The sequence below is a fragment of the Leiobunum rupestre genome, chromosome 3, assembly GCF_980474605.1.
Source record: "Leiobunum rupestre chromosome 3, qqLeiRupe1.1.hap1, whole genome shotgun sequence".
NCBI classification, from domain to species: Eukaryota; Metazoa; Arthropoda; class Arachnida; order Opiliones; family Sclerosomatidae; genus Leiobunum; species Leiobunum rupestre.
The window spans coordinates 62,413,477-62,485,565 of NC_143386.1; the positions used below are offsets into that span (position 1 = coordinate 62,413,477).

The following is a 72,089-nucleotide window of genomic DNA, read 5'->3' on the forward strand; positions in this document are numbered from 1 at the left end:
AGAATCTACTAATCCCGTCGTTGTATCCCGCACTGATCTAGCGCGTCTATTTTGGAGCTAGAAGGTACAGCCTCCGAAGAAGCCGGCAAAAAACTTCCATCTTACTTTAAGAGCGACCAAGAAATAGTTTTTGGCAGGCTGCTGAGATAGTGTTGTCTGTCTGTCAGCAGGGGCTTTTAGTTTTTATTTTTGGGAGCCCATAGGAAGAATTTCATCTATTAATGCTAGCTAAATATGATGAGTGATTCTCGAAATTTCAAATTCTACGCTTCCTGTAATAAATTTCAGGATAATTAAAAAATCCAAAATGCACTCCCAAACGTTGGTACAGGGCTCACAGAGTTCCTATAATTCCTATAAATTCCTATGATTTCAATATGCTCCTATAATTTCCTATTTTCTCAAAATTGTTCCTATAAATTCCTATTTTTTCGAAATTTTCTAGTTTTTCTATAGCTATATCCAGAAATTCCTATAATTTTAAAAATAATGTATTAGAAAACAGCCTTAACGTGTGGGAAAAATTTGCCTTCTAAATAGAGCTTAGCTCTTGCTTAGGTCCGGTGTTCCCGAAACCCTCAACGGTTGGGCTCCCAGAATTCCTATCAATTCCTATAATTTCAATATACTCCTATAATTTCCTATTTTTTCAAAAATTTTCGTATTAAATCCTATTTTTAGATAAAATGTTCCTATAAATTCCTATTTTTAGCTAAAATGTTCCTGTAAATTCCTAATTTTTGGCTAAAAATGTTCCTATAAATTCCTAATTTTTGGCTAAAAATGTTCCTATAAATTCCTATATTTTCTATGAAATTTCCTATAATTCCAATAATATTTAAAAAAAATCGCTGGTAGGATTTATGGGGCGCCCTCCTGTCAGTTAAGAATTAGCATTTTCAGGTTACATAGAGCACAGACTACCTACCCCAAGAAGGACTCGCATCAACCTCGAAAAAAGGTGCCTCAAAAAGGAGGTGGCTTTTTTTACAGCAAACAGAAAATAGCGTTTGAAAATTCTTCATTTAACGAAATAAAAATAAAAAAGACAGGCTCGAGCCAGATTCTACAATGCATTTTATATTATCGCGCGTGCCCGTCTTTGTACCTTCAAAACTGCCTGTACTTGCCGTGAGATGGCGCGCTCTTCAAAAAGCTGCATCACATTGGAGACAATTTTTTTTAATTAATACAAGCGATACGTGTCTTAATTTAAAAGTTTTACCATAAAGGGAATTAAATAACTTCGAACACTATTTTATAACGATGATTTATAATAAAAAAAACTATAAATAAAAATTCCCCATAAAAAGCAAACACGATGTTTTCGCAGTTTTTAGATTATTAAAAAACTTATACTTTATAGACTGTTGGCGACATCTCGTAAAATTTCGGGTATTTAAAAATCGGTTTCTAATGATTTTTTCTTATTACCTGCAATTTAACATGTATGAAGAACACTTTTTATAAAATTATACGCTTTTTATACATTAATTTAGTTAATAATTTAATTTAATTCAGGTGGCTGGGTTACAATGCGTAGGAGGGTGGTGGAAAGCCCTTCATGCCACGTGACTACACTCACTATTACCATTAACTTCTACAAGTCATTATGGAAATAAGAAACCGAAGAACTCGGGGGGAAACCCCTTAACCAGTACCGGTTATTACATATTCCACGACTGTCTTGGAAAAACCAATTTTTATTCCGATCAAACACATTATTTATTAAATATTTCCACCACTTGGCTATCAAACATGAATCATTTCGACCATCAAAAAATCAGCGATTAAAATTTCAGCGTGATAACTATATACGAGCTGTGCCGGAATCTCTTCAAGTATGAAATAATAATCCAGCTCACATCTCATCTTTTCCTCTGCGGATAAATTCTCATATTTCACTCGGCGAGTGCTTGAGTTGCCAAAGTATATATATAGAAATGGGGAGACTCACGGAGAAGATGAGACGAAGATAAGCGTTACCGGGGCAACGCGCGAGTCGAGAGAGCCAGAGCAGAATGGAAAGATCGGGAGGATGTTGACGCAACAAACACAAGGAGAACGCAGTGAGCCTTTAAACACGCTAACTCAGTGTTGTGTACAATTTTCATTGGACGAACCTTTACGCTGAACGTTTTACGGAAAGGGGGGGAGACAATTTACGAATTTTCCCCTCCCGACGGCAGCAGGCGCTAAAGCGTCTAACCAATGAAAATTGTACGCAAGAAAAACCACGACTTTTGACGGGTTGCTGTGTTTGTTGCTCCTAGGGTTTAGGGATGCACCGATATGGATACATGTTGTCAGAATTTATAGCCCGGTGTACCGGTAAAGAGAACCACACCACCGGAGGCCTACCATCAGAATGCCCTACGCCAGCGTCCACAAGCCCGGACAGTTGACAAAACCAGCATGGGTAGCAGAACCCCACTACTGATGGTCGCACCCTCGACGCAAGCCGCTCAACCCAGCAGAAGGTGCAACAATGGGACGACCAGCCCGCCACTTCGCACACAGCAGTGGGAGAGAGAACGGATGCTCTAGCAACTCCGGCCGACACCCCACCTACAAAGGCAGGGAGCCAAGCCCTTTGGAGAGAGCTCCTAAAGGGGAACGGCGGGCACACAGCAGCCCGCATAACCCGGCACAGCTGGCACCGGAGATCCCGGTGGGAGCCCAAAAGGCCGGGAGATGGGTCCGCCGTGCCCTCATACGGAGGCCCGCAGCCCCACAGCAGGCTACTCAATCCGCCGAGGCGGCCAGGTTGCCCGGCCCCTCTCCATTAGCCTGGGCCGAAGCCCAGTATCCAGCCCACACCTGACCGAAGTCGGAGGTCGGAGATAGGACCCTTTGGACGGAGCTAACATCTCCCAGTGCGCCACCACCCTTACGGGTTACAAGAGCCGGACCCCGACCCGATATGGATACAGACGATATATCGACTACGGCCAAGCTTTTACAAATATGGCCTTATTTCCGTATCAAAAGATTAACAAGACGTTCAATATACTAACACGTATCTTTTTTTGTCTTGAAAAATTGCTTTTGGCCCAAAAAGTTGAAACGAAAAAAAACGCCAGGTGTTTGGGTTTGAATTTTCGCCGCCATCTTAGGGGCTGCCGCCAGCGCCCCTAATCCCGTATGAGCGATTCGCGAACTATCCTAACTTTTAAAATCGCGCAATTTAGGCTTAGGTCTCTTATAACTGGAACGCGCCTCACGTGCAAAACATATTTTTTGCGTTGTTTTTCTGTCTCACCGACTTCTCACTAGGTGTCGCGGCGATTTCCCGAAATTTCTTTATTTTATTAAAAATTAACCACTCAATATTTTTTGATGTGATTTTCGCTATAAATTTTAGTTTTTAATGGGCTATAGGGCTATCTAACTGGTTAAAGCTTGACCGTTCCCCTTTCAAATCTATTGGGCAAAATAATTCCCAATTTTTGGGACCTAAACTGTACAATACTCTAGATAGTTAAATAAAAACAATTGTTAATATCTTATGGTTACGACGAACTGTACAATTTCTTAGGTTTTGAATAAAAATTATTTCGTTTCTTATGTACATCAGCCGATGTTATGTATAATTCTTTTATTTCCTTATCTACAAACTGTCGAAACGTGTTAAGTTTGTTTTGCCACTGCTGGCCTACTGTTGTTCTCCTACGTATTGAAAGCCACGGGCTATCTAAGTAGGCGGGCATAATAAGTCGCTTGATGACTTGGGCCTAAGGTGGTGCCTTGGGTATTAGCCTAGCTGATTATTATTATTATTATTTTATTATGCGTTAAAATACGGTAATAACATAACAATTAATTATGTGTCTTATCGAAGGCAAAAACATGTGCTATTACATAACTCTCCCTTCCACACGCAAGCATTTTTTCTCGTGTGGAATGGGAAGATGTAATTTTTATTTTATTCATTTTCGTTTTGTAACAACAAAGATATCAGTCAATTATAATAAAAATATGTCTAATATTTAAGTCCATCGAGACTTGCACGCCTTTGGTAAACCTTCTCCAGAATTTTGATATACGTGGCGCCATCTCGCGCTGAGACTTTACAGGCCTTTAAATAGTTCTTTTTATAAAGTAACGTAGCCTTCTTGTTTAAATGTGGCTCTTACGTCACAGTCTCTTACTTTCACAAGCCTACGAGCGCGCGCTACAGTCGCCAGAGGAATAAAGGTTTTTCTAGCGCGCGTGCAAATCGCTCGTGCGCAAAATATACTAATAAAGCTGTGTCTTGTGACGTAAGAGCAATATTTTATCAAGTTGGGCAAGACCACTTTTTATTTTATAAAATCAACTATTCGCACCGCCTAAAAAACCTATTATATACAATAATTTCGATAGAATAAGTTTGGCAAAAAAATTATAAATATTTAGAAAACTAAAATAAAACAACAGGATGGATAGGACTAATTATTTATTTATTTGCAATATTTACAGCTCAAATATCAATGCATTTGCAAGAGGGAATAAAGTTGTTAATTTGGCACTAATTAGAAAACCTTTTAATTCTTAAAGGGAATATAACCTCAGATATTTGGTGTGGGACAGAAAAGTTGCAGCTCTGGCCTTTGGCTTTAGAAATGTCTCGACTTGTCCAATTCGTTCACGCGTATCCCAGCTAGGCTAGGAGTAGCTTACTTTAACGGAAACACAAAAGAATTTTTAGAACTATTAGAAGCTTAGAATGGAGGCCGTATTTGAGAAAAAAAATATTATCTTACACCTTTCAAAATGCTGGCGCTTGATTTAACAGAAGCCTGTGCTGATTGGCGCTAGTCGTAACTCTGGTTAGCAACCGTTTTTCGATTGCGTAGTGGTGTATTACACCAATACGCATAAAAGAAGCGAGAAGACCATTTTACAGGGGTACCACCATTGTGTGTAAATGTTTAATAATCTACTTGTTAGTAGATGGCGCCATCAGTTCACAATCAGAAATATCAAAAATTATAATACCCGCGAGTCTAATTTAAATTATGGTTATTTATAATCTAAAATTTTGTATAACTATATTTTCTGAAATATTTTATATAAACTTTCAGCTTGAAATAGCACTTAAATTATTATAATTATATAATAAATATAGTAATTAAATATTTTTTTTTAAATTTTGCGCCAAAATATAAACGCTGGTGTCATCTAGCGTAGAAATACGAAATTAAAATTTTGTACTCCATGGTGGTTTTTAAATGTTTGTTTCCCTGTATGTAGTATGCAAATTGGTTTGGTAAACCAATTTGCATATTACATACAGGGAAACAAACATTTAAAAACCACCATGGAGTACAAAATTTTAATTTCGTATTTCTACGATTTTCCCGATATAGTTAATACCATAAGGAACATATAAACAATAAGTATGACATTTTCTATTCTAGTTAATGGTAATTGCCGGAAAAATGCTTTTATTTCGATACTGCCATTCTCGCAATCGAACTGAATGGTATATTTCGGATTGGGCATTTTTAGACACTAGGGGACTCTGTGCAGAGGACTAAACCGAGATGGCGCCATAACTAAGGTTTCATCAAGTTCATTTTGGGTATAACCAGCATATTTCCATAATGAAATATAAATATCAAACAGAGCGTTTCATTAGGTTATGCAAAAATGTTAAGGAGTTGTAGGGGGTAAGTTGAAAAGTATGCCTGTTTTCCCCCATTTTCCTACGATGAGAGCTTCAAAGTGTGGCCTACTAGCCCCTGGAAGTAGGCTGCAACAAGCGAAAAACCAAGCAGCAGGGACTTTAAATACTTTTTAGATTCGCTTTTTTACGCTGGTTACCTCGATTTGTTTACAAACTCCTTTTTTTACCTATCACACGAACCCAAACCTTAATGTCCACGTTTCCCTGCTGCTTGGTTTTGCGCTTGTTGCAGCCTACTATTTAATAGCATACCCTAAAAAATGATTTTAATTGTAAACTTTGTATTTTCTTAAAGAAATTATCTTTTTCATTTTGTACTGAGGAATATTGAAGCCGTTTTTTTTAAGTCTAGCATTTAAGTTGCCCAAACAATAAACTAAAATGCCCAAAAAAAGCATTGAAATTAAAAAACTATTAATTGGTCAAAAAAAATAGTTACGGTGACGTAAGAAAAGTAATTAAAACGACCAAATTTAAAAAATCTATATTTATTTAATTTTTAAAATAGTATTAAATTTATTGTATTAAAAGAGCTTTCGTAGCATTAGCTGGTCTACCCCTTTTACCTTTTTGACCAAGTGGCACCACAAATTGTGCGTTTATGATAGCAACCCCCATAATATGTTTACCAATGTATTGTTTCAGATAAATTGGACACGTACAACCACCAAATGCTTTGCTATTTCGACAAAGATTCAAAATTTCACCAGTTTAATTTGTCACGATTTTTTAAATACTTATTTATGTATTTACTTAAAAACTTACTTTTTTATTTCGTCGTGTTAATTTCTTTTTTAGGTCATCCTAACTGTTTTATTGGCAGTTTAAAGGCCGACTACATAAATCTTCGCTTTACTCTATCTTTCACTGGAAGTCGGCTGACTGCATGGCACATGTGTATTGCAGTCAGCCGACTTCTAGTGAAAGACAGAGTAAACCGAATATTTATGTAGTCGGCCTTTTATAGGTTTTTAAATTAATAGACCGTTCTATAAGATACTACTTATATGGTTATTTACTTTTGTATATAGAGAGGCTGAAGGTTTGGTCCGATTTTTCATGAACCAGGGCGGCTCATTATTATATTTTGACTGGCAAACATGCAACACTGGTTCTATCAAGCTAAATTCCCAAAGAATAATGAGAGTTTCCAGTCCTACAGCAATAGCTTTAAAGTCTTTTTTTATAGAAGGATCTATTGCTTATCTTTGGCCATCCCGCAATGCACTGAAGACGTCATTGAAATGGTCTTTTCTTGGATCGAGCAACTGTGTGGTCACAAGCGAAATCCAAAACCGCGATCATAACTCTTATAATTTAATCTTCATATTAATTAAAAGACTTTTACTTGATTATAATTATTCCCTACACTGCAAATCTTTATGACACCTACAGCACGTTTAAAAAACACCTAAAGAGCGTAACAAAATTAGAGCACCTGACACATGTTAAACACTTGCATATATGGACTTTTAGTGTTCATCAGATGCAATTATGTGCACGGTAGATGTACTCCTGATGTGCTCTAAAGGCATTTTAGGTGCTCTGCCTGTGTCATATTGTAACATCTATAGAACGAGACCGTAACAAAATTAGAGCACCTGACACCTGTTTAACACATGAACATATGCACTTTTAGTGTTCAGAAGATGCAATTATGTGTAACATATATGTACTCCAGTTGCACTCTAAGTGCAATTTACGTGCTTCTGCAGATGTTCTATTGTAACATCTATGGAACGAGATCGTAACAAAATTAGAGCATATGTTACGCCTAAATAACATCTGGCATCGACCGAAAAAATTGAAGACACATCAAATGAACATATAGAAAACACTTGCTCAAATTTATCAATAGTCGTCCAGATATTTAACGACAATAGGCTCACAGATAGTAAACAAAAATACACAGAGAACAAAGTTCTGTTAAAATTACAGAAAATATCTGGAAGCACTTCGTGCCAGAATATTTCTGTAAATCTTACCATTTATTTTGGTTTTTTTTTGGATAACAGTAAAAGGGTTGTATTTTTTACAGTAAAAACTAAAAGCACTTTTCACAGAACATGTGTAGTAAATTTTACAAACGTTTTGTAACTTTTACAACAACTTGATTTATTGTACAGATTTGATTCTGTAAAAATTACAGAAAAAAGATGTAATTATTACCACACCTTTGTCTATCTAAAAATTAACTTTGTTTGTCCAAAAGCTTTACACCTTTTCTGTAAATTTTACAGAAGCAAAGGTTGCAGAAATGCAAACATAGAAGTTGTAAATGTTACACAACTTTTTTATTGTAAACATTGAATCTGTGTTAATTACAGTAAACAAGTTGTTAATTGTACAGTATATAAATATATAAAAGTAAATTATTGAATGAACTAATTTATTTCAAAGACGTGGTACAGCTATATAGAATTAAAACAGCTTAAGTTAACAAAATTTACTAAAACTAGATTCACAATTTTTACAGTGGCTAAATTACAATGCTAACATTGGTTAACATCAATCACATTTACTTTTTTTAATTTCAACATAATGTAATTTTCTGGCTATTTAAAATTAAGTAGTTCATATAACATTATACAAATTCTAATAGTCTAACATTTTTCAATCTCGATTCAATGTCTTCTTTGAGTGTACTGCAGCTAAACAATAAAATAATTTTAATAAATGAACCTTAACCATTAGGGTTTAAGGCGGGTTTTTTGTCTTCCAACAGTTATGATTAAATGCAATTGCAAAAAATAGAGAAAAGATTTAAATAACTGCTAAAATTTCAAAATAAAAAAAATCAAAATAATTTTTTTTTTAAATGGTGCCTTACACAATAGGTGATAACAGACTAATAAAGAACTATATTTAAAGGCAATTTCCCTTAAATTACAGGCTATAAACACTGAAGCTTATAGTTGGTGAAAAAAAAAAGTGGTTAAATATATTTGGGTTCAATAATTGCGATTCTGGGTTCAAATTTGTATATATAAAGGTTATCACATCTCCTACCATAAACAATGGGTGAACATAAAATAACAATGCCTATTTTCAACTATATTTAATAACAACTACCTTTTCATTTAATTCTGGAAACTATGAATCTGCAAGTTCAACACAAAACTTTAATGCACATTTTTCACCAAATATATGTTACCACTTTATTTTTTAACCTACACAGCTAGTCAGACTTGGAGAAGGTTGTTTTTAATGAGGGTTCAATTGATGGTATATTCACTGTTGCAAAATTTTGTACACCTGATTTCAGATTTTATGTGATTTCACTTTTGATTTAACATTATGAAAGCTACTGATTTGAAGTGATTTCACTGCTGATTTGTACACCTAATTTCAAAAGTGGTTAACCCCTCGGGTTCAATTACATTTGAAACAAAAAGCTTGAGCTTTGTTGAGATTTTAACACTCTGCACCCTATATCACTTATTTAAAATCTCAAGTAATTTTTTTTCAAATGTGAATGAACCCTCACTAAAAACCACCTTCCCCAAGTCTGAATCGCTGTGTAGGTTAAAATGAAAATAGTGAAATTGTTTTTGAGTTCAATAATTCTGCTTCGGTGTGAAAAATTTGCATAAATTAACGGTTATGCATTGAACAAACTTCAGTGTTTTGATAATTAAACCTAATGTAAATTAGCTTTAAATATATTTAAAAATAATCATTATCGGTCTGTGTTAACTTATTGATAATGGTAGGAGATGGGAAATTTTCATTTATGTAGTTTTTTTAAATTTGAGTTTGAAATTTTAATATCCTGCACCCTATAACCATTTATTTAAATCTCAAGCAATTTTTTTCAAATGTGATTGAACCCTCAGTAAAAACAACCTTCCCCAAGTCTGACAGGCTGTGTAGGTTAAAAATAAAGTGGCTAAATATTTTTGGCTTCAATAGTTGTATTTCTTGGTAAAAATTTGCATTTATTAAAAGGTATCGTGTTGAACGGTGCTTCAGTGTTTTGAGAATTAAATGTAAGTGAAGTTGACTTTAAATATAGTTGAACATAGGAATTGTTAGACTGTGTTCACCAATTGGTTATGGTAAAAAATGGAAAATTTTCATTTAGACCACTTTTTCAAATTTGAGTTTTAAATAAATGATAATATATTGTGCAGAATATCAAAATTTAAAACTCAAATTTAGAAAATTTTCATTTAGGCAATTTTTTTTATATCCTACCATAATCTTCGCTTACATTTAATTCTGAAAACAAGCTCCGTTAAACACGATAACTTTAATAAATGCAAATGTTTCACCCAGAAATACAACTATTGAACCCAAAAAATTTTAACCACTTTATTTTTAACCTACAAAGCGTTTCAGACTTCAGGTGCAGGGTATTAAAATTTCAAATTCAAATTTGAAAAAACTACCTAAATGAAAATTGTCCATCCTCTACCATAATCAATGAGTGAAAACAATGCCTATTTTCAAATATATTTAAAAGCAACTTGAAAACACTGTACCTCTGTTCAACGCGATTACTTTAATTCATGCCAATTTCCCACAGAAATAAAACTATTTAATCCAAAATTATTTAACCACCCTTATTATTGCTCTAAGTATAATTAGTCAGTATTGGGTAAGTGAGGGTGAAAATACTATTATAGGTGTGCCATTTTTTTAAACTTGTATTTAGTTAAGCCTAGGCCATTTGTTTATATGAAAAATACAATACATATATTTACTCATCTTTAATGACTTCATTATTTATTTAAGTATTACTTAATTATTATGAAATTCTACTTACTTATTTGTTGTGATGATAATTTTATCTGCATGGCAATTTCTGGCAAAGTCCGATATTACTACGACCTAACCGTTACTTTTTGAAAACCGCTGTCAGCTATCTCAACAAGAGGGCAAGAAATAGGTTATTTGGTATTAATATGTAACACAGGCGCTCCTTAAACGACCCTTTAGATGCAACATAGATGTTCCATGTTCAACAGATGTCCTATGGACATAAAGAGTACGGATTAGACCACTTAGAGTACACGTTGAACATCTGTATTGCATTTGTAAATAAGTAAATAGCATCTAAGTCATACGTAAGGAACATCTGTAAGACATATGTAGGCATTTTATATGTTCAACCGATGTTTTTAGGCGCTCTTCAGATGTCATAAAGATTTGCAGTGTATCCAAAGAAAATGTAAATGTAAATATTGCAAACTTTGCTCCCACCACTGAAAGTACAAAAAAATTCCAAAAACTTAAGCGTATTGTTAATAATCAGCTAGGCTAATACCCGGCCGAGGCACCACCATAGACCTAAGTCATCGAACGACTTTTAAGGCCATGAATTCAGGTGGCCGGGTTACAATGCGTAGGAGGGTGGTGGCAAGCCCCGCAAGCCACGCGAGCTAACAACTCCCTACACTCACTATTACCGTTAGTGCTCGGAATTGTTTATTCATTATCCACAAATTTTCCGATTTATTTAAAAAACGTTGGTAAAAAGAATATAATTTTAACTTATTTAATTATGTTTTTTACTCAACCAAGCATTTATTTGAATAAAAGTGGTATTTATTTAAATAATTGTTTGTTTTATTTAAATAATAGGCTTATTCACTTTCGATTATTTAAACATTTTACAATTTTTATTCAACTATTGGTTGTTTAAATAAATATTATTTAAATAAAATTAATCGAATGCCGAGCACTAATTACCGTTAACCTCGAAAAGTTTTTATAGAAGGAGAAACCGAAGAGCTCGGGGAAAACCCCTCAAACCAGTGGAGAGAGAACTTGCAACGCGTAGTACCTACAGGGCCAGTTATTTACGCTACGGACATTTTCGCACTTACGTTATTAACTTATTACGTTACTTATGGTATGTATAATACGCGGAAATGATTAAGAACCAAAACATTTAGGAATTTTCAGTGAAAAAGGACATATATCCGAGTCCGTCTCTTTAGCGAGGAGGAGGGAGTACGAAAAGGTCCTTGTCGCGGAAACGCGCGACCTTTGACCCCGCCGTCGCTACCCGCGCGCCATCTCCGGGCGTCCGTTTATTAATGTCGGCGCGAGAGACGTTTCCCGGCGCTGGCGCTGATCTTATTAACGGGCCGCAAGCTGTTCCACTCGCGCACTTACAGCGCCCACACGCCCACGCCGCGGCCAGAGGGAGAAGCCCGTCGCGCGGGAGCGGAAAGCGCCGCCGGGGATGTACACGACGGATAGGACTAGTTTGATATAATGATTCCGAGTCACCATACCGCGGCCCGTTTCTGCGCGACTAATGCCACCCCCCCCTTCCCTTCGTTAACTACTACACTCGTGACGACTTATGACGTCATTCTGATTTCCCTCTATCCAGGGTGACGCCAACAATCTTTTAAAAGGATGCGGTCAACGAATTTCGCGTTTCTGTCACCAGGTTTCATGGAAATAGAGGCAGCTGTTACTACTGGAGATAGCTATACCTTTTCGGAGATACCCGTGAAAAGTATAGCTCGTTTGTTCGAACTCGGGCCCCTAGGCTGCTCGGGCCCCTAATCTGCACGGGCCCCTAATCTGCACGGGCCCCGGTCATTTGTATCGGCTTAACCCCAGTCAGGGTACTGGTCAGGTACATATCATCCAGCTCTATGATCTCAATACTTTTAAGATGAAACCAAAATAAAAATAGGGTTGTTAATTTTCCGGAAAAATAAAATGCGGAAAATTTTCCGCAAATCGGAAAAATAAAATGCGGAATATTTTCCGCAAATCGGAAAAACAAAATGCGGAAAATTTTCCGCAAATCGGAAAAATAAAATGCGGAATATTTTCCGCAAATCGGAAAAACAAAATGCGGAATATTTTCCGCAAATCGGAAAAACAAAATGCGGACAATTTTCCGCAAATCGGAAAAATAAAATGCGGAATATTTTCCGCAAATCGGAAAAACAAAATGCGGAATATTTTCCGCAAATCGGAAAAACAAAATGCGGACAATTTTCCGCAAATCGGAAAAATAAAAAATTGAAACATAAATTACTTTTTCAAGGTTTTTAATTTTTTTTCCTTTTTATCTAAAATGTCTAATATCAGTAAACATACTACAAAACATTAAACGTGTTACATTGTTAATCAGTTTAAAGCTAGTCTAGAGGTTTAGTTTAACTTTAAGATTCGAAAAAATGAGGCAAAAATGCCGCTTTATTTAAATTTGCAAACAATATTAGACTACTCATGGAATTAAAACTTTTTTTTATTTTTTTCGGAAAAAAACTGAAAATGTTCCGCTCATTTTCCGCGGAAAATTTTCGGACTTACAACACTAGAATTTATAGTCAATTAAAACTTATAGAAAATACACAAGAATGTACAAAAATAATACGAACGCAACCAAACATCCTAACCAATTAAAATAATCAAACTATAGCCAGAAATTGGCAGAGTTTTCCCACATCAAACAAACCAGCCACAATCCCCCCAAAAAAAACGAGGCGAAGAAAGAAAATGAAATAGCATTACAGCCCTCCTCGCATCTTTCTCTCCATCCTCATCATCTCATCTAGGAATATAGCGACATGCAAACAACAGCCAGAAAATCCTCTCGCATCTTTTATGCAAAACGTAATTCCACGGCTTCTCTCTCTCTCTCAGGAAAACGAAATAAACGAATTTAAAACCGAGCTAGCAGAAAATAGTTCGAAATCCATTGAGAAATTTCCGCCGCGGGTTGGAACGGGCGCCGGGAGGGGTGGAAACCGTTGCCTCCCCCCGTCACAATGCGATGAGATGCGGGATAAGGGAGAGCTAAATCCCACCCGTTTTCCATCATTCAAACACCTGTTATCAGCTCCGAAACAAAAATGAAAGCGCCCCCTATCTTCATTAATACGGGATATAATGGGAGAATTTCGCGCTTTACTGCGATTAAAATTAGTGGAAATTGTTATTTGACACAATAAGAGAACTTTGGAAATATTTTCGGTTCCCATTGAACTGTAATATCTATTCACTTTCTTTATTAGGCGTACAATTACCACCAATATGTCTGTGTATATTTGAAAATTATTAAATTTTTTCCTTCAAAATTGGTGAATTTTTAACATTGAATTATAATCATATTCTTTAATATTATCTTTAAAACATAAAAAAGACCACCACTAGAATGTAATGAAAAGACAGTATTTATTTATAAATACTGTCTTTTCTCTACGCAGCAAGAGGAGCCGGGTTCGATCCCAGCTTGTGGCACGGGTGAAAACTAGGAACCACTCCTTCCGCGTTGAGTTTGCAAGTTCTCTCCCCGCTGGCTAAAGGGGTTTTCCCCCGAGTTCTTCGGTTTCCTCTTTCCATAAAAACATGTTGAGGTTAATGGTAATAGTTAGAGTAGGGAGCTGTTGGCTCGCGTGGTACGAAGGGCTTGCCACCACCCTCCTACGCAATATAACCGGCCATCTGAATTAATGGCTTTAATAGTCGCTCGATGACTTAGGCCTAAGGTGGTGCCTTGGGTATTAGCCTAGCTGATTATTATTTAGTGGTAATTTATTAATAGTTTAAAGATTAGTTTTAATGAGTAGGGTTAGTCTACCTTTTATTAATTCATTAATATAACTCTGAAAATTTCCAAATTTATGTTTTTTTTTGTATTAGATAATGTTTTGAATTTTAAGATACCAAAATTTATTTGCAGGGGCGTAGGAACGTTTTCGAGTTTGGGGGGGTACATTGCTCCACAATATATGCTATTATAAAAATTATAAAAGTGGACAAAGATTTGGAAATTTCACTTCAATTTGAAAAATCGAAAGCTGAATTTGAATTCGCTGCTAGTTTTTTGTTAAAAGTTTTAAACGACAAATTTATCTTTTTCATAATGGTTCTATAAACAAATTCACAATATTTCAGGGGGGGGGGGGCAAACATGGGTGTTGTCCGCTTGTAGCAAATTTAGAAGGTGACATTACCCCCTTGTCCCCCTGGTTGCCGCTGTTTATAATAATAATCCTCAAGGCTAATATACCCATGTCACCACCTTAGGCCTAAGTCACCAAGCGACTTATAAAGCCAATAATTCAGGCGGCCGGGTTACAACGCGTAAGAGGGTCGTGGCAAGCCCCGCACGCCACGCGAGCCAACAGCTCCTTACACTAACTATTACCGTTAACCTCAACAAGTTTGTATGGAAGGGGAAACAGAAGAGCTCAACTTTTTGGGCCAAAAGCTGTTTTTTCAAGACGAAAAAAGGTACGTGTTAGTATAGATTGTATACCATTGGACCGAAATCCCATTCGTCCGAATGTACCATTCAACCGAATTCCAATCGACCGAAAACCATGTTTTGCGCGGTTTTCATTCAATATACCGTTAGTGATACATATTTATATATCGTAGGTTACGTGACGATACTATATCTAATTTGGACTAAACTATGTCTTAAATATTTATTATTTCGTACCGACGTGTATTTTTAGACCTTTTCCCTTGAAATTTTATATTTTCCGGGTTTAATTTTGGAAAATAACCTTGATAAGACCCGACGTGAAATAGTTGCCTACCATATCTAACCTAACCCAACCTAACCTAACCTAACCTAACCTAACCCAACCCAACCTGAACTAACCTAACCTAACCTAGCCCAACCTGAACTAACCTAACCTAACCTAACCCAACCCAACCTAAAATAACCTAGCCTAACCTAACCCAACGCAACCCATCATGAACTAACCTAACCTAACCTAACCCAACCTGAACTAACCTACCGAAGTGAAAACGAACCAGATTTAAATTTCCCATTCAACTGAATCCCGCCATGTTGGGCTATAAACGAAAATACTTTTCGGTTCAATGAGATTCGGTCAAACGGGATTCGGTCCAATAGTATACAACCGTTAGTATATTGAACGTCTTGTTAATCTTTTGATACGGAAATAAGGCCATATTTGGAAAAGCTTGTCCGTTCCCCTATAATCGGTCATAACAATGCATATCTAACATAGGGCTAAAAATCGCCAAAATCCTCTTAAAACCCAGGGAAAAATGGCAAAAAATGTAAATATTAAACACATCTTCAGACTAGATCGGAGAGTAAAGCGAACCTTGGAAATTATTCTCGTCAGAGAGCTCGGAAGAAGATGACGGCTGGATAGAAGGGGGGGGGGGGTAGAAAGCAGACGGAAAGAAAAAGGGGGAAGCAAAAAGGGGGGCGAGAGGCCTCTAGAAATACGGCTGGAAACGCGGTCAACTCAGTTTGATCGAGATGGAGGAGATATGGGGCTAGACGAGTGTTCCTTCCCCTCCTATCGCGAAAGCGCCAAGTCCCCCTCAATCCAAGTAACCCGACAGTGTAGCACTAGGCGAGTATTACGTCTTTCCTCCAGCTAAAAGAGTATCGAGTGAACGTAGGCGTTTTCCTATCTAATGGTCCAGTTTCTCCTACAGCGGCGCATCGCGAGAGACAGAGAGATAGATAAATCATTACCGGAAAACGCCGGCGTCTCCGATCCTTTGTTCGCGAACGATGGTCTATTTTCTGGCGGGGGAAACTGCGGGAGACCGAGGCTTGGAAACTTTATTATATCTCCTTTTCGTTCATTACTTTCGCCGCGCTATAGGCCTTTTGTTATTAAGGACAAAAAAATGGAAAGACTATAGAATGGAAAATGTGGCCTTGCTCAGGAAGGTATAAATTGTATTCGGGTTTGTCTCGACGCAACGTGGTCCGGAATATTAATGCCGAAAAAAGGGTTTTACGTTTATAAATGCTTTGAAGTCGGTACAAATTTCCGGGGCCTGTGAAGCCTAAGGCGTCCGGGTTTCTACCGCAAAACGTACACTTCTTTTTAGTAATAATTACTCTTTTTTCTGGCCCGGAATTGTTATATTCTAGGGGCTCGGGCCCGGGTTTAGATCCTTCTTAGAGTTTCTACCTGAAAACATACAGAGATCTCTAATAATAACTTTTTCGGGACCCGGGTTTGGACCCTTACCTGACTTCCTACTCAAATAATCGCGGCTTTTTGGGGCCCGGTCCCGGGTTTAGACTCACTAATGAGTTTCTACTCGAGAACGTATACAGTTATCGATGGTAATAAAGGCTTTGCTGGAGCCCGGAATGGTTTTCTCGGGTGCGCTTTAGATTAAAGCAACAACTAAAAATTGTTTTCACCGTAAGTTATATAAACTTATTATCATAAATAACATAATACCGATAAGTATGACAATTATATATAAAATAACCGACTATTTATAACCATATTTACGCTATCAATGACGTAAACAACGACCCCGCAAAGCGCGTGACACTGGCGGACCCCCAAAAAAATTGATAAAAACTGGCCCTCATGACAAGGGCCCTAAATCTGGATTCACGGGCGGGTCCTAGAAACCTTCATTACGCCGATGGGTTTAGTTCGGGGCAGTGCCTCCTAGTGTCTAAAATATACTGAAGCCAAAATATACTACTACCAAAACGACCAAATACTACTCAGTTCGATTGCGATTAGCGAATCCAAATCAGTGTCGAAATAAAAGCTCGACCAAAAAATTTAGCGACTAAAACAATAGTAAGTGTCATTCTTAAAATTTACTACTATAGCTTTGTTAATAGTAAAATAAAATATATAACTTAAATTTAATATAATCAAAATAAGCGACTAAAATAATATAGACGTGACGGGCCAAAAGGAAACGAAAACAGCGACCAAAATAAGTTTCCCCGAACACAGCAGCCGAGACTAGAGAGGTTGGCCGTTCGCCGAATAAAAAAAACGCAGAAAGCAAAGCGAAACGGGGGGGAGGGGGAAAGCTTTCGGCCGCCGAGCTAGAGAGGATTTTGGGAAAATGAAAAAATCTATCGGGAAGCCGGGAGCGTGTCTCGAAAACTCTTTCCTCCGTGAAAAAAGGAGAGAAAGGGGATGAGGAGGGGACGGCAGCTCTTCGGGTTTCACGACGTTTTCGGAGCATTCACGCATCTCCGCGCCGCTCCCGAGCTTCCTCGGGCGCAATCCCCGACAAGTCTGTCACGGGCCCACGGCCGCCGAAGATAAACAACTCTTCCCCGAGGAGTTATTCCGGCCCCTCTTCCCTCCCCGCCGCGCCCTTCTCGTCCGCAGACTTCCTTCCCGGCCCGAGTACGCTTTCCCGCGCACCATCCTCTATCTCTCATTTGGCGCGAACCGTCGAGAGAAGCCCTTTATATTCCGCCGCCGACTATATTCACTCCGGGGATTTTCCATAGAGGATCATTCGTCTCGTTCTCGATATTTTTGTTTTCGAGTTTGACCTCAAAAATAGGTTTTCTTGTCACTCCCTGTCCGCCAGTTTTTGACAGTTTGGATTTAAATGGCCTTTTAATAATTTCGTAAGTTATTTAAATACCACGTGAAATACGCGTGATAATCGTATCTCTGTGTACAATTTAAAGACCAGGTGTATTTCCTTTTCCTTGAAAATTTATTTACAACCTGTAGAGTAATCTTGCACTTTTATCGCGTCTCGTTGTAATAATAAAATCTCGAATTTTTGCCATATTTAAAAGATATCAGCGCTCACTAGCGCCATCTATACTTTCAAAAGGAAGGTTTTTGGTAGAAAATGCTCTCCGGGCGACTAGCGACATCTATGGTTATAGATTTAAACAAAGAAATAGTAAAATGGCCGGTCAGTTCAGAGAAGGCCTAATCTAAATCGAGCGTAATTATGCCTAGACGAGACAGTAGTTCCGATAGCGAAAGGGTTTCTTACCGACGCAGACGCGACCGGAAAAGAAACAGTAGGTATGATTGTTGAAAGCTAATTACCGCGATTGCAAACATTAAAGAAAGTCTCCCTTTTAGTTCTCCGGATTCCAGAGGCAATTCAGAGTCTAGTAGTGATAGAATAAAACGTAAAACTCATCGCTCTCGTTCAAGAAGCGGATCTAATTCCAGAAGTTCTCACAGAAGAAACCGTTCCAGATCAAAAAGTCCCAGAAAACACACTGTTAGGTCTCGGAGTTCATCTAGGGGACGGTCAAATCGGAGATCCAGATCTCGGTCTAGTTCCAGATCCAGGAGAAGACCACGATCGGGAAGTCGAAAACCATACAGACGTTCAAGATCCACATCCCCTAAGTAATTTTAAACTCGTAATGTTAACACAATTAACTTAATAGTGATTATTAATATATTTTATTCCACAGAAATAAATCGTTGAAAAATAAACATCCCAATGAGGTATATATTGTTTAACATTCAAAAATCATTTGGTAAGCTAAATTTAATTTAATATATAACAGAAGAACGGAGACGTTATTAAACAGAAAGTTCAACAAGCGATTAAAGCCGCCGGTAATATTTAATTTAGTAGCTAATAAATAAGCTAAACTTAACTGTAATATATTTTTAGCTACCGCAAGTGCCGAATTGAGAGAAAAGGGTTTACTCGGTGATGTGTCCTTATCAAATTCAACACCAACAATCAATGATCAACTCAAAAGAGCGCAGGCGCTAGATGAAATCAATGCGCAATCATTCACGCAACAACAATTTGTTTCAAGTCGAAACACAAATAAGAGCACAGTTACAGTGGTAAAAGCATAATTTAAAAACGCGACAACTCAACGTAAACTTATAAAAATTCTTCTTATATTTGTAGAAATCTGAAGACAATTTTGACAAAGACGGACATATGTCTGCCATTTTTGGTTTATCAGCTCCTAAACTTGGTTTAAACACTAATTCAGCGGATGCTTCCATCAAGAAATTGGAATCTTGGAAACAAAACCCTGAATTTCTTGTTCATGAAAGCGTAATGACTTTTCATTTAACTAATAAATAAATTAAACAATAATCAATCGCGAGAGTTGTTTTTAAAGAAATCTATCGATTGTTTTCAGATATTTGTCGATCAGACTGGTAAACAAGAGAGGTGGCTAAAGAAACTCTTTGTCATGAGGAAGAAAAAAATTAACGAAGAAATGTGAATATTAAAATAAACTTTTTGTATAAATAAGATATTAAAACTATCACTAATGTTGTGTTTCTTAGAAAGAACTTATTAGTTTAAATTTTGGTCACAAGAATAATCCAAATTCAATAACCGCACCGCCATCTATCTGCTTTAAAAATAACTATTAGGATGGTATTTATCATAACAAAGGGAAGTCATAGGTCACCGAGGTCACGCCTAAGGTTTGACCTAAAAGTACCTTCCTCGTCTGCTTTTTTCGTCAGTTCAGATTTCCATTTTGTGAAAAGTAAAATATTAGTTATTTTAAAGCCAATAGATGGCGATGCGGTTATTGAATTTGGATAATTCTTGGAACTAGCTTATCGCCACTTTCCGGCGGAGTTTTAAATTGAAAATGTGATGGCCTCTGTTCAAAATTGTTTCTTTACAACAGCTAAGAGTTTGTGTAAAAACATTAAAATCCAAAAGTTGTCTGCTATTTACTTATACATTAGTTGATGGGTATTAAAGTAGATGGCGCTATATGTCTTGCACTCAAAGCCTCGCGGAATCTTTTACATACTTGAAGCTAGGAGGATTCAAGTACTGAGTTTTCATATTCCTAGCTTGAAGGGGCTTTCAAGGGAGGTGTGAGCAGCCTTGGAAATAAGGTTTTTTTTTTAACTGGTCCTTATGACCACTGACCCCTTAGAATATGAATTATTAAAGTGGTCATTATGACCGGTGACCCTAGCTTATGAATTATTTCACTGGTCTCATATAAAATGTTCTAATGTTATTTTATAAGCCTATAAAAACCTATACTACATGGTAACATTAATTTTACACGTATTCAAAATAGTGTATAGTTTATTTTATGAGTATCACAAGAATAGTACAATATAGTACTATCTCACCTAAGACTACTGCCATAGCCTAGAAGACCCTCATAATTTACCATATTCTCTCTCTCTCTACTCTAGGCCCCGTAGATTCCGAGTCCCCGTTCCGTTACAGCGTAGCCTACCGTACTAGGGGGAAAGCGAGACAGAGACAGACATCTTGCCAACCCGCGTGAACGGCGGTGAGAACACCCACCACGGAGTCCGGGAGACCCCGCGCCTGGAGCGAAAGGTAGAGATTCCGGCGAGGGGTCGCGAAGGAGGCACACGCGAACAGGACGTGTTCGGCGTCCTCTCGTACCGCACACCGAGGGCAGGAGTCCGAGTTCCGAAGCCCGAAACGATGAAGAACCGCCTTTGTGGGAAGTCTGCCCCAACCAAGCCGCGCGAGAAGAGTGTCCTCCAGTCTAGGAAGTTGAACGGCCAGATCGGCTCGAGAGTCAGGGTTAGGCTTCGCAGCCAGGAGAGGCCACTGGGCTGCGAGAGACCGCCAGGTGCGAGTCCACGAAGAGGTGATCGCTTTCCCACGGAAGGAAGTGTCGTGGGAAGGAAGAAGTGCACCCCCTGAGGACGTTGAAGCTGGGTGACCCCGGCCAGTTTGTCCGCCGTTTCGTTGCCTGGCACTCCCACGTGAGCTGGACACCAAAGGAAAGTGACGGAGCGGGGATAATTGTCAATTAGATCATGGATTATTGAAACAACCGGATCAGAAGAGCGCGTCAGCAGTTGGGTGAGGGCACTCTGAGAGTCGGAGCAAATAACCAGCTCACCAGGCACATTTGTCACCGCGTATGAAAGAGCCATCTGGATAGCGAGGAGCTCAACCCGGTTGATAGGATGCCCGGAGTCCACGAAGGACCTCGCGCCGACGCCGAGGGCCGGAATCGCGAAAGCCGCACCAGCAACACCCGAGTCCGAGGAGAGCGAGCCGTCCGTATAGATGACCGTAGCATCTCTGGCGTAAGGTTCGAGGGTCGCGAAAAAGAGCTGCCGAAGCGCGTCAGATGGCAGGTCTCCCTTGGTAGAAGAGAGCCAGCGATGAATGATCGTGGCCGCTGGTGGTTCCCACTCCGGTGTTCGCAGACGAGGGAGATGGGCCCTGGAGTAGTTGAAAAGCCAAGTGAGATTGTACTCCTGTGCAAGGCGCCACGCTCGAAGAGGGAAAGGAAGTCGGCCCGGTGGGAAACGGTCCTCGATGAGTTCCAGAGAAGGTAGGGTCGATCGCAATAGGGAAGGATAGAAATCGGGTGTGTCAGACGCTCCGCATGGAGCGATGTTATAGAGATCCAGGAGGTCTCTCCGAAAACGCAAAGGAGGAATGGCTGCTTCGGATTCCATGAGCCGGATGGGAGTGGACTGTGGAACTCCTAGGATGACTCTGAGAGCGGCATTTTGAACCTTGTCGAGTTTGCCGAGCGTGGTAGCTGTGGCCGAGGCGTAGAGTGAACTAGCGTAGTCCAGCCGAGAGCGAAGGAGATGCGTGTAGAGAAGGCGAAGGACCTTCCTTCCCGCCCCCCAACGAGTCGCGGAGACGGCTCTCAGAAGGTTAAGCCGCTTCAGCGAAGAAGCGACGAGGACCTCGATGTGTGGGAACCAGGACAGCTTGTCGTCAATCAGGGCTCCGAGATACCGATAGGACGAGACCCGAGAGAGGGCAGTGCGCCCGAGCGTGAGGTGAAGGCCGGCCTGGATCTGCTTTGATTTGGTGATGATCATGAAAAGCCATTTCAGTGGTTGGAAATTTAGACCCTAGGTGATTCCATAGCTCGAGATATTATCGAGAGCAAGGGAAGAGGCGGCTGAGGTTTGGACCGCAAATCCACGTGCTGATGTCATCCGCATGTTCCCCTTGGTCAACCGGCCTCGGACACAGCTCGGGAATGTCGACGAGCATGACGCGGAATAAGATTGGGCTGATTGCACTGCCCCGCGGCACGCCGCGGGTAACTGAGTACGGCTTTGAGAGTTTGCCATTAACTCGGACTCGGAAGGTACGGCCGTCCAAAAAGCTCTCCACCCAGCGAAGGAGGTTTCCCTCAAGGCGTTGTAGCTTATAGAGTAGCGCCTGATGGTGGACGCTTCCAAAGGCGTCTTTTAAGTCGAGGAAAACTGCCAAACAGTGGTGATTAGTCGCCAGGGCCCCTTGAGCAGCGGTAACAATCCGGAGGGCGTTATCGGTTGCCCGGCGCCCTTCGCGGAAGCCGGATTGCTCCGGCGGAAGCCGGATTGCTCCGGCGGAAGCACGCGATTCACCTGCAGAAACCAAATAAGACGGCCAAGAACAAGCCGCTCGTAAATTTTGCCAAGGTTCGGAAGGAGGGAGATGTCCCTGTAAATAATAATAATAATAATCAGCTAGGCTAATACCCAAGGCACCACCTTAGGCCTAAGTCATCATGTGACTTTTGAAGCCCTTAATTCAGGTGGCCGGGTTACAATGCGTAGGAGGGTGGTGGCAAGCCCTGCATGCCACGAGATCGAGCCAACAGCTCCCTACACTAACTATTACCGTTAACCTAGACAAGTTTTTATGGAAGGGGAAACCGAAGAACTCGGGGGAAAACCCCTTAAACCAGTGGGGAGAGAACTTGCAAACTCAACGCAGAAGGAGTTGTTCCAAGTTTTCACCCAGTGTAGGAAGTGGGGTCTCTGCTTGGTTTGCCCGGCTTGAGTATGGGATGAAGAATCGCATGTTTCCACCGCGAGGGCATGATGCCATCGGCCCAGAGACGGTTGTAGAGCCTGAGAAGGGCTGCGCGAAACGCTGAGGTGGTGTTTTTAATGATTAGGTTCGAGATGTTATCGGCGCCAGGGGCCGGAGATGACGCCGCTGAGTTCCGGCGCCGAGAAGGGCGCGTTGTACCTGGCCGGTGGAGAAAGCTATTGCGATTCCATAAGCGAAAAATGGGTTTTATCTCGGCCGAGCGATGGCGCTGATGATTGAATTTTTCTCGGAGCGATTTCTTGAGAGTTTCATATCTCTATAAGTGCAGCGACTAGCAAGATCTCTGTTGTAACTTTGGGTACGTTCAGCAGAGCTCATCGGACTCACCGATTAGTAATCGGTGACATCGGTTTCCTACTGTACGCTTTGTCGCGTTTCCGGTTTTGACGTCACGATAGTCATCGGTTACTCACCGAAGTCATCGGCTGGAAGAGTCGGTTTTTCCGATGACTGACGTCTTTTCTGACGTAAAACTGCTGTAAAAGCTACGCCATTTTAAAAAACACCGATGACTGAATAAAAGCGTTTAGCAACTTACGACGTCATTATGACGAAAAAGCTCATCGGTGGAAAATATCAAATCCATCGTAATTTAAATGGAAAGTCCCTTTAACAGGGGCGGCTGAAGGGCCGGGCAACTGCCTGGGGCGCCGGTTTGTGAGGGGCGCCTTTTTGGTTTACCAAGAATTGGATTTGTTTATAATTTTTTTAATGAAAGCATAACATAATTTGGAAAATCTTTAGCTAATTAGAAATAAAAATCGTCCAACATCGTCGATTAACGTTTTGTTGCGACTATTTACTTTACAATAGTAAATAAACCATAAAATTGCAGAGGATAGTTCTGACGGATAAAGCATTTTCCTGGTATTTTCATTATAAACCATGGTATATAATATGAAGAAGAAAAAGTGGTTGGGCGATACTACAAGAATAGAAGTGTATCAGAATTTCTAGCCCGGTGTACCTAGCAACAAGGGCCATACCACCGGAGGCCTATCATCATAGTGCCCTACGCCAGCGTCCACCTAGCCCGGACAGGTGACAAATCCAGCATGGGTAGCAGAACCCTACTACTGATGGTCGCACCTTTGACGCGAGCCACTCAACCCAGCAGAAGGTGCAGCAATGGGTGGACCATTTCCCACTTCGCACACAGCAGTGGGGTAAAGAGCGGATGCTATAGCAACTCCAGCCGACACCCTACCTACGTAGGTAAAGAGTCAAACCCTTTGGAGAGAGCTCCTAAAGGGGAACGACGGGCACACAGCGGTCCACATAACCTGGAACAGCTGGCACCGGAGATCCCGGTGTGCTCCAAAAGGCCGGGAAACAGGACCATCGTGCCCTCATACAGAGGCCCGCCGCCCCACAGCAGGCTACCCAATCCTCCGAGGCGGTCAGCTGGCCTGGACCCTCTACGTTAGCCTGGGCCGAAGCCCAGTTTCAAGCCCATACCTGACCGAAGTCGAAGGTGTAGATAGGACCATTTGATCAGAGCCACCACCCTTATGGGTTACAAGAGCCGGACCCCGACTCCCCGGTAAAGCTACCAGTTATTGCACACTCTAACCCATTTAGGGCCAGTTAGTCTAGGGAGCTATTAGCTCACGGGTCACGAAGGACTTGGCACCACCCTCCTAGGCATTCTAAACCTGCCACCTGTTTAAAGGCATTATAATTCGCTAAGGTCTTGCCTTGGGTATTAGCCTAGCTGATTATTATTATTAAATGATACATGTATGTCCATATTTAATTATTTATGATGGATCAACCGTCCAGTTTCACATTTTGGCCACCAGGTTTAACCAAAGTAAGGGGTGATTCTCACTAGTTACGTTAATAAACAACTCGTAGAACGTGTTAGCAAACGATTTTTAGATTTATTTATTCATATATATAAATTTATTTATTATTATCAAGATAAGTAACATAATACCCCTAAGTATGACATTAGGATTTTTTTTACTATACATCCTTCCTTCACAGTGACGCTAAATTTTTTTTTCTTAACAGCGCCCCTCGGTAGCAGCGCCATGAACTAATCTAACTCAACTTCCGTTGACGTGATATAACTTGTTTTAATGTATCGCCTTCGTCACGAGATACGTAGGAGTTCAGTTCAGTTTTGAAGGTTAGATCTTGATAAAAAGGGTGACTCGTCGAATTTTCTTGTGGCTATCATAGTGGAACCTAGGAGCAACAAACACAAGGAGAACGCAGCTAGGCTTTAAACACGCTAACGAAGGGTTGTGTACGAATTTCATTGGACGAGCGTCACGAGCCTTTACGCTGAACGTTTTATGGGCGGGAGGGAAGACAATTTCCGAATTTTCCCCTTCCGACGGCAGCAGGCGCTAAAGCGTCTAACCAATGAAAAATGTACGCAAGAAAATCCACGACTTTTGACGGGTTGCGTTCTCCTTGTGTGGGGTGTTGTGTTTGTTGCTCCTAGGTGGAACGTCACTTCTACGCACCCGATACATCTAAACAATAAGGCCAATGTTACTTTATAGAAAGGCCTGCGCGATTTTGAAAAACCGCAATTTTTAGGCTTATTGCTTATTTAGCCCCAGTATGGTTACGCAACAGACGAACTTTTTTTAGACTTAATTTGAACTCTGACTCCTTTTGGATGACCAATAGAAAAATTCAAACCACAAAGAGGGTGAAGAAAGGATGTAGTAAGAAAAAATGCATGAGCAAGAATAAAAGTGCCATACTTATTGATATTATATTACTTATGATAACAAGATTGGGGGCATTAAGCGTCAGCATTGAAATGGATGACAATGTGATTTGGGAGATAATAATATCGGATCGCAGCGATAAAGTATAAGAGCACTCACTATCAGGAATCCATATCGCTACTTGGAATGAATAACGGCTTTGATTCCCCGCCGTTGTGGCGGGACATAGTAGACGGAGCTCCTCCTCTCATAACACCACGTGACTAATGTGTATTTTGCTCTGTCGTCTGCTTGCTAATTCGGGTCTTTAGTAGAGTTGATTATAATGTTATAAAGTTTTGATAGACCAAAATATGAATAAGAAAAAAGTTATAAAAGACAGGCCCGTCTTAAGACCTTTTGGGGCCCTGGGCTAAATTATTTATTAAGACCTTTGCGATCCCCAACAGTCAGCCTTTGTAGGTCCGTTGTTTAATTTCAACTACACAATAATCAAACCAAACTTTTAATTTCAGAAGTATAACATAGGCCTACCGAAAATAAGATTTTTACTGACAGTGACTCCCTGTTAGGTTTTAGAAATTGTAGGTACTGTATGATACGCGATGTGGCGATGTGTCAAATTACTTTAGACGTAAATAAAAGATACATAACATTTAACCAACTAAACCCTTATCCCTAGAGTAGAGGCTATATGGCTTGCCTTTCCGGGCCCCCAAAACTGGCTGGGGGCCCTGGGCTGTAGCCCATTTAGCCCATGCCTTAAGACGGCCCTGATAAAAGAACTTAAAATACGGTTGAAAGCGGTTATGGAAATGAACATATTTTTAGAGAACGGCATTTTTAATATTCCCTCCGCGCCGGTTTAAAGACTGTACGGAGTTCATGCAGGGAAAAACACAATGGTTTTAACACTTTGTGCCAAGCACTATGGAATACATCTTTGAAATCCTATCATGATATGATTGCCTTTAATTTGTTGGATGTTATGATATCTCTCACAGGATTATGATAGCAATTTGCTTCACTCCATGCTTCTACTAAATCTGAGCTGTTAGGCCTTTGCTCAGGATTTGGAGGAAAATAGACCCCATCTTTACGGACCATTATTATCGCCCTTTTCTTTGAAGCTTGGTTATAAAATACTGTTTTTACTAAATCATGAATTGCTTCTAATGACTCATCTATCGCGGATTCTAATACCGCCGATGGGTTCTGTAATTTTTTCCAGATGATGAAAACTAGCAGACGAGTCACAAAAATCTCTATATTTTTAATAACAAATCGAACGCGAGAGCTTCCACGTCAGCGAGCGAAGTGAGCGAGGCGCTCCTGCAATTTCTAATTGACAAATGGACGGAAAATACAAATTCAATGTAGACTTTGCGGATATTTTAGTGATGTTAATAAATGATTGCTTTACATAGTATCGAAAAATTCGGACGCATTTAAAGGGGAACGGTCAAACTTTAACCAGTTAGATAGCCCTATAGCCCATTAAAAACTAAAATTTATTGCGAAAACCGCATCAAAAAATATTGAGTGGTTAATTTTTAATAAAATAAATTTCGGGAAATCGAAAAGCGCGCGTCTACCGCGACACCTGGTGAGAAGTCGGTGAGACAAAAAAACAACGTAAAAGCGCGCGCTGCTGTGACTTTTAAAGCCTAAATTGCGCGATTTTAAAAGTTAAGATAGTTCGCAAATCGCTCATACGGGGTTAGGGGCGCTGGCGGCAGCCCCTAAGATGGCGGCGAAAATTCCAACCCAAACACCTGGCGTTATTTTTCGTTTCAACTTTTTAGGCCAAAAGCAATTTTTTTCAAGACAAAAAAGGTACGTGTTAGTATATTGAACGTCTTGTTAATCTGTTGATACGGAAATAAGGCCATATTTGGAAAAGCTTGGCCGTTCCCCTTTAATAAAATTATTCCGGAAAAAAAATTGTGAAAATTTAATTATAAATTTTTTGTACTTTTAATTTTTTCGAAACTTCTTAGTGCCCCTTGTAGGTTTGGTGCCCTAGGCCCAAGCCTCTTCAGCCTATTGGGTAATCCAGCCCTGTTCCATGTCACCGAATTTTACGTCATTTAAGGCGGAATAAGCGTTTTTGGCCCAACCCATAATGTTCCGCCCCAAAATACCACAGGTGATATGGGCAGATATTCATTCCAACTAGAGTTATGGATTCTTGCAACTATGTTAAAAACGAATGGTTTTATTTACGTTGAAAATTGTCGTCTGTTTTCCCAGAAGGAAAGTTTTATTAAACTTATTAATTTTGTTTAAAAGTCTCGAATAATTCATATAAATGTAAAACTTCTGATGGCTTCTTGTAAAGCCTAGTTGGTTCTTTTGAATGTGAGCGCGTTGTCAGTTAGGACAGTCGGCAGGTGAATCTTCTCAGCTGAAAGATCAGACACACATTAATTAAATTATTTAACATTAATTAAATCATTTAATACAAAATTATTTAACAATAATTAAATTATTTAATATTAACAAAATTATTAAATATTAATAAAATTATTTAATATTAATAAAATTATTTAATAATAATTAAATTATTTAATATTAATGAAATTATTTTCAATGAAATATTTCCTACTTAATTTTAGTCAAAGAATGTCACCCTTCGATTAGCTCTTTTTCCAAATTTGTCAAATACGAAAGGTTGGCTAGGCTTGATAGCCTTTCCATTGTTGCCCGTAGACGTGTTTCAATTCTGTCGAAAAAACTAAACTCGTTTCGGCTATACCAAAGAATATAAAGCTCACCCCTTTCAGCAGTGATGTTCCGAGCGATTTCCGGAACGTATTTCCTCCAATCACAAAACGTATTTTCGAAGCATTTTTTGTGGAAAAACGTACTTTTCTATTTTCCACTTAATACGCCATCTATGAAACAAATTTTCTTCCGTTTTTAAACGTCAAAAGATTAAATCCGGCATTGTAACTGCTGTCAACAATTACAATGCGCTTGAAAACCGGTTGAAGGTCGCTTTCAATAGAGGGCCATACTAGAGGAATTCGGAGAAAGCTAGCCGCTTTGGTGGTGAAATTAGACCACATACTATTTATAAAACTTTCTCCGAACCCCAAAAAGCTAAAACGTACTAAATATATTCCAAAAAATATCAAAACGTATTTTCGTATCATAAATTTTTCCAAACGTACTAAATACGATTAATTAAATCCAAAACGTACTTTCGTACTCAAAATTTGAAAACGTATTAAAAAAGTACAAATGTACCGCTCGGAACATCACTGCCTTTCAGCCCCATCCTCCATTACGAATACCCAAAGAGTGGATGCTAGACTCCAGGCTGAGGGCACAGGCAATGGCCGACGAGCGGGAGGCAAGTAAGAGGGGTAAAATAATGGCGCGAAAAATAGTGTATAGTATTTGCCACTGGAATGCGTGAAACAATTTTGTCGTATTTGCCCAGATCCGAAAACGAGGGGGGGACCGGCTTCGCTGCTAACAACAACGCAAGTTGCGATGCTTTTGAAACTTCAAAGGAATGATCCGTGATGTTGAACACGAAAACTCTTAGGTATGATTCTTTGATTCACTTTATATTTAATACTACCTAAATTGGCCAACTATTTAAAACTTCGGAAGGGGGGGGGGGTCGAGTGGCTGATGCTTGTGGAAGCTGGGACTAGGGTTCCGTGGAATTGGTCCATGATTTGAAGAACGCGCAGCCTCTATCAACGCTAAACTTTTCAAACCAATAGATGGCGGCCATGTTATTGAAACTGGAAAATTCAGGATTATGCTTCTTCAATAACTCGTCAATCAAATCAGCCCGGTCTCTCATTGGTTGCCAAAAACGTAATGTCTTCCAACGCGATGCGGCGATTGACGAAGTTCGAAAACAGGTGGTTGGAATTTCCCCTTTCGTCACTGACGTCACGAGGGACAGTTCGACAATGGCGCCCTCGGATCGTCTCATTCAACATATTCGACAGAATTAACGAAAATAACGAGATCGTGTCATTATTTTGACTCTTGAACGTTTCGTAAAATTAATTCAAAGTTCGGTTTAGAGAGTTCCGGTAACAGTAAGACGTCGTAATTAGGAATCTTTTTCAAGTAATCTCTTAAGTCGTCGGTTGCAAATTTTGTTTTGTTTTCGTTATCAAGAGGTTCTTAGGCCTTGTGGGTTAACGCATCAGCATCCCACCTTTACGCTGAACACCGGAGCTAAATGTCCGCTTCTCCGTGATACAGTGATGGGTTTCGCGTGAAATCTACAGGTAAGCTGAGCTTTTGTTCAGGTACATAGACCGATAGTTCGCTGACGAAAACTACCTTGGTTGGAAACCGTCACTTCGTTATTAAAGGTCCGGCATGACGCCGCGACGTTCCCGCGGAGGTTGTTGTGTACGCCGGCTGGATGAGCCCGCCAACTCCGTCTACCAACGGAGCACCTACGCCTAACGAGACGGGAGAGAAACCGTGTCAAGAAGGGAGCCATCTTTGTTTCCTTCTGGGGTCCCATAGTGTCTAGTGTCTGTTTTGGTCATCCGCCGACTAATGCCATTGCCCAGCCGATAGTTTAGCGATGAAACCGATCATTTTCGCGGACAGCAACACTTTACCATCGGAGAAAAGAGGAACTGTTGGAAGTATTTAAGTTAAACATCCCGGTGCTGTTTTAGGCAAAATCTTCAGTGGTATTCTACTGAAAAATGGAATTCAAGAGTACCGGAGTTTGGACTGCAATAAGGTAGGCAATACAGATATATGTAGAATAGTTATCATCTTTCCGACTTATAGCGGCACTTATGGTCAATTTCAAATGGCTTTTGGCGGGGCAAGCGAGGTGCGGACGTTATTAATTGAAATAGCCCGAATCGAGAAAGGGTGTACGTTAATTGAACCACGGACGTCATTTGGGTGGGGCTTAAAAGTTCACAAATACAGAACAAAACATGGTTCTGTTTATTATCCTGAATTATGCAATAGCTATTTCGATTTAAAATTCTAAAAATATTAAATTGGACGCGTTTTTGCCCTTTAAAAAAACTGGTTTTCCCAGACCCCCGGACATTCAAGTTCTGCCCCCTCCTGAAAAATCTTGAAATGACGTCCTTGAATTTATAATTTTGTGGGTGCATCCCTGTTATGGTTTCTCCCCTTTTCAACCCTAATTCAACATTTCTACCTCCCAAAGACCGGAGCTAAGCGTTAGCGATTTTACGATCTCTGACCGGAGTCTAACCTCACCACCTAGAGACTATCTAGTGTCGCGGGCGAGGGTCGGACATTTGCCTATTTTGTGTACGGGATTTTGGATTTTTTAGAAATCCAGGATTTTTTATTGTGGATTTGTTATACAAAGTCTATGGAAGCGAAATTCTTGGATTTTGGATTTGTGGATTTTTTTCCAAAATTTGTACGCGATTTGGACAAATGTCCGACCCCTCGGTCGCGGGTAATGGCGGACGAGGGGCATAAAGTGTACAGGTAGACCAATTTTAAACCAAATTGATGCTGTATTAATTTTTATGAAACGGAATTAACTTTTAACTTAAGTATGTAATAATCTTTTGTTTAAAAGAAAAATATTTTCTGTTCTATGCCTGATTTTAAAAGACCTTAAACTGAAGACTACCTGAAGAAAAAAAACGTTTTTAATTTTATTAAAAATTAATCTTAATTTTATTAAAATTTTTACTAAAAATTAATCTGAATTTTATTAAAAATTAATCTTAATTTTATTAAAATTTTTACTAAAAATTAATCTGAATTTTATTAAAAATTAATCTTAATTTTATTAAAATTTTTACTAAAAATTAATCTTAATTTTATTAAAAATTAATCTTAATTTTATTAAAATTTTTACTAAAAATTAATCTTAATTTTATTAAAATTTTTACTAAAAATTAATCTGAATTTTATTAAAAATTAATCTGAATTTTATTAAAATTTTTACTAAAAATTAATCTGAATTTTATTAAAATTTTTACTAAAAATTAATCTGAATTTTATTAAAATTTTTACTAAAAATTAATCTGAATTTTATTAAAATTTTTACTAAAAATTAATCTGAATTTTATTAAAAATTAATCTGAATTTTATTAAAAATTAATCTGAATTTTATTAAAAATTAATCTGAATTTTATTAAAAATTAGTCTTAATTTCATTAAAAATTAGTCTTAAATTTCATTAAAAATTAGTCTTAATTTTTAATACAAATTTCAAATATACGTCTTGTTCTTAATATCTTTATTGAATTTAAAATAAAAGCTTAATAAATAATATTATATGTGAAAAATAATAACCGTAATCTTTTAATTAAACCTTTTTAAATATTGACAAATTTAGGTGTTGCTTGGACTATATGCTCTTTGTAAATACTTGTTATCGTGGTATGCAAAATGCATCAATTTATGTTTGGTTGGGCTGGGTACTCAACCGTTTGAAAACGCTTTGACGCCGAATCTTGTTTCAATTTCAAGGTCGCTATTTTTCCGTTCTATCTCGTTTTTCTAGACCCCTCTCCTGTGTCTTCCCCCCTCGTTTCTGGCGAAACGGGCGTCATCCTTTGATAAAGTGTAGTAGTACTGGCAGTGCCTCTGTCGGTAGGGGATTTCACTCGCACGCTGTCATCCCCCATTCTGTTTCCCCCGCTACATTGTACATTTACCATTTCTCCCTGCCTTTGCCCTCGCCGACATGTAGCCGTTTGAATGTATATTCCCTTTTATCCACGGGAGTTTTCCACTATATTTCTCGCTATTTTATCGATTGAAGCAGGATCTGGGGGTACTAAGGAATTGGTATTGTTATTTATTTCTCAACCCTATTTTAACTAATTACGACTAATTTGAGGATTGGCAGGTACTTTATTTTTGAGCAGTCTCTCGAAGGTTTCCCATCCCCGGGGTCCGAAGACCGCGGTATGGTCGCCGCACCCGTTCCCCATTGTGTGCCGGACTGCGGGGCGGCGACTTTGATCGTGTCTCTTTGGCGGCGCCGGTATTTTGGAATTCGCCGGCCCCTTTGGAGGTTATCGCTTCTCGGCCTTTTGGCTAAGATCAAAGTGTAGTATCTGTTCTTATCAGCTTAATATCTGATACGGGTCCCATCGGGGCCCAAGATATTAAACTTATTTTTGAACGGCGGCGGAGAGTTCGGGGCTTGCTCCACCTCCGCCACGGGTTGGCCTGGTATTGCAGTACCTCCAGGATCGGCCCACTTCCCTAAATAAATCCAAAATCAAACACATTTCTTACTTAGAAAATAAAATACTTTTATAAATGTAAGAGTAATTAACATATTAGAGCCCTTTGACCGTTAAAAAATGGTACTATTTCCAGTTTCGTTTTAAGCTAAATATTTCTCGAACTGAGCTTGTCTTTGTAGTGTTTAAATAAAACATAATTAGATGTGTTTTGTAATAAAAATTATCAAGTATTTATTAACTTCCTGTTATAAAAAGATACAGTACCCAAATTTCTACAACCGAATAACAGTAAAAATTCAATTTCAAATTTTCTCCAAATCACTAATATAATTCAATTAATAAAATTATAATAAATACAATTAAAAAGTTTATTCGACACCAACTTTGTACTCTAAATTTGCCAGTTTCAATAACACTACCGCCATCTATCGATTTCAAATATCTAGAACTGAAGAGGCAGCGCGTTCCAATCGCGATAAAATAAAAGTTCGTGTCAAAACTATTGAAGTTGGCTGCACTAGTGTATTTGAAAATACATTTACATTATTGAAAAAATAGTAACGCAAAACTACAATTTGATCACAAAACTTTATTTAGAATGACTAATCGTAGATGTCGCTAGCTCCACCGAAACGAGCGGATATTTACGAATTTCTGGGATGAAGCGGGGTCCCTGGGTAAAGTCATAGCCTGGAGGAGAGAAGTATTCTCAAACGAAACCGACTTTTTGTAAGTTTGTAACTGTGAAATTTACCATATCGTAAGAAGATTTGTATGCATGTATAAGAAATTAAAATAAATATACGAAATCTAATCCTCGAGTTGTTTTAAATAGCCTAAGTGATATAACTTCCTACATGGTTATATAGTTATTACTTTGGTTGTGTAACTAGTCAAAAAACGCAATAAAACAGTATTTTTTTTACCACTTTTGGTAAATTTTCAGTCACTTATTTAAACTTTTTAGTCACTAAACTCACTAAATCCTACTGTGTAAGCTAGGAGCAACAAACACAACACCCCACACAAGGAGAACGCAACCCGTCAAAAGTCGTGGATTTTCTTGCGTACATTTTTCATTGGCTAGACGCTTTAGCGCCTGCTGCCGTCGGAAGGGGAAAATACGGAAATTGTCTTCCCCCCCGCCCGTAAAACTTTCAGCGTAAAGGCTCGTGACGCTCGTCCAATGAAATTCGTACACAACCCTTCGTTAGGCTAGCTGCGTTCTCCTTGTGTTTGTTGCTCCTAGGTGTAAGTGAGTATCAGGCCTGCAATAGTTGATTTTATAAAATGTCATTACGCTTGCCCAACTTGTTGAAATGTTGCCCTGGAATAGTTCAGCCAATGCCTAAGAATGAGTTCATAAACTCTTTAGTGGGAGAGAAAACGGATCCACAGCTGAAGCGGGGAGGCAACATTTCAACAAGATGGCCAGGGTTATTTTATAAAAAGAACTATTATCAAAACGCCAAAAATGCTCAGACAAGCGCGATATTGGTTCGATAGCGGCGGTCAACGGAAACACCCCGTCGCCCGGAGGGGAGCATTTTCTCGTGCGCGAATTTAGACCCCACAAAATTGAGTGACAGCGTCGACAGCTTGACCGACGGCTTTGACTGTTTTTGAATAGAATATATACAATGAGCATCAAAAAAAGAGGTAAGCTACAATATATGGAATTGTCCAGGCGGTCACTCAAGCTGTCAGAGCTGTCACTTAAGTTGTCAGAGATGGCAATCAGTTGTCACTCGTCAAAAAAATTAAGTACAGGATAAGAGGGGTGGAAATTCGCTCTGGTCTCGGTCTTTAAAATCATCACCGAAAATCACTGAAAAATTATGAGAAATCACTGTTAATCACCGAATATTTTACGAAAATTCGAAATCAGGTATACAAAATATTTACGAGTGACTACCCCGTCGGAAGAAGGTAAACAAATTTCATTATTCAATTCAATTTGTTTATTTACTTTTGTACATACATTTGGTGGTTGAGGGCCAAGTCGGTAGCGACTTATCTCGTATATAGAGGATAAAGCGGCAGAACGGGAAGGAAATTTGTACGAATCCGAAAGTTCTTACGACCATAGAAACTTGTAGTCGCAATTTTAAAAGATAGATTTGGGCATACCAGAAGTAAATGAACCGAAGTTATCGAAATAGCGCTCAGAATCGGAGGGCGTTTTCCTTATGAAAATGATGAGAAAATCGAGTCAAATAAAAGCTAATTTCCATCCCCGTCTTTTGACGCGATAAATTGTATAAAAAATGGTTTCGTAAAAACAAAAACGTTTTTATTTCGGCCTAGGAGCGCGTAAAATTTCAAATTCGAGGTCAAAATGTAACTTTATAAGCAGTCTGATAACTTTGGTTCATTTACTTTTGTCCATACTGTAACGATAATGCAATATCACACGAATAATCTAAAATAATTAAAACCGGAAGATTTAAAAGCACTTTGTATCTTTTAGAGGCCATTAAAGGGAATATAACCTCGGGTATTTGGTGTGGAACACCAACGTTTGCAGCTCTGGCCGCTCTTGCCTTTGGCTTTAAAAACGTTTGGGGGCTGTTCACAAATTACGTAAAGCGGTAGGGGGAAGAGGGGGTTTGTGCAAGCGTGACTAATTGTTACGTGGGGGGGGGGGGGTAGGGTTCACTAAAATGTTACGTAACACATCTTATTTTTACTATCGTAGAATAAAATTTTCATAACTTTCAGAAACAGTCGTAATTATTAAAAACATAAGCATTTTCATTGGTTTACTCACGTTTAAAAGAATTTCATATGACCTTGATCTACAGTTTCGCCTATTTTCCCCCGCTCGGGATGGACAAAAGTGCGAGAACGATTAGTCTGGATCTACCACGTGAATTTTAAAGTTTAAATTTTTTCCTCAGTTTAGATTGATTTTTCATTGTTAAAAATGGACAAAAGCGCTCTATTTACGTCCCTCATATCTGCTTACGGAAAAGCGTTCCCCGATAAGACACCACAATAAAGTGTTGCATAAAAAAACAGTTGTCATTTCAAGTTTAAATTACAAACAATAAAATTTAGTACCTGATCTTATTGTACTTTATTACCAGCATATTAGTTGTTACGTACTATAATAATATAAGGGGGGGGTCGATATTTGTTACGTAATTTGAGAAGAGGGGTCTTTCCATTTGTTACTTTCTGTTACGAGGGGGAGGGGGGAGTCTAAAATGTGGTTTTTCTGCGTTACGTAATTTGTGAACAGCCCCTTGGCGCCACTGTACAGGGCAATCTGAAAAATTGAAGGGGTCTTCCATAAGGATTGCTTTGAAGGTTATATTCCCTTTAAGGGCTTGGAGTGTGCAATAACTGGTGGCTCTTGTAACCCGTAAGGACGGTGGCGCACTTGGAGATGTTAGCTCTGATCAAATGGTCCTATCTCCACCTCCGACTTCGGTCAGGTATGGGCTGGAAACTGAGTTTCGGCTCAAGCTAACGGAGAGGGTCCAGGCAAACTGGCCGCCTCGGCGGATTGGGTAGCCTGCTGTGGGGCGGCGGGCCTCCGTATGAGGGCACGGTGGTCCTGTTTCCCGGCCTTTTGGACATAGGCGTGCGCCCGACCTGACAACTGAAAGGGCGCCAAAAATCTGGAAAAAAAAACGGCGCAAGCCTTAACATTGCAAGTGCACAAAATTTCCTAAAATCCACCAAAATAAGATTCTAAACTAGAACAAGAGAAAATCGATAAAAAGATAAGGATGTAAAATACAAATAAAAAAGTATAGTTATCGGTAACATGCTAAAAAAATAATTGTTATTTGGTGATATTCTAGATTCACTCCCAGGCGTTTTCGGACACGTATTTTATATTTTAATAAACTGTTTGTGAACATGGCGACTTACGGACACTGCCGCGAAATTAGTCGTTTAGAGCTAGGATACGTTTCTTTTGGGACTCCTTAGCCACGGTCACACGACTGCGAAAGCGATTCGATAGTACATTTTAAACTAGCTGCTAAAAACGGTTTAACCATGGACTAATTAATGTATACATTAATTAGTCCATGGTTTAACCGTCTCAATGCTAGTTTATTAATGTAGTTCACACGAGCCCTAAATAACAACTAGTATTCGTTAGTACAACGTCGTAACTATATTTGCTACAGCGAAATACATGACGACGGCATATAAAGCATGGACTGTAGTCAGGGACGTCATTAGAATAGGGCAGGGGCATTGCTCCCCGGCATTTTTGTGAGCCAAAAAGGTCACGAAAAATTTTCATATAACTACATTAGAAAGGTCTTGCTTAATTTCTTGTATACATTGTTTTCGCTTGAATGCTATTATTTATTTCATTCTTAAGTAGTTGGGCGATATCCATTTACACTATGCAGCTTCAGTGACTAAACACGCGATGGTCGAAACATCGATTTTTTTTTAAATTTTAAACTGGGAAGTTTTCGACATATTGTTGCGTATTTAGTAGGACTGAGCTGTATGAGGAAACTGTAACCAAAACTGCAGCATTTTTGGTAGTACCTAGAGCTGCAGACTGTAGAAAATAAAAGACGTAATTTCTTGTAAGTTGTAATTAAATCAAGTTCTGGCCCCTCCTGAAAAATCCAGAAATGACGTCCCTGACTGTAGTCCAATGGGATTTTTACGATTGCTGTAGTGTCGTTCAATCACTTTTTCTTCTTCGTGTATCCTGCTTTATCAGAAAAAAGGTGCACGCGAAGCGAGTGCTTTCCCCGCCAAAACTCCTCACCGAACCAAAGATAATATAGAGAAGGATGCTAAATTACTCGCGTTTCTTGCTCCCCACCCGTAACGTTTTACTCATACATGAGAGAAGGGGCAATGAAGTGGGGTCTGATCCTGGTAGACTCAATACTGTGCGCCCTCTCTCCACACTGGCGACGCCAAGGATTATCCTTAAAGCGAGTTCCGAATTTTTTCTCTAGATGGAAACAGCTAGCGATTTACCAGGTTGCGGCCCCCAATTTCAACCCACCCCATCCACCCGTTGGGGGTGACTCAGTAGCGTAGCCAGGATTTTGTTTCGGGGGGGGGGGGACACACCATTGAAAAAAATGTAAAAAAATAAAAATATTCGTACGTACGACCATACGTTTCGGGGGGGGGGGCATGCCCCCACCCGGCTACGCCACTGGGGTGACTACAATCACGAGCCAGGTAGTAGCTCGTCTCGCAATTTTGCATCCTTCTCTATATTTTCCTTGGCCGAACCCTCACCCAAGCTAACGGAGAGGGTCCAGGCAAGCTGGCCGCCTCGGAGGATTGGGTAGCCTGCTGTGGGGCGGTGGGTCTCCGTATGAGGGCACGGCGGTCCTATTTCCCGGCCTTTTGGATCTCCGGTGCCAACTGTGCCGGGTTACTTGGACTGCTGTGCGCTCGTCGTTCCCCTTTAGGAGCTCTCTCCAAAGGGTTTGACTCTTTACCCACGTAGGTGGGGTGTCGGCTGGAGTTACTATAGCATCCGCTCTTAATCCCACTGCTGCGTGGGAAGTGGGAAATGGTCACCCCGTTGCTGCACCTTCTGCTGGGTTGAGTGGCTGGCGTCAAAGGTGCGACCATCAGTAGTAGGGTTCTGCTACCCACGCTGGTTTTGTCACCTGTCCGGGCTAGGTGGACGCTGGTGATAGACCTCCGGTGGTATGGTCTCTGTTACTAGGTGCACCGGGCTATAAATTCTGACACACACTGTTGAGTCCATGAACCTGAAAAACGAAAACCAATAAATGTTAAAGGCCTAGTTTCACTTTGAATCTGGAAAAAAGGGTTCAGGCGGGTATGTGGCTACCCCTTCTGACCCCTCTATTCATCTCGCCAATTATCGGCTTATCTCTCCCGCGCTCTTTCGCGTTAACTGCGCTACAAAATTAACTTGTCGCAAAGGATATAGCAATACGTGTACAAATAACATGATAACTTGTTAGCGCAGCCATATGCTGGGCAGGTTAAGATTTTCACCCCGTATTTCGCAAGGAGTGAAATCGGAAAAAGAAAGGGCGAGTCTAGATTGTAACATAGTGCGATAATTTTATATTCTTAGTTCTAAAATAAACATGAACCATTGAACCTATCTATTTTATTATTGGAATTTTACTTATTATCCTGTATTTCATATTCCTTTTTTTATATAAGATATTATATTAACTATATTCATTAAATTGAATAGTGTGAACCGAAAAATTGTAACCATTGTTCCAACTTTTTCTGTTCACACTGTACAATTTTCTTGCTAACAAATAGTTGGTTTCAATTAAGTGGCCCAATTAATTGTATAGTGTGAACTGGGCTTTACTCAATGTGTTCAAATTCAAAGATATCAATTTTTTATTTTCGAACAATTAAATTTTAATTATATTTTAAAAGATACGCCTTTAGACAAAAGAATGGTTTCCAATAATCTTTGAACGAATTCGAAAGTTTTATTTGCGTAGTAGCAGTTTTTGCCCTCAGATTGTAACTGTTTTCGTAATTTCCCAACGTTTTTGTTCCAGTCCAACACTGCTAACGACCGTCTCAGAAAATACGTCTCTTTTCGGGTAGGGTAAGTTTCGGAAGCCGGGCGCAGGCGCTCGTGGGGCCCCGCTGGCGAAATGGTCCCCTCCGGGCGATGGGGTGTTTCCGTTGACCGGCGCTATCGAAGAGTCTAAGCATTTTTGTCGTTTTGATAATTGCAGGCCTGATAGTCACTTACACAGTAGGATTTAGTGAGTTTAGTGACTAAAAAGTTTAAATAAGTGACTGAAAATTTACCAAAAGTGGTAAAAAAAATACTGTTTTATAGCGTTTTTTGACTAGTTACACAACCAAAATAATAACTATATAACCATAGGAAGTTATATCACTTAGGCTATTTCCACTTCTACACAGTTTTTGTCACTAATAGCTTTTTTCAACCGCTTATTAAAAAAATTAAAAGCGAATGGAGTTTTATTATTTGTAAAAAAAGGGTTGTAAGACAGTTTTCTAACGTTCAATGGTAAAGAAAATTCGAAAAAAGTGATAAATAGTAACTAATTTTGGAAAAGTGACTTTTAGTGACAATTTTTAAAAAAGTGATTTTAAGTAGTGTTCGGCAGTCGATTAATTTTTATCCATGAATAAAATAAGCTCGGCGATATTTAAATAATATTTATTTAAATAACCAATAGTTGAATAAAAATTGTAAAATATTTAAATAATCGAAAGTGAATAAGCCTATTATTTAAATAAAACAAACAATTATTTAAATAAATACCACTTTTATTCAAATAAATGCATGGTTGCGTAAAAAACATAATTAAATAAGTTAAAATTATATTCTTTTTACCAACGTTTTTTAAATAAATCGGAAAATTTGTGGATAATGAATAAACAATTCCGAACACTAATTTTAAGTGAGAAAAGTGACTCAGTATCAGGCCTGTAATTGTCCAACCAGTTAACTGTCCGCCCAGTGTGAAGATATTACAGCGACATTACTAATAAATTATGTTAAAAATGATTTAAATGTGACGTCATTTACAGTTTCTTGGTTTTACTATAGTAGCTAATCAAATTTTTAATCAACCTTTGGATTAAATGGAAAAGCTTTATCGGAATTTTGGCGGCCCAGAAAAGGCAATTTTTAACTATCAAGATTAATAACAAATTTAATTTTTAACGTTGCTGTTATTATATTTGATTATTTAAAATTTAAAACAACTCGAGGATTAGATTTCGTATATTTATTTTAATTTCTTATATATGTATACAAATCTTCTTACGATATGGTAAATTTCGCAGTTACAAACTTACAAAAAGTCGGTTTCGTTTGAGAATACTTCTCTCCTCCAGGCTATGACTTTACCCACGGACCCCGCATCATCCCAGAAATTCGTAAATATCCGCTCGTTTCGGTGGAGCTAGCGACATCTACGATTAGTCATTCTAAATAAAGTTTTGTGATCAAATTGTAGTTTTGCGTTACTATTTTTTCAATAATGTAAATGTATTTTCAAATACACTAGTGCAGCCAACTTCAATAGTTTTGACACGAACTTTTATTTTATCGCGATTGGAACGCGCTGCCTCTTCAGTTCTAGATATTTGAAATCGATAGATGGCGGTAGTGTTATTGAAACTGGCAAATTTAGAGTACAAAGTTGGTGTCGAATAAACTTTTTAATTGTATTTATTATAATTTTATTAATTGAATTATATTAGTGATTTGGAGAAAATTTGAAATTGAATTTTTACTGTTATTCGGTTGTGGAAATTTGGGTACTGTATCTTTTTATAATAGGAAGTTAATAAATACTTGATAATTTTTATTACAAAACTACAAAATACATCTAATTCTGTTTTATTTAAACACTACAAAGACAAGCTCAATTCGGGAAATATTTAGCTTAAAACGAAACTGGAAATAGTACCATTTTTTAAGGTCATAGGACGCTAATATGTTAATAAAAGGGGCTTCATTACCCTATAATCACATTAATAAAAGTATTTTCTAAGTAAGAAGTGTGTTTGATTTTGGATTTATTTAGGGAAGTGGGCCGATCCTGGAGGTACTGCAATACCAGGCCAACCCGTGGCGGAGGTGGAGCAAGCCCCGAACTCTCCGCCGCCGTTCAAAAATAAGTTTAATATCTTGGGCCCCGATGGGACCCGTATCAGATATTAAGCTGATAAGAACAGATACTACACTTTGATCTTAGCCAAAAGGCCGAGAAGCGATAACCTCCAAAGGGGCCGGCGATTTCGAAAATACCGGCGCCGCCAAAGAGACACGATCAAAGTCGCCGCCCCGCAGTCCGGCACACGATGGGGAACGGGTGCGGCGACCATACCGCGGTCTTCGGACCCCGGGGATGGGAAACCTTCGAGAGACTGCTCAAAAATAAAGTACCTGCCAATCCTCAAATTAGTCGTAATTAGTTAAAATAGGGTTGAGAAATAAATAACAATACCAATTCCTTAGTACCCCCAGATCCTGCTTCAATCGATAAAATAGCGAGAAATATAGTGGAAAAACTCCCGTGGATAAAAGGGAATATACATTCAAACGGCTACATGTCGGCGAGGGCAAAGGCAGGGAGAAATGGTAGATGTACAATGTAGCGGGGGAAACAGAATGGGGGATGACAGCGTGCGAGTGAAATCCCCTACCGACAGAGGCACTGCCAGTACTACTACACTTTATCAAAGGATGACGCCCGTTTCGCCAGAAACGAGGGGGGAAGACACAGGAGAGGGGTCTAGAAAACAGAGATAGAACAAAAAAAATAGCGACCTTGAATTTGAAACAAGATTCGGCGTCAGAGCGTTTTCAAACGGTTGAGTACCCAGCCCAACCAAACATAAATTGATGCATTTTGCATACCACGATAACAAGTATTTACAAAGAGCATATAGTCCAAGCAACACCTAAATTTGTCAATATTTAAAAAGGTTTAATTAAAAGATTACGGTTATTTTTTTCATGTATCACATTATTAATTATTTACTACATTTGTTATTTCTCATTCAATGATATTAAGAACAAGACGTATATTATAATAAAATTAAGATTAATTTTTAATAAAATTAAGATTAATTTATAAAATTAAAAACTTTTTTTCTTCAGGTAGAGTTCAGTTTAAGGTCTTTTAAAATCAGGTGTAGAACAGAAAATATTTTTCTTTTAAACAAAAGATTATTACATACTTAAGTTAAAAGTAATTCCGTTTCATAAAAATTAATACATCAATTTGGTTTAAAGTTGGCCTACCTGTACATTTTATGCCCTTCGTCCGCCATTACCCGCGACTCTTGAGTGTTTTACGGAAAGGGGGAAGACAATATCAAAATTTTCCCCTTCCGACGGCAGCAGGCGCTAAAGCGTCTAACCAACGACAGTCACACGAAAATGCGCAACTTTCGACGGTATCCTTGTGTGGGGTGCCGTGTTTGTTGTGTATTTACGACCCACCATGTTCAATAGTTCTTTCTATAAATTTTTTACGCTTATCCAACTTGTTAAAAGTAGAAGTATAACATGTTGCTCTTACGTCACAAGACTTGGCTTTGGTAGAATTATCTTCGCACGCCCGATTTGCGCGAGCGTTAGAAAATAGGAAGCTCCTCGTGATTCGAGCACGCGCTCGTAGTGTTGGAAAAGGTAAATACCGTGACGTAAGAGCTACATTAAAACAAGAAGGCCATGTTACTTTATAGAAAGAACTATTCAAGGACGTCATTTCAAAATTTTCCAAGAGGGGGCAGAACTTAAATGTCCAAGGGGTCAAAGAAAACCTTTTTTTAAAGGGCAAAAACGCGTCCATTTTAATATTTTATGAATTTTATATCGAAATAGTTATTGCATAATTCAGGATAATAAACAAAACAATGTTTTGTTCTGTCTATTTGTGAACTTTTTTAGTCCCACCCAAATGACGTCCGTGGTTCAATTAGCGTACACCCTTTCTCGATTCGGACTATTTCAATTAATAACGTCCGCACCTCGCTTGCCCCGCCAAAAGCCATTTGAAATTGACCATAAGTGCCGCTATAAGTCGGAAAGATGATAACTATTCTACATACATCTGTATTGCCTACCCGAGGGGCTAACCACTTACTCAAACTCTGTACACCGATTACAGCGAGTACATCCTTTGGTAGTGCTAAATCTGTAATCGATTATGTAATCACTTTAGTACAGTCAAAGCTACCGGCTCGTACACCGATTACGAATGGTGGGTAGCCCCTCGTGCCTACCTTTAACAATTACCTTATTTCAGTCCAAAATCCGGGACTCTTGAATTCCATATCTCAGTAGAATATCACTGAAGATTTTGCCTGAAACCGCACTTCCAACCGTTCCTCTTTTCTCCGATGGTAAAGTCTTGCTGTCCGCGAAAATGATCGGTTTCATCGCTAAACTATCGGCTGGGCAATGGCATTAGTCGGCGGATGACCAAAACAGACACTAGACACTATGGGACCCCAGAAGGAAACAAAGATGGCTCCCTTCTTGACACGGTTTCTCTCCCCGTAGGTGCTCCGTTGGTAGACGGAGTTGGCGGGCTCATCCAGCCGGCGTACAGAACAACCTCCGCGGGAACGTCGCGGCGTCATGCCGGACCTTTAATAACGAAGTGACGGTTTCCAACCAAGGTAGTTTTCGTCACCGAACTATCGGTCTATGTACCTGAACAAAAACTCAACTCACCTGTAGATTTCACGCGAAACCCATCACTGTATCACGGAGAAGCGGACATTTAGCTCCGGTGTTCAGCGTAAAGGTGGGATGCTGATGCGTTAACGTACAAGGCCTAAAACCCTTTTGATATCGAAAACAAAACAAAATTTGCAACCGACGACTTAAGAGATTACTTGAAAAAGATTCCTAATAACGACGTCTTACTGTTACCGGAACTCTCTAAACCGAACTTTGAATTAATTTTACGAAACGTTCAAGGGTAAAATGACACGACCCGGTAATTCAAACGAATATGTTGAGTGAGACCTCTATACATCCTCCTAGGTGAGACGATCCGAGGGCGCCATTGTCGAACTGTCCCAGTGTCCCTCGTGACGTCAGTGACGAAAGGGGAAATTCCAACCACCTGTTTTCCAACTTCGCGTTGGAAGACATTGCGTTTTTAGCAACCAATGAGAGACCGGGCTGATTTGATTAACGGGTTAGTGAAGAAGAATAATCCTGAATTTTCCAGTTTCAATAACATGACCGCCATCTATTGGTTTCTAAAGTTTAGCGTTGATAGAGGCTGCGCGCAAGGAGGATAGGAAGGGAGGCGAAGTAGGAGGGATGAACGCGCCAGCATCCTTGTAAGAAGCTTAGCGCGTGCTCGGCGGGAAAATTTCGGAAAAATGGCGGCAACACGTAGCGTAGCGGCCGCAATCTTGCCGCCATTTTTCCGAAATTCCATGGAACCCTAGTCCCTGCTTCAAAAAGCATCCCCCCCCTCCGAAGTTTTAAATAGTTGGCAAATTTAGGTAGTATTAAATATAAAGGGAATCATACCTTTTTTCGAGTTCAAAATCACTCATCATTCCTTTGATTTTGAAATCGCATTGAAAGCCTCCGCCGGCACGCCCCTCATTTTCGACAAAATTGTTTTACGCATTCCAGTGGCAAATACTATACACTCTTTTTCGCGCCTTTATTTTACCCCTCTTACTTGCCTCCCGCTCGTCGGCCATTGCCTGTGCCCTCAACTGGGAGTCTAGCATCCACTCAATGTAGGATGAGGCTGAAAGGGGGAAAACCAAATTAAATAATTTAATTAATTGTAAATAATTCAATTAATATTAAATAATTTAATTAAATGTAAATAATTTAATTAATTGTAAATAATTTAATTAATTGTAAATAATTTTATTACTATTAAATAATTTTATTAATTGTAAATAATTTAATTAATTGTAAATAATTTTATTAATTATAAATATTAAATAATTTAATTAATTGTAATAATTTTATTAATTATAAATATTAAATAATTTAATTAATTGTAAACAATTTTATTAATTATAAATATTAAATAATTTAATTAATTGTAAATAATTTTATTAATTATTGTTATAAATATTTAATTTTTGTTCCATGGTTAATAATTTTATTAATTATAAATATTTAATTTTTGTTCCATGGTAAATTATTTAAAATTTGTAAATATTTTAAAAAGAACTGCTACTACATGGAGTTTTTAAAAACATAATTTATTTAAAGTTTGGGAGCTTTCGGACTGCGGTCCTTCGTCAGCCAAGCGTCGAATAATTTTATTAATATTAAATAATTTTATTAATATTAAATAATTTTATTAATATTAAATAATTGTATTAATATTAAATAATTGTATTAATATTAAATAATTGTATTAATATTAAATAATTGTATTAATATTAAATAATTGTATTAATATTAAATAATTGTATTAATATTAAATAATTGTATTAATATTAAATAATTTTATTAATATTAAATAATTGTATTAATATTAAATAATTTTATTAATATTAAATAATTTTATTAATATTAAATAATTTTATTAATATTAAATAATTTTATTAATATTAAATAATTTTATTAATATTAAATAATTTTATTAATATTAAAATTTTATTAATATTAAATAGTTTTATTAATATTATGGGGAACGACGGGCACACAGCGGCTCTAGTAACCCGGCACAGCTCAACGGGGGCTCATCTCTGATACTCGTTTTGGAGAGAAAGTCGAAACGCAGAGAGAGAGAGAGAGGTAGCCAGGCATCTGACCAGTAATGTCACTGGCTAGATTTTCAAGAGAGCGATTTATAGGGTGGCTACGTTTGTCTCTACCTTCGTCTGTCTCTTAAGTCGCGTTTCATTCTGGTATGCGAAGTATTATTAGTTTTGTAGATATTTAGAAAATCGATATAATTTGTGTAGTTAAAAAAATTTCCTTTAAAGTTGGAAAATACTTTACAGAGATAAAATAGTTTCTTTTGGATATTTTCATATATATATATTTATATATATATATATATATATGTATGTATATGCATATATTGTGTATGCATATTAGAATAGTACATAACTTATATACATAATTTTTAGTATATTTTACCAACATTATAAGTATTAAATTGAGCTAGTTTATGAATACGGTCTAATATACAGCATCAGCTGGCACCGGACACCCGTTGTTGCCCCAAAAGGCCGGGAAACAAGACCAGTGCGCCTCATACGGAGACCCGCCGCCCCACAGCAGGCAATCAACGTTGCCATACGTACTATAATTATGGTACAAATACCATAATTGTGCATCATATTATAAATGGTACTATTATTTTGAGAGCGCACTATATAGTACCAAAATGTACCATATTTCCAACCTTTTGTACTATAATGGTACTATTTTTATATTTATATTATTTATACTACTAAAATAATAAGAATTTCTTATTAACTAATAACTATATACATAAAGTCGTCGCCTGAAAACAAAAACCAAACTTGGTATAGCTAAAGTTACGTAATTTTTGCTTTCGGGCGACGAAATATTAAGCCCACGTTCAAGTGTTGCCAGATCACTTGATAGTCAATACCATAGAAATCGGATTTTCTAATCATCGCGCGCGGCAAAATTTCAAAAATCGTTCTATTTAGTTATTCCGATTTCTATGGTCGAGCTGACTACATCCACTCCCCACAAAGAAACGAACAACGAGAACAGTTATCCGCATGTTTTGCAACAAACGCTTTAAATTAAAACTAATTAATACTATTTCATATTGGTACCATAATTTCCGTTGTTGTACTATAGTTTTTTATCCTTTGTACAATAATTTGGTCAGAAAAATCTAACAACGCTGCAGGCAACGCAGTCCTCCGAGGCGGCCAGTTTGCTTGGACCCTCTCCGTTAGCTTGAGCCGAAACTCAGTTTCCAGCCCATACCTGACCGAAGTCGGAGGTGGAGATAGGAACATTTGATCAGGGCTTACCTCTCCCAGTGCGCCCCCACCCTTATGGGTTAAAAGAGCCGGACCCCGACTCCCCGGTAAAGCCACCAGTTATTGCACACTCCAACCCCTTAAGGGCCCAACTGAATGACGCATCAATAAAATTTTTATCGAGTGCAGTTGAGCAGAAATCGACGTTTCGCGGATGTGTTTTCGAAGTTAGCCACCAACACCACCGCCAACTTCAGAATAGAAAATAATAGCTTCTTTTCCCTCTTATGTCTAGAAGAGACGAGGCTATAAAAAAGCCATCGAAATGAAATTGATCTAAAAATTATTTTATTATTTCCTACACTTAAGACTCCATTTACGACCTAGAAACAGTTTAAATTGATTCCAATTTCCAATTTATTTTACATTACGAGAGCGATGTCTAAAGATGAAAAAGAAATAAAGAATATAGGGTTCCAATATTGTTCGTTCTCTTTGATTATTTAAAACGTTTGCCAAATGATGTTCAAAGTTTGGATCTCGACGCTTAAAATAGTTATAAAATAAAAATAATTGAAAGTTGTATCTCCGAGACTTAAGTTTCGCGATTTTGTTTCAATAGGTCGAGTTTACATATTTTTCTTGAATTCACAATACCTTTAATATTTTTCGAATTCACAATACCTTTAATATTTTTCGAATTCACAATACCTTTAATATTTTTCGAATTCACAATACCTTTAATATTTTTCAAATTCAAAATACCTTTAATATTTTTCGAATTCACAATACCTTTAATATTTTTCGAATTCACAATACCTTTAAGATTTTTAGAATTCACATTACCTTTATCTTTTTTACAATTCACAATACCTTTAAGATTTTTAGAATTCACATTACCTTTATCTTTTTTACAATTCACATTACCTTTATCTTTTTTACAATTCACATTACCTTTATCTTTTTTACAATTCACATTACCTTTATCTTTTTTACAATTCACATAACCTTTATTATTTTTGCGTTCATTAAACCATTAATAATTATTTTATTTACTATCGCTTTGAGAAATTTTGAGCTCACTATTACTAAGAATTTTTGAATTGCTGCCCGCATATTTTCATGGACAATTTAAAGAACATCGTTTAAATTAATAAAATGATATTTTTTATTTTATTTATAAATTACTTATTTCCCTTGAGTAATAATTTGCAAGCAGCGGAAATGTAAACTAAAATGTAAAAAAATCCCAAAAAATAATTAGTACATGTAATTTAGTTTGCTCTTAGTTACTACATGAACTACTTTTCACAAATCGCTTGATTTAAATCAAACAACCCTTGGCCAAATAAAACGCATTTTCATAAGTATCAGGAATGTTTCTCATAAATTTAACTAACTATTTTTAAATTTCAAGTTGGGAAAATATTTGGTTGTTTAATTATGAATTTAACCTTGAGATAGTGCAGTCAAGCCTATGGACGAACTCATTAGCAAAAAAAAAAGAAAATTGAGCATGCTTTTCCTTCCCCCCAACCGCTCACTCGGCCTTGGCAGAGGCGGGCAGAGTCAAACGTAAATTTCGCACTTTACTGACTTTACAAACATTTTGCCACCGAACTTCGGAGCCCCTTTAAGTGTGAGAGCTGGGAAAGCATTGTAAAAGTGGGGGAAAACAGTGAAAAGAAGGCTATTTCATGGAAATGTCTATTGCTACCGTGACCGCCATTCCGTGTTTCTCATTTCCTAGCTTTTGATGTCTCATTTACGTGTCTCTCCTAAGCCGGATCTAATGATCAATTTCCTGTGGCCTCAATAGACCAGGCTATAGGTGTGTCGACCATGGACGGTGGATGGTCACGCTACTGTTTGGGCTGTCAGGTACAGGTGAGAAGGTGGGGGGATTCTCACGGTGTCGGCTCCAAATTTAGTATTGGAGTCCGGTTGAGTTTTTTTTACGAATCTTGCAAAGAAGGGAGGTGGTTTGAACCGGGTGGCCACAATATTTTCAGATACGAATTCCCCGACTTTTCCGGGTTTTCCCGAGGAGCAGATCACTTTGTTACAGGGTGTCCTAATAATTGTGATTAAAAATTTAATCATGATTTAATCATTTTTAATCCTTGTACAGCCAAAGCTACAGATTTCATTTTAATCTAATCATGATTTAATCATACGAGGGTGTCCTAATAATCATTGGAGTGATCTGACTTTTTATTTTTCAATTGTTATTCTAGTAAGTGTAGGGAGCTGTTGGCTTGCTTGCCACCACCCTCCTGCGCTATTTAATCCGATCATTCAATTAACCTGACTTGTCTTAGTTTTCCCTGACCAATTTAAAAAAAAATTTGAATTTCCCTGACAATTTTTGAGGTAAAATCGAGCAATATACATAATATGAATTTTTAAATTTATTTAACGTTATTTTTGGGGCCATTTTCAAATTCCCTGACTTTTCTAGAAATTCTGGGTTACTGTGGTAACCCTGTTGAATAGTGGTTTGGGGGCAAAGTCCGCAGAGAAAAATGACTATGCCCAGAGGCGTTCCAACATTTTAACGAGAGCGGGGGTAAAAACCATATTATAAGCGCAACTTTGTTAAATAGGCTGGGTCCGAAAAAATGACGATAAATAAAAAACAACACACAAATGGGTCGTATGTTTAGTCAACTTATCAGGTTGACCAAAAGTAGCGGAGGCCAAAAATATTAAAATATGAATAAGGAAAAAGTTATAAAAGAACTTAAAAAACGGTTGAAAGTAGTTGTTTCAGAAATCAACATATTTTTAGAGAACGGCATTTTTAATATTCCCTCCGCGCCGGTTTAAAGACTGTACGGAGTTCATGCGGGGAAAAGACACAATGGTTTTAACACTTTGTGCCAAGCACTATGGAATACATCTTTGAAATCCTATCATGATATCATTGCCTTTTATTTGTTAGATGTTATGATAACTCTCACAGGATTTTGATAACAATTTGCTTCACTCCACGCTTCTAAATCTGAGCTGTTGGGCCTTTGTTCAGGATTTGGAGGAAAATAGACTTCATCTTTACGGACCATTATTATCTCCCTTTTCTTTGAAGCTTATATAAACTACTATTATAAACTACTGTTTTTTCTAAATCATGAATTACTTCTAATGACTCATCTATCGCGGATTCTAATAGCGGAAAAACATGTAAATCAACTATGCCGATAGTTCTGCCATTTTTCCCCGAAGATAAAAACTAGCAGACGACTAACAAAAACCTATATATTTTTAATAACGAATCAAACGCGAGAACTTTCACGTCACCGAATTTTACTTCATTTAAGCGTTTTTGGCCGAACCCATAATGTTCCGCCACAAAATACCAGATATCCGTGAAGAGACCTTAGAAATGAGCACCTAACTGATAATGTGAGTAAAGGATTTTAATATAAAACTGTTGATAAGATGAGACTAGCGAATAATAAATTCCCCAAAAACTGGGTTTTTTCTCTTTTATAAAATCTAACCTTTTACGTTGATTTTTAAGAATTTTGTATAGTGCTATAATTTATTTTGTTGAATAAATATGTAATATGATAGCAATAGTTTACTTATAAGAGAATCCCAATCACAAAATAATTAGGGATAAAGCTAGATTTATTTGTCAAAAAATATGGCAGATTAAATATTGAACCCAGTAACGTAAATTAGAAAAGTGATAAGGAACAGAAATTGAGAATGTATAGAAAAAAATTAGATTTTATCAAACGGCTTGAGAAGGAGCCATGGCTCGAAAGCTAGCGCGATTTTATTATAAATAAAATAATTTTAACCACGAAGTATTAATATTTTTTTCTAATTATACTCACTACCGTGGAAATTATGGTTTTAAACATTTATGAATAGTTAAACGTTTTTGGGAGTTTAAAAAAATTGTAATTATTTTTCTAATCACTAATTGTAAGTGACTTATAAATGAACACTTTCTTGGGTCCAGTGTCCTACGCATATTCCCAAAATAGAGCCAATTACTTACGTTTCCATTGAACCATTCTAAAAAGGGTTCCTCCCTTTTTAAAATAATTTAATCAGTTAATTCTTCATTTAAATGCAGTCCCACGCCTTGGGGACGACACTACTGTACCTACAAGGGACTGAAATATTAGAAGTCATATTCCCTTTAATCTTTATACATCGCTCGGAATAAATTTAAACTGATTCGATTCGAGAGCGTAAATGTATACAGGGTGTTGTGATGACGTCACTCCGTTACTAGCTCTCAGTAAACGATTCCCCAAAGTGACAAACACTATATACAGGGTGTTTCGAAAGGTTATGCAAAACCTTTAAGGAGTTGTAGGGGGTTAGTTGAGAAGTATGCCTGTTTTTTCCCCATTTTCCTACGATGAGTTAAAAGAGCGCCAGAGAGCTTCAAAGTGTGGCCTACTAGCCCCTGGAAGTAGGCTGTAACAAGCGCAAATCGCGTTAGAGATATAAAATTCCCGAGTCACGTTGACCAGGATTTGCCTTTTCCTACCAATTTATGTATTATTCACTCTTCAAACCCTATCAGTTGGAAAAATAATGCTTCTAAGCTCTTGATCGCCAAAATTAAATAAACAGTATATCGAGGCCACCTAATTCCCTAATGATTGGTGAATCATTAACCTTCCTAACCTTATGGGCTGGAAAGCTATGGGCATCGATGGAAAATCAAAAACCCATGGCTGAAAAACAAAAATGGGACTTATCACATTTTGGGGTCCAGATTGGAAAACAATTATCTAAGTACAGCAATGGTGGGGACATCTTTCGATCGATTGATGTATCACTTACCCTTCTAACCCGAAGGGGTAGTCACTCATAAAATCTTTGTACACTGATTACTGATTTTTGAAAAACATTCTGTGATTTCCAATAATTTATCATTGATTTCCACCGATTTATCACAATTTTTCAGTGATTTCCGGTGATTTTCTTGAGCGATTTCCCGTGATTACTTACAATTTGTACACCTGATTACTTAAGTGACTACCCCATCGTTCTAACCCTATCAGTTGATGAGGTTAATTACAGTACCGTCAAAGTTTCGAAATTAATATTGAGCTATCAAGGGTCGGCTACGCACTATCAATGCACTCTTAAAAAGGTTGGGTTGTTTTCAGCCCAAAACTGGTTATTTAACAACCCAAATAATAAAACAACTCAAAAAATAAGTTAGTATCAGTTAACCCAGAGATGGGTTGTTTTTTCAAGCCCTCTTTTAGTTAAATATATATAATCACATCTTTGGTTAAATTTTATAAACCACATCTTGGGTTAAATTTTATAAACCACATCTTGTGTTAAATTTTATAAACCACTTTTTGAGTTGAAATGAACTACAGACTGATTAGATGAATTTAGCTCAGACTAGTTATTTAGCAACCCAAATATGGGTCCGTATTTACCCAACTCAAAAATTCAACCACTCCTTTGGTTAAATATACATAACCTTTTTTTGGGTTGAAATTAACCAACGACTGGATGACTTTCGACTCGAGCTCGGGTTACACTTTCGACTCGAGCTTGGGTTAGTTTGATTCCTTTCATACGGGCATATATGTTCCAGAGCACATTGGTAAAATGTAAATAGTACCACATTCATTTATTAATTGGAAATATAACAAAATCGGGCAAATAAATTTTTGAAAGATGTACATAATAAATATTTTTCAAGATTTTTACCTCAAACCTTGCATTTATTCTACAAAAATGGTCAGGGCAAATTAGGCCATTTGGTCTGGGAAAACCTGGAAATGTCAGGGAATTTAATTCCTGAAATTTTGTACGAACCCTGAATAGGTTTCCAGTATTATTACGAATTTAATTTAGTGCGAGTATTATGAGTAAAATAAACTCAACATTTTTTGTTTTTGTTATTTTCAAATTATTTTTTACAGAAAAAATTTAAATATTTAAAATATCGTCAATAAAGGGAAAACAAATTTTTTATTTTAATTTAAATAGAATGGAAAATTTTCAAAGTGGTTAAAAATAGTTTTAATTGAATTTATTGAAAAGGTAATTAATATTAAAAACTACTAGTTTCCAAGACTTTGTACGGAAAATAAATACAAAGATAAATCGAGTAATTTATTAAGTTTTATAAAATCTTTCCCTCGCTAATTAAGCTGGGGGAAAATAAGACATGTTATAAAACTAACTTCGTGTTTTAAATTCCGAAATAACAATGGTTATTAAAAAACCTTTCGTAGCGTAAAAAAGCCAATACTCGATATAAAGAGAAATCAATTTTGTTGGAGAGTTTTTTAAAGCTGCACCTAGTGGTCGAATGTAGATGTATTTTGCAAAAAAATAGATCAGCAGAATATATTCCTCGATATATGCCGATTTATAGATTAAGCATGGTGGATTGCTTTATGCAATTCATAAGCCCAGTATTATTAATCAAAAAATTACTCAAAAATTGCAAATGGCTGCATTTTTGCGTGTTTTCTGTTATTTATTCCAAGAACTTGGTGAGGCGAGCCACATATCCAGTTCTAAGTTTTCCAAACCCGGCAAAAAGTCAGTGGCGTCGCTAGGGTGTTTTAGGCGGCGCTTGAGCCACCTGTAAAATATCTGAAGCGCCACCTAAAATTTCCGAAAAGCGCCTCCTAAAATTCCCAATTCACTTGTCGAAAAGTTTCTTCGAACTTAAAAATGGGCAACAAAAATTTAATTTTTCCTAGTCGGCCCCAATGTTTCAACTTTACAAACCTTTTTGGGAGCTCCCCCCTCCCCCATATCACTCACTAGGACGCCTCTGACCAGTGCTTATGGCTTAAGCGCCACCAGTTTTTAAATCCTGGTGACGCCACTGCAAAAAGTATTGCCCATCACGACAGTGTATAGAAGGCTGAATTAGATCAAGGATCCTATATGTTAGAAGGTGTTGGTCCATTTGATCGAAAAATATGTGATCGACAGTCGATCATTATACGTTGCAATTGATCGAAATTCCATTTGATCGAATCTCATTTGTCATTTGTTTCATAAGATCGAACCTTCAAATTATCGAATACTATTTGATCGAATTCAAAAGTATTTATAGTACCAGTTGGTATGTTTTTATTTTACAGAATGCCAATATGAAGTACAGAAGGAATAACGATGGAATAATTCATTGCTTAAGTGCAGAAGGAATAATGATGAATAATTAATTGATTAAGTGCAGAAGGAATAATGATGAATAATTCATTGCTTTAACTGTATTAAGCCACAAAGATGAAGAGATTTTTACTTTATACACTATATGATGGAATTTTTTATGACATCGACGATAACGGCCCGTTGTTTTTGATATATATAAATAGGGTCAGGTTAGGTTAGATTGATGTACGCGCGCCGTAGGCGCGTATGCACCGTTGCCTTTTCGATTTACTCCCTAAAACTAGTAGTTTTACCCTACAGTAGCTTTCGATCAAATTTCGATCGATCAAATGTTATTCGATCAAATGCAATTCGATCATTTGGGAATCGATCAAATAGACTCAAACTGTTAGAAGGATATGATGCGAGGGACGAAAAATGGCAGCGCCGTCGGTGGGTCATGCGCGATAGAGAATCCGTCTTTAGATCCCGTCAAGGACAAAACATGGAGAAAGCACCACCAAAATTTGTTCTTGAGGGAATAGAAACAAAACGTCCCATGTTTAGAGGCTCTCTTAATAACGACGGCGCTGCCGGCGTTTTGAAAACACGGGCTGGCCGGAGGGCTACCTATCCTTCTAACATATAGGATCCTTGATTAGATTAGCCCGAGATGCGTGTTAATTTCACGGGTGAACTTAGAACGGTTAGCGAGGCATTTAAGGTAATCCGGAAGAGAGTTCTATTCCAAAACCGAAGAGGGTACAAAGGAGCAGTGGGTACCAGGGTAGCCAGGGGTGCCATCGGAGAAGCTCGAGGGGGGGGGGGGGTGCAGATCAGAACGATTAAACTTGAAGAATGTTTTTGGGCTCGAGGGGGGGGGGGGGGGTGCGAAACGAAGGACCCGTGAAAACGTATGCACGGTCCTGGGGGGTGTCAGAAAACATTACTGCCCCGGGGACCCAGCCTTCCTAAGCCGCCACTGCAAAGGAGTGCTTCCGAACCGATTGTTTTATGAATGGGAGGATGCAGCAAGTGGAGCGTTTTGAGCCCCGGGGGGACGTGAGTCACGTGACCAGGGTTGGACATAAGGCACTAGTCACGGCATTTGACTACTTAAATAAATGCTCTGATTACTAAATTAATAAAAATCTGGGGGTCACTATTTAGTTTGATCAGTGAAAAATTTACCTAAATATTCATAAAAGTAATGGCGTATCATAAATTCATCATCCATCAACCCCATTTTATTTTCAAAAAATCACAACATGCTTGTAGAGCTTTTAGAAAATCAAGAGTCCAGAGAGTGCACTGCACCTCATACAATTAAGTTCTGATTCAGAATCTCGATCTCAAATTAATGTGTCATTTGATGATATTATCAATGGAAATATTCAAAACTATCCAAATTAAAATTGTGATCGGCCAAAGTCATGTAACTCAAGTGATAATAAACTGCTATTTTAATTCTGACGGCTAAATGTTGGCTGTCCTTCTTGTTTTCGTACCCCCTTTTTACCCCCTCTAGTCAGTAACTAATCAAATAAATTAAGATAGGAGTCTTACTAGTCAGGCTGACTACTAAAAATATCCTTATGTCCAACCCTGGACGTGACCATGAAGAGATGGAGCTGGATACTGGGGACAACGCTCCTTTAGTTGTTGTTGTAGACAGTAGGCTTGGTGAGGACCCACGTGTAGCCTACCTTTGAAGAGACGATGGGAGTGTACTGGTGTAAACAGAGTAAACGCATAGCTAGTAGCGTCATTAATTATACTCTAAAATGTTGCGCTATTCTTTCTACAATTACATGTTTTTCTTTAGCCCTTACCATAGAGTAACCCACTCACCTAGAGTGGAAGGCTAACACTGAAATTTGTTATCACTTTTCGTACGCAACGTCTGGTTTTCGAGGCGTTAAATTAACAAGTTGGCCAAAAGTTAATGTACAATATCTGGATAAAAAAGTACGTTTATACTCTAAAAAAATTGAAAACAACACCATCGCTCTTCGGTTTATATTTATTCACGCCTCGAAAACAAGTTGGCCCGTTAGGATGAATGTTTCATGCCCTTCCATAGGGCCTTCCACTATATACGAGTGTTTTACTCTATGGCCCTTGCCTTTAATCCCACTGCTACATGGGAAATAAAAGCGGTACCTTGGTTTTCTTTATTTTCTCTGTGATTATCCTTAGTACAATCATATGTAACATAATTACTCAAAAGCGTGCCAGAAAGAACTTTTTCTCAATGAGACCTTGTTGCAAGGATATGACGTAATTGACGTCACTTTCAAGTCGATAACGGTTTTATCGTCATCAAAACTAGTTCTGGCGGGGAGGGAAGGAAGTTAAAACCATTTTTACGCGACGTTAGTCCGTAGTTTCTTTGGTGGCTGTGAAACAAGGTCTCATTTAAATTTTTAATACAGAGATGTTAAACAGAGGCACATATGGTACAATGTGGCAAATGTCCAAATGTACGGACAATGTTTTATGGTGGGGAAAAGGTGCTATAAATGGTCATATCCTAATATCTTCCTTACACAAAAGAGACCAAAAACTTATCTTCAACAAGGTACTATCAGAAGTTCATAATAAACCCCTTCGGGGGAAGTATTCCACTTCGGTTAATTCATGATAGATCATTCCGCGGCACTCACGGGCTCTTTTTAAACGCGGTGGAATACAAACGCGTCCTACTCGCGGATGGTGATAAGTCAACACCATCTAAGCGTGTTCGCCGCCCGTCGTCTGCGGTCGGCAACTCGGCATACGTCAGGGGCGTAGGAACCAGGGGGCAGGGGGGGCAATGCCCCTCCGCCTGGAATTTTGCTGGTAGGGGCAACTAATTTTATTGCCCTCTCCAACTTTTTGGTCTGTTGAAATCTTCAAAAGGCTCAAATGCTCATTTTGAACGCGTATAAAGTTTATAGAACCTAATCTGTGTTTAAATTTCAGTCTTTCCCCGCCAATTTACATAGTAGTAAAAAGTACACATGCATTCGGAGAAGCTACACTCCATTAAAAATTCAAAACCATTCTTTAGACCCATTTTCGTTCTCTTTGCCCCCACCAACTTCTAGAACGCTCCTACGCCCCTGGCATACGTAAAGATCTTTCAAATAACGCGTCTTGGATGACGTTTAACATTGCCGATAAAATACTCGACATAATACTTGAGCCCGAGCTCGAGACTGATTTTAGTAGTTTTCATATCTGAGGTGAGCCCGAGTCCGAGACCGATTTGAATACTGTTTTCGTATCTGAGGATGAGCTCGATCTCCATTAAATAGGTGTTTTCATAAAACCTGGCTATGTTGTTTCCCCCCCCCGACAAAAATTGCCCCCTCAGTCTCTGATGGGAGTTCATTTCAGAACGTTCCAGTTCTAAAATCGTCGGCGCGACTCGCATGAATGGACGTCAACAAGCTGGCAAGCATGTTTCCCGAAAAATCAATAAAAACCAAAGACTACAGACCGTTACATGTCCCTTCCTAGAGTATAGCACCTTCTAGGCAGTTCTTTGATGGAGGATTTCCAAATTTATTTTGGCAAAAAAAAATCAAGTGCGGCCTAGCACCGTCTGGATTCCGGGCTCAGGGCTGCCTGACCGTCTCCGACTGTCTTCCAGGTGGGCCAGTGATGATGGAATGGAGCTCGAAAACACTATTTGATATAGAAATTGTGCTCGAGCTTGAGCCTGTAGTAGTTTTAAAACATAGTGAGACCGAGCTCGACGCCACCATTTTATTTGCAAGTAACTATAGTGAGCCTGAGCCCGATATCAAAAGTCGAATTGTAATTGTTGCGAGCCCTAGCCCGAGACCACCCGTCAATTTGTAAATATAGTGAGCGCGAGCCCGAGACTGCCCGTATATTTATAACTACAGTGAGTCCGAGCCCGAAACGGTTCGTAGGTTTTAAATCTACGAGACTGCACATCGGCGGGGAAATTTAGATTGCGAGCTCGTGCCCGAGACCCGGCCAATCATTGGTGAGCCCGAGACCAACCGTAAACTCATATACGAATTCGGTGCCCAGCTCTTGGCGTTGACATATGACTGAGACTGAAATGAAAAAGCAGCGGGGGTATTTTGGAGGGGCCAGGTCAAAACTAAATCCAGTTTAAAAACGTGTATGACTAAAAGCAAACCCCTTGTAGAGAACTGCTATAACAACAGCTATAGCCGTGGGCTCCTTTTCCAAGCTAGGACAGGGTCGCTGCTGACTGGAGAAAGGCAGTCTGAACTTGGCCCATATAGTCCGGAATGCAAACTGTGTGGGGCAGACAGGGAAAATATATGGCACGTGGTAGTAGAATGTCCCCAGATAGAAGTAGATGAGGATATTCGTATCTGGAGGGCCACTAATAAAGGAAAACCCCTGGAATACCTACTTGGTTTAAAGGAGGACCCTAAGGACCATGGTGTAGTCTTATACTGTGCTCCTGGAACAAACTTGGCGAAAGACAAACTTGAAATGCTACTCACAAGGAGACTACCCGAGGTGGTTATCTCCGATTTTGTTCAAACTCGGGTGGTAAGTAGACCTTCATGTAACTTGAGAATCCCTAAAACGGTGGACAAGAATGGGCTTTCGTTTTGCCATGGCAACGAAAAATTTTTTTCACAACTTAAAAACTGATTTTCTCTATGAAAATTAACATGGGAAAATCGAAGATTTTAAGGGTCCCCCCTAACAATATTTTTCGAAAAATTAAAAAAGGTTCATCAATTAGATACATAATTCAGATCATGGCTAAATCTGGTACATTTGGACCAATATACGTCAATTTTGGTAAATATGAGTAAATATACATATATTGGGTATATACGAGTAATCAGTTTTTAAGTTGTGAAAAACATTTTTGGTTGCCATGGCAAAACGAAAGCCCATTCTTGTCCACCCTTTTAGGGATTTTCAAGTTACATGAAGGTCTACTTACCACCCGAGTTTGAACAAAATTGGAGATAAACACCTCGGGTAGTCTCCTTGTCAGTAAACCCCCTACTCCAGTACCTTGATATATCTGTGATTTTTTTCAAAGTTAATTTATTCAAATGTGATTTTATTGTTCCTGTATTTTAATTTCGCTGAGCTCCGCTAGAAGCCACTCTGTTCAGAAAGAGTGTAGTTCAACTACGGTAATAAGAACCTGTAAACCTGTAAAGCCTAAAGCCACCCGGTGACTACCTGAGGTACTACATTTTTTTTACTCAAAATACGTCATAATACTAAGAACCAATGAAAAGCGCCCCCGGTTTTTAAACTGTCGCAGAATGATCTATCCAAAAAATAACATGGTTTCAATGAGAAATGGAATACTTCCCCCGAAGGGGTTTATTATGAACTTCTGGAATTATGTAGATTTCTGATAAGATCGCTTTTGCGCAATCTCAGTTTTATGTCTATTCTACTTCAAAACGCAAACCATAGAAAACAGAAGTAGTTAAGAATATTAACGCGTTTCAGGTACAATATTCGAAGTGAGATAAGCGATTGTTTATACGCAATGTTAAGTTAAAAGGAACCACCTATGGACTGCATTGTAAATGATTCATAATGGACTAATCTACTTATTCGCTAATTATATAAGCGATTGTTTGTATGATAAATTAATATGTATCATATAAATTATGGAAATAAAACGCGATAATAGAATATTAAACACAAAGGAAATACTATGCATTGCTACATTGTCCAAATGCAGAAAATAAAACTGAAATAGTAAGTACGGTATTTAATACGACCTATGATTAAAAAGAGAAAAGAATACTTAAGAATAATACAGGAAAAAATAATTAAAATGATATAAAAATAGCTCAACGCCAGTTACGAAATTTATCTGATCGACACTTGAAGGCCGAAGCGGAGATTTCACCACTCTCTGAGGAAAGAAAACAGTATTGGCTACACCATTGCACCATTTTTTTCGGGTTGTTGGAGCATTTCGCCCCTCCCACTTGATGTCAAAGTCTGCTGAAGTCACGTCGTACAGGTCATAGATGATTTTAAAGGCTTCGACAATGTCAGCACGAAGACAAGGGAGATGAGATTTTACCATACGATGAACGGTTAAAAAGGTTATGTCCTGATCTCTCAAACAAACTTCGTGGCTTTTCTTTGTACCCTTTCCAGCTTCTCAATGTCTTTGACCAAGTGGGGGGACCAAATGCTCGAACAGTAGTCTAAATGAGGGCGGATGTACACACTGTACATGATTTTAAAGGAGCTAACGCTAAAATGAGAGAAGGATCTCCTCTTGCATTCGTCTCAAAAACTACAAGAGTTAGAGTTTTAGATATTTTTAGGCTATTATGTCTAGTATGGGAGCGCCTAAAATCAAAATTTTCTGGTCATATGTTAGGAGATACCCACAGCGAAGTATGAGGGCATTATTCATAGAGATGTGAGCTGGTAAATTTACCGGTAATGGTAAAATTACGGTAAATTTACCGAGTGGTTTTACCGGTAAATTTACCAATTACTTTCATATAGCAAAAAAAAACCCAAAAGTCTTTTTTTGCTCTGACTGAGCATTTTTCTCAAAAACTACAAGAGTTAGAGTTACGAAAATTTTATTTTGGTGGGGAGGTGCTAGACAAAAAATTTCAATGCCAAAGTTGAAGAGCATTGTCGTTAATGTACAAAGAAAAAAAAATCCATTGAAAAAGACCAACATTTCACGAAGATAGGAGGTGATGAAAAATCAAGTTGTCCATATGCGGCAATATCCAGTTTTGTGCGCTAATTTAAAAAATGTCCAAAAATAATAGGATTTTAAAGTATTCGTACCGAGGGGTAGGACATTTACCAAAATCCCGTACACTTTGCCTAAAATCGCAAAATCTTTTAACTCTCTCTATGGTAAATTAACATTGATATCCCAAAATCACTTCAAAAAGTAATGATAAAATCACCAAAATCTCTACGAAATCCCGAAATCCCGTACCAAATAATGGCAAGTGTCCGACCCCTCGATTCGTACAATAATATCAAAATATTTACATGTAAGGTTCAATGAAATCTCCGTTGGCCACGATGCATGCTTCGGCACGAGGGAGCATCTCTCGAAACGAGGCGGCGATCAAATCAGGAGTGAGAAGTGCGAAGGCTGCCATAATTCGTTGTCGTAAATCATCTATGCTCGCAACGGGTGCCTCGTTAACTCTTTCTTTGATGAAATCTCATTAGTGAAAGTCCACCGGCGTTAGATCTGGAGACCTCGGAAGCCATCGAACGGGACCGTTTCTGAGGGATCTCGTTGTTAAAATTCTCCACAACACATCGAGGTTGATGGGGTGGTGCACCGTCATGTTGGTACCATAGTTGTCGGTTTGTTTCCAGCGGATTGTCGTCTAACGCGTCTGCAACTTCATTCTGCAAGAGTTCCAAGTAATTTTGTCGATTAAGATGACTGGTAAGGAAAAATGGGCCGATAACTCTATATAACGAACAAACCCCGGAACCCACCCAAACAATGGCAATAGATCTTTTCATAAAGTAACTTAGCTTTCTGGTTTTAATGTGGCTCTTACGTCACAGTCTCTTACTTTCACAAGCCTACGAGCGCGAGCTACAGTCACTAGGAGAATAGCTTTCTAGCGCGCGTGCAAATCACTCGTGCAAAGAATACACTAATAAAGCTGCGTCTTGTGACGTAAGAGCAACATTTTCACAAGTTGAGCAAGAGTACTTTTTATTTTGTAAAATCAACTATTGTTGTTGATGATGGTAAGGGAAACCTCAGTGAGGATTTTCATCTCTCCACATGTGGTAGTTTTGGCGGTCGAAAGGCCCATCTCTCCCAAAGGAACACTCGATACGGATGAAAGTGGTGATGGTGAAGAGTTCTACAAACGTGGTTCCTTGATAACCTAAGATCGTTGCTTGTCCACGGAACCTAGGATTGACGTTTCCGTAGTTGTCGAAGTCTCGAACAGCCCCGAGAACTGTGTTGTGGCTTGGTCTTCTGTCAGGATAGCGATTACTAAACATTTGACTTACTCTATGAGCGTTACGATTGGCATCGCCGCAGTGGCGGATACACGTGCCAATTTCACAATTAACAATTAACATTTAATAAATTGTTAATCACGACTATAAAAATTAACAATTAATTAATTGTGATTGTGAAAACTCACGATTAACAATTAATTAATTGTTATATACTGTAGTCACAATTAAAAACCAACCAATTATTAATCGTGACTTTTCACAAGTAACAACTAATCAATTTTCAATCTTTTAATACATTTGATTAAACACTAACAATGAAAACAGATGATTGTAAAGGGCGCGGACTGGAGAGTGGCGTCCGAACCAATGTGTAGTGCGATGGAACATGCGTAGCGTAGTAAGTGGGAGTGAAACAGAGTTGCCAGATGGGCCATCTACGTACGATATAATACCATAGACTAAAAAAAGATCCAGAAAGGCGACAATAAATAGTCTTTTATGTGGTCGATCTCGAGTCGAGCATTCATTAAACCTTTAGCATATTAAAATACAGGTATTGTCACACTTTTCGTAAATATGTCACTTTTGATATTATGAAAGTAATGTTTCCTACCAAGGAGTAGTGCAATTTCATATGCATAAATATATATAAATAGTGTTCATCTGATATCCGTAAAGTTACATAGGGTACTTAATTGTTAGTTTTAATTGATACTTTAAACAATCAAAACGTAAATTAACAGGTATTAATCCAAATAAATGTGGAATTAATGGTTTAATTGCAACTAAATTTAATTGCTATTAATTTAATTGCAATGTGGAATTAATGATTAAATTCCAATTAAATTTAATTACAATTAATTTAATTTCCATGGACGATTAATGGTTTAATTTCAATCAAATTAATTGCATTGGGCAATTAATGGTTAAATTTCGATTATTTTAATTGCAACGTGCAATTAATGGTTTAATTGTAAATATTTTAGTTGCAATTAAATTAATTGCAATGTGCAAATAATAGCTTAGCTACAATTAATTTAATTGCAATAATGTTTTAGTCAAATAATTAATAGATTGAAAATTTAATTGATTAATGCCCAACACTGACTCTCAACGTCCTATGGCAGGGCTTCCACCAATTGTACACGGTATTCGTCTTAGTATCAATTTGCGATTTATTGGCGCCAGCCGGGAATCGAACCCGGGTCTGCCTCGTGCAAGAGATTTACCACCAACGCTTGTTAAGTTATGGTGTTTTTCTAAAAAACAGCTTTGGCGAATGTCTTTTACAAAGTTATAACGTTAGGTACTATAATTTATTCTACATCATTTTAAATATTTGTAAATTATATTAATCTTATATTTAATTAAATATTTATAAATTATATTAATCTTATATTTAATTAAATATTTATAAATTATATTAATCTTATATTTAATTAAATATTTATAAATTATATTAATCTTATATTTAATTAAATATTTATAAATTATATTAATCTTATATTAATCTAGAATTTTGCTGGGAGGGGCAACTAATGTTATTGCCCCCTCCAACGTTTTGGTCTGTTGAAATCTTCAAAAGGCTCAAATGCTCATTTTAAACACATATAAAGCTTATAGAACCACAACTGCGTTTAAATTTCAGTCTTTTCCCGCCAATTTACATAGTAGTAAAAAGTACACATGCATTCGGAGAAGCTACACTCCATTAAAAATTCAAAACCTTTCTTTAGACCCCTTTTCGTTTCTCTTTGCCCCCTCCAACTTCTAGAACGTTCCTACGCCCCTGAGTCAGCTGCTAGTTTTAATAGCGTAGTGGTATTTTATACGCTTGAATATTGAGAAAGCGTTGAAACGGATTGTTCACGGGGTTTTCCACTAGCGCGCGTCATAATGTTATTTTCTTTACGCGCGTAAAAACGTTTGAACGTTTCAATTCTGAGAAACGCGTCGTTGCGCGCGCCAGTGGAAAACAAGCATTACACGTTGAATGCGATATTGTTCTTCAAGAAAAAAGTGAAAATTCCTCTTAGCTTGTTATTTTGCGCTTATCAATGTATGTAGTATGTACAGGATAAATATATCCATATACTATAATGCCAAGATAAATGTAGAGGTAATATAAGCTAGGAGCAACAAACGCAACGCAGCACCCCACACAAGGAGAACGCAACCCGTCAAAAGTCGTGGATTTTTAAGAAAAAAGTTATAAAAGACAGGCCCGTCTTAAGACTTTTTGGGGCCCTGGGCTAAATTATTTCTTAAGACCTTTGCGATCCCCAACGGTCAGGTATGTCCGTTGTCTAAATTCAACTACACAACCATCAAACCAAAACTTTTCATTTCAAAAGTATAACATAAGGCTACTGAAAATAAGATTTTTACTGACAGTGACTCGCTGTTAGGTTTTAGAAATTGTTGGTACCGTATGATACGCGATGTGGCGATGAGTCCAATTACTTTAGACTTACTTAAAGATACGTAATATTAAATGAGCATAAATAATATTTAACCAACTAAATCCTTATCCCTAGAATAGAGGTGGTATGCGAGGGGCTAATCACTCTTAGAAAGTCTGTACACCGGATTACGCTTAGATTAGCACTGCCAAAGGCAGGGACTTCAAAGATTACGCGTAATCCCATTAGTACAGTCAAAGGTACGGCTCTGTACACCGATTACGCGGAGTGATCAGCCCTTCGGTGGTATGGCTGGCTTTTCCGGGGCCCCAAAACTGGCTAGGGGCCCTGGGCTTTAGCTCACTTAGCCCATGCCTTAAGATGGGAAAATTCGGAAATTGTCTTCCCACTTTCTGTAAAACGTTCAGCGTAAAGGCTCGTCCAATGACATTTGTACACCTAGCTGCGTGAGCGTGTTTAAAGGCTAGCGTTTTCCTTATGAAGTTACATTTTTACCTCGAATTTGAAAGTTTGCGCGCTCCTAGGCCGAAAACAAAAAAGTTTTGGTTTTTATGAAACATAGAAATAACTATACCCACAAATCCCATGTGCAATTTTTCGCTTCCAAAGATGGTGATGGAAATTAGCTTTTATTTGACTCGGATTTTCATAAGGAAAACGCCCGCCGATTCTGAGCGCTATTTCGATAACTTCGGTTCATTTACTTCTGCCGTGATGTAATAAAAATAAGGTTTTAAATCTTTATTACTTCAAGTAATCGTCGCTGCGGGTCGTCGTTAATTAAAATTCAAACAGAACTACGTAATTCAAGTTACGTGACTTTTGCTTGCAGGCGACGAAATACGAGACTAGCAAGACGCCTATAATTTTACGATTCGTTGTGTAATGTTGTCAGTTAAATATTACCACACAAATGTCACTCATTTAATTATTTGATTTAATATCTTTAAAATAACACCATTGACGACGAAGTAGTTTGTAAAAGCGTAGTATTGTTGTGGCTTCATTCCTTCTTATAGGGCTACAAGACTACAGACGTGAAGGCGCGTGATAAAGAAATGGTATTTCCCTTCATCGGATCGGAGTTTACAAGAGAGCACCCTTGGGCGATTCCCTAAAAGATTTCCTTATTTCCTCGATTTCCCCAATTTCTCAATAATCAATGGATTTTGCGAAATCATTTACGATTTCGTAGAAATATTTTTGATTTTATTTGATTTTTGCAGGTTATTTTTGATTTATGAATATAATTTTTGATTTTTAAAGATTATTTTGGATTTATGAATATAAATTTTTGTTTTTAAAGATTATTTTTGACTTCTGAATATATTTTTTGATTTTTAAAGATGATTTTTGATTTCTGAATAAAATGTTTGATTTTTAAAAATTATTTTTGATTTCTGAATATAACTTTTGATTTTTAAAGATTATTTTTGATTTCTGAATATAACTTTTGATTTTTAAAGATTATTTTTGATTTCTGAATATAACTTTTGATTTTTAAAGATTATTTTTGATTTCTGAATATAACTTTTGATTTTTAAAGATTATTTTCGATTATTTTTTAATTTATCGGATTTCTTAAAGGCCTAGGTTTTCTTCTACCTGTCCCCCTTTAAATTAGGCCAACATGTTCAGCGGTTGGCCGACCACCAGGGTATTTGTGCTCCACTAAGTTAATTTGAAGGGGGACAGGCAGAAAAAAACCTAGGCCTTTAAGATTTTGAAATCTTTCCAAAAATGTTATTGATTTTTTTTTCTAAATGTACACCCGATATCTTGAGTGGCAGGCCCCCAGGTTTGTTCTTATTAAAATTAACCCGGAGAAAAAAGTGCGGGAGTAGCGATAGGTTGGCGATTTCGGTTTCACCTGCGACCATCAGTAGTGGGGTTCTGCTACCCATGCTGGTTTTTGTCACCTGTCTGGGCTTGTGGACGCTGGCGTAGGGCATTCTGATGATAGGCCTCCGGTGGTGTGGTTCTTTTCTTACCGGTACACCGGGCTATAAATTCTGACAACATGTGGGTTTAGATCCGACGAAGCCCCGCCCTTGGAATCAGGGTCATTTACACTTCGCGCCCGGTAAAAGTTATGACACGTGCGTAATTCACCCAACTATGAAAATTTCAATGACCTTGAACCATGTCTTCAAAGTCATTCGAAAATTAACTTGAGAACCGTAAGAGCTACGAAGTTGGTTCCAATTAGAAAGTTGTTCCCCGTCACATTTTATGGTTAACTAGCTTTGACTCGATCTGATTTGCGAAATAGGAAGTCGAGATATGTTAGGGCAAAAACAAGATGGTCGTTAAGTTGATAACGTTTAGAAGACGAGTTTTGGGAGCTGAAATTTTCAAATTAAAGACCCTCAACCACGATGAGGTTGTCTAAAAAATTCCAGTACTCTAACAAGAGTACTTTTAAAGGTATCAGTTGAACATCGTCTTTAACACGTTATCAACTTAACGGCCTTCTTGAGTTTGGCCTAACATTGCTCAACTTCCTATTTCTCAAATCAGATCGAGTCAAAGCTAGTTAACCATAAACTGTGACGGGGAACAACTTTCGAATTGGAACTAACTTCGTAGCTCTTACGGTTCCCGAGTTAGTTTTCGAATGACCTTGAAGACATGGTTCAAGGTCATTGACATTTTCATAGTTGGTTGACCCCCTGAGCACTCTATAACAACCTAAAATTTCAAAATCGTAGCTAAAACACATTTTGAGATATTCGCCCTGGTCCATTTTTTAGTTAACACCCTGTATATCTTTCTAAACAATCGTAGTTATTCAGATTTTATTTGCGATGTAACCATGTGGCATTGAAATGCCGTAAGTATTTGATTTTATAGCCATCTTAAGGGGGAGCATTTGCGCGTGTTTAGCTAGAGTTCTGTAGCTCAAATTGTTAAACACACTTCGGTTTGGTATTCATGAGGTCTTGTTCTAAAATTCCTGCGAACCGAATTTTGATATCGCTAATAGTTATTAAGATAATTGTACTTAAATATCGATGAAATGTCCATACAAGCTCACACAAAACACCGTGTATCTAGCAAATGGCTAAAATGTACTTGACGCGGTTTTTTTTGTCAGCACAGTTAACACTATAAATTGTTCGAAGGCAATTGGATTCCATCGTTTAGTTAATTTTTAATTGACCTTTAAAAAGTACCTAAAATGATAAGTATTTGGGTAAACTATTTAAATACTTTGAAAGTCGATAGCACTCTCAAATTTATGGTAAATTTTGAGAAACATGTTTTCTCACAAATGTATAAATAATTAATCAGTTATCTTACATACACCTCTAAATAATTAGCATTAAACTTGAATAATAATGGTGATACATATCAACTATGCGCCTGTTATTCTAGAAAACCGTTCACCCTAAGGCTTTGTGAAAGGTTTTAGACTGATCTGGAAGTTTCTATTTTAAATTTGTGCGAGGCGAATTTTAATCGGCGGATCATTTTTTTTGTGGTTTCAAAATTAACAATATTTAACATATCTCGACATCATTTTTAATATACTTTAGTTCGACTAAAATCTTTTAGATTCATACGTTTCGTAAATTTAACCCTATTTAATAAAATGCAAAACAAAAATATTAAAAAATTATTATATTTTGGTAATTAAACACATTTTCAAAAAATATTCGAATTTGGTAAGTTTTCTACACTTCGATCTCCAAACTAAAGAGAAATAAAGAAAAAAATATGTGTAGATGGCAGCTTGAAGGTTAAAGAAGGGAATTTTTATTTAACGGAGTTTTTGTTAGTTATATATATACTAGCCGAGAAGCCCGCCTTACAGGCGGGCCCTCAGCTAGTTGTGTGTTTCGAGACACTCCACCCCAGTACGCCCCCCCCAACCCCTTTTTCCCATGGGATAATTTCCGTGGCACCCTTTTCCCCATAGTCGAACCACCGCAGTAAGGCACCCTCCCCCTTTTACCCATGCGATAATTTTCGTGCCACCCTTTTCTCACAGTCGAACCACCGCAGTAAGGCACCCTCCCCATTTTACTCATGCGATAATTTCCGTGCCACCCTTTTCTCATAGTCGAACCACCGCAGTAAGGCATCCTCCCCCTTTTACCCATGCGAGAATTTCCGTGGCACCCTTTTCCCCATAGCCGAATCACCGCAGTAAGGCGCCCACCCTTTTTTCCATGTGATAATTACTGGGGTACCCCCAGTAAGGCCCTTCCTCCCCCTTTTCCCCATGTGATAATTACCGTGGTACCCCTCCCCCTTTTCTGCATGCGAGAATTTCCGTAGTACTCCCCTCACCCTTTCCCACGTGAGAATTTCCGTGGTACCCTTTTCCTAGCAAAAATAACTCAACCCTGTACCCCTTTAAACCCCCTGTATCCAATGGCTGATGCATCAAGGCCACGGGACTAACGTACGCGGTACGCCGAGAGCGTCACCGGACTTTCAAATCGGAACGACCCCGAAACCCCCCCTCCCACCTCCCCGTTTCCGAAACTACCCCATACGATCCCCTCTCTTCCTCCGAAATTCGCGGCGGAAACAGAGATAATTTCTGATGTATTGCGTGTTGCGACAAACACGGCCCAACTCTCAGGGGCGACAGATTTTGAGAAAATAAGCTCGGACGTACGACCGACGACGACCAACGTACCAAGCGCTCCTTATAATATAGACTAGCTGAGAACCACCCCAGTAAGGCCCTTCCTCCCCTTTTCCCCATGTGATAATTACCGTGGTACTCACCTCTCCCTTCTTCCCAGGGGATAATTTCCATTTTACTCTTTTCCCCATAGTAGAACCACCCCAGTAAGGCCCTTACTCCCCTTTTTCCCCATGTGATAATTACCGTGGTACCCCCTCCCCCCTTTTCAAATGTGATAATTTCCGTAGTACCCCCTCCCCCCTTTTCAAATGTGATAATTTCCGTAGTACCCCTTCCCCCCTTTTCCCATGTGATAACTACCGTGGTACCCACTCCCCTCTATTCCAATGTGATAATTACCTTGGTACCCCCTCCACCCTTTTCCCCATGTTATAATTACCGTGGTAACCCCTCCATCCTTTTCCCATGTGATAGTTACCATGGTACTCCCCTCCCCTTTTCCCATGTGATAATTACCTTGGTACCCCCTCCACCCTTTTCCCCATGTTATAATTACCGTGGTACCCCCTCCATCCTTTTCCCATGTGATAATAACCGCGGTACCCTCCCCATTTGTCCCATGCGATAATTACCGTGGTACCCCCTCCCCCCTTTACCCATGTGATAGTTACCATGGTACTCCCCTCCCCTTTTCCCATGTGATAACTACCGTGGTACCCGCTCCCCTCTTTTCCCATGTGATAATTACCTTGGTACTCCCTCCCCCCTTTTCCCATGTGATAACTACCGTGGTACCCCTTCCCCCTTTTCCCATGTGATAATAACCGCGGAACCCCCTACCCCCTTTTCCCATGTGATAGTTACCGTGGTACTCCCCTCCCCTTTTCAGATGCGATAATTTCCGTGGTACCCTTTTTCCCTGAAAAATAACTCAAAAACTCGCCGCCGTCCCAAACCCCTCTGTACTCCTTTAAACCACCTGTATCTAATGGCTGATTTACTCTCATGACGAACAAATAAAAATACACTCGTCCTTGAGTCCCGATTTAGAGTGCTAAATTCGAGCCAGTGCGAAATCCGATCCGAAATTCCAAAAACAAACTTAATGACCAAAATAGATTTGACCTAGTATTAAGGCGAAGCGCAACGACCCCGGGTGAAACACAGAGAAATTACCTTCGGCGATGTCACGTTAGACCCGATTTCTGAAATATACTCAATGACCTAGTATTAAGGTGAAGCTTTAGGGATACCTTCGGCGTGTACCTCCGGAGACCCGCGGCGATGCCACGTTAGAGTTGCGATTAACAGTCAGAAAAAAACGCGACGAAAGGGGCTTAGAGTTTTATTATATAGACTAGCTGAGAAGCCCGCCTTACTGCGGGCCCTCAGCTAGTGGTGTATTTCGAGGCACCCTTTTCCCCATATTCGAACCACCGCAGTAAGGCCACCTCCCCCTTTTTTCACGCGATAATTGCCGTGGTACCCTTTACCCCATAGTCGACTCCCCCCCCAATAAGGCCTCCTCCCCCTTTTCCCTAGTACCCCCCCTTTTCAAATTTGATAATTACCGTGGTACCCCTCCCCCCTTTTCCCATGTGATAACTACCGTGGTACCCCTCTCCCCTTTTCGCATGCGATAATTGGTACTCTCTCCACCTTTTCTCGTGTGATAACTACCGTGGTACCCCTCTCCCCTTTTCGCATGCGATAATTGGTACTCCCTCCCCCTTTTCCCGTGTGATAACTACCGTGGTACCCCTCTCCCCTTTTCGCATGCGATAATTGGTACTCCCTCCCCCTTTTCCCGTGTGATAACTACCGTGGTACCCCTCTCCCCTTTTCGCATGCGATAATTGGTACTCCCTCCCCCTTTTCCCGTGTGATAACTACCGTTGTACCCCTCTCCCCTTTTCGCATGCGATAATTGGTACTCCCTCCCCCTTTTCCCATGTGATAACTACCGTTGTACCCCTCTCCCCTTTTCGCATGCGATAATTGGTACTCCCTCCCCCTTTTACCGTGTGATAACTACCGTGGTACTACCCTCCCCTTTTCCCATGCGAGAGTTTCCAAGGTACTCTTTTCCCGAAATTCCAAAAACAAACTTAATGCCCAAATGTATACTTGACTGAGTATTAAGGCGAAGCGCAACGACCGCGGGTTTTACACAGAGAAATTACCTTCGGCGATGTCACGTTAGACCCGATTTCTGAAATATGCTCAATGACCTAGTATTAAGGCGAAGCGCTAGGCATACCTTCGGTGTGTACCTCCGTGTACCTGCGGCGATGCCACCTTGGATTAAAAACGTGTTACTGGATATTGCACTCCGGGAATTTAGTGATTTTCAAAAGTCTGAGATGCCGCTCGCGCCATCTATTGAATTTTCGCGTTTTGGTGATACAAACAAGACGGCGTTTCAGGTTTAAGGAATTACCGAGGGGCAGATCACTTTGTTACAAGGTGTCCTAATAATCATGATTA

The 72,089-nt window shown here is 38.6% G+C and overlaps 2 protein-coding genes, 1 long non-coding RNA gene and 2 other non-coding genes across 5 annotated transcripts; 3 read left to right on the forward strand and 2 right to left on the reverse strand.

Moving 5' to 3' along the window:
- Window positions 1–18,257: 18,257 nt before the first annotated feature.
- On the forward strand, window positions 18,258–19,671 carry LOC149954153 (uncharacterized). The gene is made up of 7 exons (XM_090170286.1): window positions 18,258–18,414; window positions 18,475–18,750; window positions 18,819–18,852; window positions 18,915–18,966; window positions 19,025–19,206; window positions 19,274–19,426; window positions 19,515–19,671. The coding sequence occupies exons 1-7, from the start codon at window positions 18,338–18,340 to the stop codon at window positions 19,599–19,601; spliced, it is 861 nt and encodes a 286-aa protein (XP_090026412.1). The 5' UTR covers window positions 18,258–18,337; the 3' UTR covers window positions 19,602–19,671.
- A 407-nt stretch (window positions 19,672–20,078) lies between these two features.
- On the reverse strand, window positions 20,079–22,185 carry LOC149954154 (uncharacterized). Its single transcript, XM_090169858.1, has 2 exons — window positions 21,031–22,185; window positions 20,079–20,156 (listed from the first exon to the last, which is right to left on the reverse strand). The coding sequence occupies exons 1-2, from the start codon at window positions 22,183–22,185 to the stop codon at window positions 20,079–20,081; spliced, it is 1,233 nt and encodes a 410-aa protein (XP_090025984.1).
- A 7,614-nt stretch (window positions 22,186–29,799) lies between these two features.
- LOC149954155 (uncharacterized) lies at window positions 29,800–33,848 on the forward strand. The gene is made up of 3 exons (XR_016480097.1): window positions 29,800–30,146; window positions 30,234–30,619; window positions 33,681–33,848. It is a non-coding gene; the product is annotated as an uncharacterized LOC149954155 (long non-coding RNA).
- LOC149954156 (U2 spliceosomal RNA) lies at window positions 32,909–33,100 on the forward strand. The gene has a single exon (XR_016480156.1). It is a non-coding gene; the product is annotated as a U2 spliceosomal RNA (small nuclear RNA).
- Window positions 33,849–41,607: 7,759 nt separating the features above from the next.
- Window positions 41,608–41,799, reverse strand: LOC149954157 (U2 spliceosomal RNA). Its single transcript, XR_016480157.1, has one exon. It is a non-coding gene; the product is annotated as a U2 spliceosomal RNA (small nuclear RNA).
- Window positions 41,800–72,089: the final 30,290 nt, after the last annotated feature.

What these genes read in the sequence shown, in the direction of transcription:
- LOC149954154 (XM_090169858.1), bottom strand. Translation starts at nt 22,185, where the DNA reads ATGATCATCACCAAATCAAAGCAGATCCAGGCCGGCCTTCACCTCACG. An exon ending in AGCTTCAACGTCCTCAGGGG is followed by an intron (nt 20,157 to 21,030) that starts GTGCACTTCTTC and finishes GAATCCTCCTAG; the next exon opens with CTTCAAGTATGTAAAAGATT.
- LOC149954153 (XM_090170286.1), top strand. Translation starts at nt 18,338, where the DNA reads ATGCCTAGACGAGACAGTAGTTCCGATAGCGAAAGGGTTTCTTACCGA. An exon ending in ACAAGCGATTAAAGCCGCCG is followed by an intron (nt 18,967 to 19,024) that starts GTAATATTTAAT and finishes ATATATTTTTAG; the next exon opens with CTACCGCAAGTGCCGAATTG. An exon ending in AATTTCTTGTTCATGAAAGC is followed by an intron (nt 19,427 to 19,514) that starts GTAATGACTTTT and finishes GATTGTTTTCAG; the next exon opens with ATATTTGTCGATCAGACTGG.